This window comes from Zophobas morio, unplaced genomic scaffold (genome assembly GCF_036711695.1).
Source record: "Zophobas morio isolate AGI-343-1 ecotype UQ-CSIRO unplaced genomic scaffold, CSIRO_AGI_Zmor_V1 ptg000004l, whole genome shotgun sequence".
NCBI lineage: Eukaryota > Metazoa > Arthropoda > Insecta > Coleoptera > Tenebrionidae > Zophobas > Zophobas morio.
Window position 1 is genome coordinate 17,427,452 of NW_026972109.1, and position 68,571 is coordinate 17,496,022.

A 68,571-nucleotide genomic window follows, 5' to 3' on the forward strand; every position below is an offset into this window, starting at 1 on the left:
ATTTTAAAAAATTTTCGACTTTTCCTTTTATTGATTTTTCAAGTTTTCGATTTCTAAATTTTTTAACATTTCAATTTTGGAAAAGTTTCAATTTCACAATTTTTCGATATTTTCATTTTTCGATCTTTTAAATTTTAGATTTTCTTGATTTTTCAGTTTTTTAATTTTTAGATTTTTCAGTTCTTTAATCTTTCTATTTTTCAATTTTTAGAAGTTTTAAATTTTAGATTTTCTACTTTTATAATGTGTCGATTTCTTGAACTCTCGATTTTTCAGCTTCTCCCTTTTCTCATTCTAAGAACTAATTTCATTTCTGTACAATAAGGGACTCACTTTCTATCAGATCAGATAAAATAAATCACTAAAATGGAGACCGGGTGGGTGGGCGGGATTAATTATATGTTCTTCTGTAGAATAGAAGTGGGGCTGTCAAAAAAGAAAAAACTGTCTAACCGTAAATTTTTTGTTGTACTATTTACTTTAAGATTTATTTCTTACGTGAGAAGAAAAATGAGAGAACGGGTGGGTGGGCGGGCCTAACTTTAACTTTTAGCTTTAGAGACTTTTATAAGCAAGCAACAACGCCGCTTATCCGCTTTCTCTTCATTCCAGCGATTCGATTTTTTAATGTTTCGGTTTTCCGAATTATTGTTTTCTTTTCAGTTTAAATTTTTCAATATTGAAATTCATATTGGGCTATTTTCATGGCTCAATTTTTCAATTTTCCGATTTTTCGAATTTTCGATTTCTCGACCCCTCGATTTTTCGATTTTTAAAAATTTTCGACTTTTCCTTTTATTGATTTCTAGATTTTTCAAATTTTCGATTTCTAAATTTTTCAACATTTCAATTTTGGAAAAGTTTCAATTTTGGAAGTTTCAAATTCAGAATTTTTCAATTTTTCGATATTTTCATTTTTCGATCTTTTAAATTGTAGATGTTTTGATTTTTTACTATTTGGATTGCTCGATCCTTCGATTTTTCGACTTTTCGGATTTCCTTTCTCGGTTTTTCAATTTTTAAATTCTTTAAATTTCTCTTCTCGATCTGGATTTAATAATATTCCGATGTTTTAATTTTCTGGGTGTCCGATTGATCGATATTTCGATTTTTCAGTTTTTCGATTTTTTGAAAAGCATTTTTCCCGTTGGTTATTTGCTTTAAATATATTTCATATTATCCGCATCCCTTTGGAATTTGCGCCCTCCAGCTGGTTGTTACTTTCTAGAGGTTAGCAAATTTTTTTTTTTATTTTCCAAAGAAGCGGGATTTGTTTGGCTGCGCTTCAGAAGCGAAGGAAGTTCGGTCGAAATGACCTTCAGCCATTTTTTTTTAATAAACGCCATTTAATTTTTACAAAATAACATACTCCTCTACTTGTGGTTTATGAATTCGTCTTGATTTTTTTTTTACGCTAAGCACTCAGATTTTTCCAAAAAAAAACACATTTTGCATCAGTATAAGAGCACTAACATGTGGTAAACTTGGTGAGCAAAAACTTTGAATTACTAATAACGGAGGTTGGCTAGTTCTATTGACTAATTTTTTCATTGATCAAACCAAGAAAGATTCATCCTTATTTCTCGAAAATTTGAGAATACAGTAACGTTGCGTTCCCCTATATTTAATAACAATAAAATAAAAATTAACATAATAACAGCTCCTTATCTCAATAATATTCAGAACGTTTTGTTGTATAATAGCTTAATTAATACATAATTTTAATTGCCTCCTCTGCTTTGAAGAGGCAAAATCATTCAAATCAGGCAGCTTTCGACGTGCTTAATCGTCGCATTATTTCGATATATATAAACTTAAAATATATATCATATTATACTGCGGGTGTTATTTACGCCAATAGTCTTTATTTTATGTAGCTTATCACAAAACAAATATCGCAAAATAGTTTTATCATTTTTCAAAGAAACGAAATATGTTGAACTGTTTTTCAGGGACGATTTTCTTTGCTTTAATTATTATGACGAATATGCAACTAAATTTAAGTAAATAGAAATAAATCTGGCGGGTGTAATTCAAAAACGATCGATTTTACTACCACGGTTGCTCTTTTCGAAATGGATTTATCTTTCATTCAGAAAAATTTAGCTCCCTACAACAATATTATTTCGGGTAATGTTCGCTCCGACACTGTGTATATCTAATTACCCTCAGCTACACTAACAAGTCCGAAAAAATTACATTATGAGTACATTTCACGAGTACCGCACTTTTACATTTTCCACTCTAAATCACTCCAAATTTCCGCAGCTAATGTTCGCACATTAATCTTTTTAAAAACATTTATCTTCCCAGGAATGGCCGGTCGTTTTCGGGGTGCGATGATGAACTTCGCAAATAGACAAATTTTCTCTCCTTAAAAAACCTATTTAGTCCGTTTATGCTCTGACCTCCGGTTAACTCATCTGCGCTTCAGTTATAATGACTTAATTAACAAGTTGGTCACGATCCCGCCGGATTAACATCCAATTACACGTCAGCGACCAATATGTCAGCCGGCTTCTACATTATTTATTCAAATGCACCCTCAATTAACCTGCACCAGAGACTAGAAAATTGCCAAAGGTGGAATGAGTTTCCGCGTACTTCATTATCCTCGCTTCAAATCAAGTGCGGTTAAGCGACAAGATGTCGATTGGCGAACATGGAAATATTAACTGAATATAAATCAACCCCTATGGCTATCTGAAGTTTCAGACAACATGCCCGGCTCGATGTAAACACGCTTTGTGTTTGCTCATACAATAATTTGTGTCAGGAGTTACCCTCATAAATGCGGAGTTCTCTGCCTATAGTCGCAGGATTCACTTCAAACTCCTCAATTAATTCACAATGGTCATTAATTTTGTTGTAATTAAGCGCGCATTTATTTGAGGAGCGGTCACTGTTTAATTTTGAGAGCGCTTCAGATGAAAGGAAGGGACTATTCTGGCGGATTTAAAACGAGAAGCGCCAATCGAGAGGTGCTATAGAGAGATTTCTAGGCAGACGAGTTTAATGTGGGATAGTTTTAGGTTTAACAGATTCGAGTCTTTGTGATGAGTGGTGAGTAAGTAATTAAATTCTATTACTTGTCAAATCTACCAAATCTGAGAAGAGCCATATGCTGCCTCGAAATATATTGTGGATTACAGGTTTAGGTTAATCTTTTTACTTTAGTTGAGAACTTTGAGAGACTTTGGAGGATCGACATGAAAATGTAAACTACTTTATACTTTGTCCTCTGAAAACGCGTTCCAACCCTTTGGTAATTGCAGGAGCAAACAAAAGTGGGAGAAGAGTAATCGTCGGATTTTGTTTGAATAGTAGATGATTAGAGATTTACTGGAGATAATAGGGAAAGCCGCAGTGCTGGGAAACCTCAAACATATTTTTGATATTTTCAGGATGAACAGATATGATATTGAAAATTTTGTATAGAATTTAAGCAACCAGTTAATGGTGAAGTTCATTAAACTATTTTCATACGTAACTTATTACAGGGGAATGTGGATGCTTCTATCTCCCTTTGAAACATTGTCAAAGCGTATTTTATTCAAAGAAATCTTTACCAAAACATTAGGACAATGTTTTGTGACACCTTTCGGTACAATGTTCATGACCTGCTTGATAATTCCATCTTTTTCTATTAAAAAAGCATTTACTTAAGGTTTTTCATACAATTTATATAAGTATAAAGTTAACGTTTCGGAACAGTTAAGTACAAATAATAAGGTAACTTAGATTAAGTTTACCTTAGACAACAAATACATTTTCAGGTAAATTGCAAAAGATTATTGCGTAATATTGAATTCTTTACAACAACCAATATTGTACGTCAAGTTAAAAATAATAATCAATTACTAAACCACAGACAAAGCAGCAACAGAATTTTGAGATGACGTAATCAATTTTTTGAAGGAGATGAATAATAAATTATGATTCTGTCAACTTGGCGTTTTATTATTATTATTATTATTATTATTATTATTGGTTATGTTGGCCAACAGGTGTGAACCCAATTACAGACCAACAATAAAATTGCAAACATAATCAACAGCTAATTAATTACTGCTTTACTCAGATAAGAATAGTTAAGCAATTCAAACGCAGGTATAATATTAAATTTATCTATTGTATGCAGAAAACAAAGGGACAGGTAGAAAGAGAAATGGGAGAGCCAGAAAGAGGAGAAATATTATTATTTTTATCTAAATATATCAAAGGAATTCTGAAGTAGGTTATATTGATTACACATCTCATAAATAGGAGAGTATTTTTCTATATTAAGACGAGGTGTTCGCAGATAAAAACAGGGGTGAGAACGAGCAGACGATCTAGGAACGAAGAACGATAATTTGCTGAGAAGATCAGAACAGTCAATATCAAAATTTATTAACTTTTTAAGAAAGATTAACAAAGCCTTTATTCGTCTTGTATTCAGATCCTCCAACTCAAATCTTGAAAGAAGTGCCGAATGAGGAGATCCTCTGGCTGGGTAAACACCATCCTCCCTATATGCCAAGTATTTTAGAAAACGACGCTGAACTTTTTCCACTGCCTGGATATGACATTGTGTAAACGGTGACCATACTATACTAGCATACTCCAGCTTCGATCGAACATAAGCAAAATATAAAACTCGCATGCAACCAATGTCCTTAAAATTCCTGCTGCATCTAATAATAAAGCCTAGTGACTTTAGGGCTTTTGAACACATGTTGCTAATATGATTCTCAAATGTCAATTTGGAATTAAAGAAGACTCCTAAATCATAATGTGTCTCCACTCTGGTTATAAGTGAATTGCTTAAGCTATAATTAAACATTATTTGCATGCTTTTATTAGTGATGGACAAGATTTTGCATTTACTGTAATTTACAGGAAGGAAATGGGAAGAACTATAGCTTAGAAAAATATCAAGATCATTCTGCAAAATAATACAATCTTCAACTGATGTAATTTGTCTGTAAATTTTTAAGTCAACAGCATAAATTAAAACATTTGACTTAATGTTCTTAACGATATCATTGATGTATACGACAAACAACAGAGGTCCCAATACTGAGCCTTGAGGCACACCAGAGGGTACAACAGTAATTATCGACTCATGACCTTGATATTTGACACGCTGTAATCTACTACACAAATAAGAACCAATTAGCTTAATGAGAGAATCAGAAAAGCCAAAGTTACACAATTTTGCTAACAGGATATTATGATTAAGTTTGTCAAAAGCTTTAGAATAATCGGTGTAAACTACATCAACCTGAAGTTTTGCATCAAGTTGGTCAGCTGCAAACTGCGTAAAAGCACACAAATTTGTAACAGTAGACCAGCCAATGACAAATCCATGCTGAGAATCACTAATTAAACTGCGAATATTGAAAAAGAAAGATTTATGCAACACCGTTTCAAAGATCTTGGCGAAGTTACATATCAAAGATATAGGTCTGTAATTTTCCACAGCAGTTCGTTCGCCACATTTAAATACGGGAGAAATTATGGACAATTTCCATACATCAGGGAAAGTGCACGTCTTTAAGATTAGATTAAATAATATGGAAAGAGGATAAGCCAACACAGCTGCACAATCTGACAATAAGAAAGCAGGAATATTGTCATGACCCGATGTATTATTCGCTTTTATTTGCTTAAGAGCACAAAGGACCTCGGATTCAGAAATAGATGTTAAGTTGAAACTTGTGTTTGAAGCTCCGTCAAGAAAATTATCAATATTATCAATATTACAAGTATTATAGTTGCTAGAAAAATGTTCTGCAAAGGCATTAACGATGTCAACAGGTTTTGTTAATAACTTATCAGAGTACATCATCTGCGAAGGAATGGCATTAGAACTATTTAAATTATTAACGTAAGACCAAAACCTGCGAGGTTCAAACTTGATTTTAGCTTCAAGATTAGATGTGTAGTTGACAAAAGCAGCTTTTATATCCCGTTTAAGTTCAGATCTAACTCTTTTAAAACGACTATATGTTCCCACACTTTTCCTTAATCTGAAATTACGAAGCAGCCTCCATTTAAGTTTTAAATTGCTGATGATTGCAGCCGTGAACCAAGGAGGAAAAGATGATTTCCGTAAGCGATGGGTTTTCGGAACATGCAATTCAAGTGCCATGTTAATCTGATCATAAAAAAGAGAGCAAGCCTGATTGACATCATTAATGTTATTAAGGAACTCCCAATTGGAATCTGTCAAATATTTATATAAACCAGGATAATCAGCTCTTCGAAAATTCCACTGTTTATGAGCAGATCTATTATTATTTATGGATTTCTGTCTTGGTTTCTGCCGCTTTATAGTGATCAAAAGGGATGGGTGATGAAGATCCTCATTAACCAGAGAATCAGAAGCCTTTTCAACTAAACAGTGGAATCCTGAAATCACTAAATCGAGACACCGCCCATTAGCATTGATGATATTGTTAAACTGTCGGTAATCACAAAAATACAAAAAGTTATATAAAGATGACAGAGGACTATTACCCGTTACAAAACCAGATGAACTGTATTGATAATTAGAAATATTAAAATCCCCAATTACGAGAACTCGCTGATTATATAATTCAGTTGTGGCAGAGATTAAATGAAATAACAATTCATATTCCTCGACATTGGCTTTAGGTTGTATGTAAATTACGAAAATATAGATAGTGAAACTGGCTGCAGAACATTTGACACAAACTAAATCCGTGAATTGCAACGATCCAAATCCTCGAGACTGTAAATCTATCTGAGATACTGTATATTCACAAGTAGCAGCTAACAGGACGCCTCCCCCTTTTGAAACATTCATTTTTTCAAAGTTCCTATCAGATCTAATAACTTGGAAATGATCTGGACAAAATTCAGAGTCAAAAATCGAAGAGCTAAGCCAAGTCTCCGTAATGCAGACAAAATCAAAATCACAACAAATCATTGAATTACGTAGGTCTGCCAGTTTGGAATTTAAACCTCTAGCATTTTGATAGTAAACTAGAATATTAGGAGAGCGAGTATGAGAAGAAGAATATACAGATACTGATCGTGTAGAAGAAGTCAGGGAAGCGTTGATGTTAATGTGTGAAGCTAAGCTTTCCCAGGAAGAACTTAAATCCTGATTTGTTGTGAAGAAGAACGGTACATCCTCGGATAATATGGAAGTTGATTGCTATGCCGATAGTCGAAAGAGATCTTGTTTTATTTTGTTGATGGCCGTGTTATATGCATGACAACTATCGCGGTCCCATGCAGCATGATCGGTATTAATAAGCTCAGAAGTACCAGTACCTTTTATGTTTTTACAATTAATACAGCAAAGAGTCTCTGCTTTACACTCACTTAACTCATGCTTATCAGTACAACGAGGACAACATAAATTATTTTTGCAGTATTTAGACGAATGATTGAAACCATTGCACTTAAAACAGCGGGAAATATCGATACCACAAAAAATTGAACAGCTATTTAAACCAATTAAGCAATGACCAATGCTAACCGCGTTTTTATAAGTGGGAATATCTACTTCGATAACTGCTTGGAAGCGATCAGACTTATTTTTTACAGGAGAGTATTTTAATAACTTGTAATCGTTACTGTTATCAAAGATAAATTCATTCTGTTTAGTCAAATAATTTATAAACACTGTCTTTATCAACATCATCAGATAAACCAGCTATTCTAATTCGAGGACGCAGCGTTTTAATTTCGCGAATATCATAGGCAGAAGAAAGTTTATTTTTCGCTAATTGTGTAAATCGCTTAACATCATCACAACCTAGTAGCACACAGCCATCTTTAAGGTTCTTCACTTTACCAATGTTAACCGAAGATTCAACAGGATCCACGCTAGTCATAATATCAGACTTAGTTTTGTTAACTGTTTGAGTCTTATCCTTTGGTTTGATAATAATAACAGTTTGCTGAGAATTTTTAGCGATAGCCTCAGCATAAGACGTTTTAGTGGTCACATCAATAGGTGTTAAATTATTTTCAGTAACTGGACGAGAATGTGAATCTTTGGTTAATTTTACGACTTCATTGCGTAGTTGAGAATTTTCCAAGCATAGATTACGAATTTCTGTTTGTAAAATATCAATTTTATCCACGAAAGGCTGCAATTCACTTTTAACAATGCCTGCCACTAATTCTCTAAACTCGTCAGTGGAGAGGTACCAACCTTGCCTATCCAAAGAAACTGTATTACCAGATTTAATGCAAACTCCAGAGATCACACCAGGTTTCGATTTACAAGATGTACAACAAAAGCTAGTAAGGAGTCCTGCATCCTGCATATTATCAAATGCAGTATCTGATACACCAGCGCATGAAACGTGATAATTATGGGAACAATCTTTACAGGAGATGTAATTATCCGTACGTCCGATTGTACGCAAACATTTATGACACTTGACCGCCATTAGGTGATAATTTGCAAATAGCCAAATATAAAGCAACAACTAGAAAAATAAAGAAAACACCGCCTCCACAAGGGAGGCAGTGAAAAACACAAATCAGCGCCTATCTACTATGCAGAATGTAAAAACAAGTGATTAAAATATACTACTAGGTCACTGCAGATAATAAACCTGACAAATTTCGCTAATTTACCACAAACCCTTTAACTTATGGATGCACTAATCCCCCAAGAGGATCAGACCTTTCATTCTTGTACAATGAACCAAAAATTCAGAATAGTTTCACTGAAAAACCACTATAAAACCAATCAATTACGACGAGCTCACAGCACACACCACAGCACCGTCACAGCATACCATTATGAATTTTTATGCCAAACTGGTAATGTTTCCATTGCTAGAATTTAGATAAAATCTATCAAATTTTGAATAGTTTTAAAAAGTATCTAAAACAGATAGACTGTTAAAACATTCAGAGGTGGAAATGTTTCCTTTTTGAAAAATTAGATAAAATATGTATCATGCGAAATCAATCATCTAGATGTTCTTCTAATGGATTTGATGGGGGATTTTTTCAAAATTAAAATTTTATAATTTAATTTCTTTAAAAGTGCCTAAGGCCATAGACCAGAAATGAAAAATCACTGATTTTTTAATTTTATACCTTTTCTGTTCGTGATTTTATCTAGAGACGTAATTTCCGAAATTAATTTAGTTTGTTATGTCAAAATAGGTAAATCCTACTTAAATTTTGTAAAATAATATATTTCCAGATGTGTCGTTTATCAAACCATGCTTATTTGTTACATTAAACATCTAGATTTTTTTAATAAAATTTCGACAAGACAATTTCAATATATGTCCTAGAAAATATAAAACTGATTGCACTGAAATTTCGGAAACGATTTAACTATAGCCCCATGAAATATGTGTTTTCTAGAGGCTATAGATTTAAGGTTATCGTATACATATTTAGTATCTGTTCACGAAACATAAATGCAGGGGCGGCTGGTGCCAAAATTACATCGTCTACAAACACACTGCACACGGTAAAATAATAATTTTCAATATTTAAAAAATTATACGGAAATTTGTGTCATAATTATCAAAACTAATTTTTTTATCTCACTCCACTTGTATAAAATGTATCAAAACTTACATCCACATACATTTTAAGACGTGTCTTGGATATACCTATGATATGTTATTTCTGAGACCGAGAATCATGGCTGATTTCGATGTTTTGTTTACACCGTTGCCATGAAAAACACACGTCCTCACAACTGGACTGCGGTCCCATTCCAACCGTGCTCGGCAGGAGTGAGTTACTATCGCGGATTTTAATTTTCATTCTGCGCGAGTACGTATGATACATATTCTTGGATAATCTTCTCGGTAATACAGACATTCGGGAACAACTACACACCGCCTATATTAATAATATTCGGGCGTGTTCTCGTAATAGTGTTCTCGTGGACATACGTTTAGGGCCAACATATACACTGTACGTTTATGTCTCTCTCTTTTTCTCTAGCAGGTATAATGGTAACCCGATATCTGAAGCTCTCGCTGTATACGGAGCAACCAATCAGTTAGTCCGGAACCAGATCAAGGAAACAAAAAATAGTAATTGTTTAACTGTTGACGGTACTAGTATTTTAAATGTAGATTGTGGAACAGGAATTGTGTCCAAAAGTTCATTAATCATCAATATAAAGGACATAATATTGTCAGAATAGAGCACGATTATTGCTCATTGAACAATAATATGCTTTCAGAGAATAAAAATCATGTGGTTGAATACATTGCGGGGTTTGTGGTGAAAAACCTTGCGAAAAATATGTCTTGCGATATATATGAGTCACAATTGTTTGCCGATAGCTCACATTCAGTGTTATTGCAACATAAGAATACAGGTGGCTTAATATTACCTAGTAAAAGTGTAACTTTTATTCTTAAAACAATTGAAACCATATTTAAAGAAAATGGCCATCAGTTGCTCAAAATCGAAATTATTTTTGGAATATTTTGTGATTCAGTTATTTAGGAAACATATTTGTGAAAAGATATTTTCTTACGAAATCATGAATGTGCATATTTTAAATCAAGATTTATTTGATAATCACAAAACTGAATTAATTAAAGTTATAGCAGATACTTACATAAATATAAGGTTACACCATGAAGCCCGAAAAATAAATCAAAAACAAAAAAATTATAGGCTAAGAAGTAAATTTACCAATAGGTATTGTAAATTTGTATTGTATTATGTATGTAAATAAAATTTAGAACTTTTACAAAGTTTTCTTTTTTGTCGTCTTATTGTATGGTGGCTTCGAAGACCTATGCAAATAACAATTTACTCATCGTACACTTTTTCATTTTGGATCATTGGATATTAGCAAGCAACCCAGAGGCCAGAGGTATGTACATACATACATATCTCTAAGTGAACCAACACTCTTTATGAAATTTTATGCATGACGCAGGTGGTTATGATTATTATTTATAATTGCCGCCATCAGAATGGGCCAATAACAAGACAAGCACATTTGAGAGAGAGATCGATATAGCCTGTATTTGGCAATCCATAGTACTGGTGCTGATATAGAAAAGGATAGACGACACAAAGTATTGCTGTTTTTAGATCATACATGGCCCCAAATCGGGAAAGCTATGACCACATCTGTCTTTTACATATCTCTGGTTTATTCACTCTAAAAACTCGATGACGTCATAAATCGTAGGTATTCGAAAGGTGGATGCGTCTACACTTGTGGTTTATCAGTGCATCCATATTTTTAACCCTGTGTACAGATTAAAAAAAAAAAATTAAAATTGTACAACAAAATTTTACTATTTATCTTAAAAACTCTCGTTAACCAAAATTTGTTTATTCATTCTCATTATAATTTTAATGACGCTTCAAAAGTTTACTATATTAAATGTTATTTCAAATAAATATGTAAAATAAATGGACATTTGCAAGTGTGGTTTAATAATTCGGTCATACATATCTTTTATTTTTATGTTTAGTACTTTAAAAAGGAAATTCTTAGAGAACGAAAAAATAAATCGCTCATTTCCATCTGTTTGTCTCTCGTCTGTGTCGATTTTTATTAGATAGATAATCTCCGAAATTACTGGACCAATTGTTGTTAAATTTTAGATGTATGTAAATTGTAAAAAATATCGTACAGATGGCAAATCGCTAACTAAAATTTGTCACCAATAATTTGATGACGTCACTCCAAAATTTTGCCTACTAAATAGTGGAGTAATAATTAAAAGCTATAAAATAACATGTTCCTGTACTTGATTTTACCAGAATTACTTCACAAAATTTTTTGTGCAAGGTTATACGTAGCCGATATCTGGCTTATGAACAAAACAAGCTGTGGCCGAGTGGATAAGGTGTTGAACTTGAACTCTGCTCGCATCGTTCGAATCACATCTTCATCAACATCTTTTTTTAAGACATTGAATTTGTTTGTATGTTTAACTTTAGGGCGAGGAAAGTTCTGTGTAAATAACTTTAGACCGATTTTTACTTGCCGAGCGTAAGCAAAGGAAGTATTGTAATCGAGTCCGTCGGCCGAATCTCTACGTTTTTTCGACCTTTCATGACTCCTACAGGACGAAGAAATAGGTCTCCCGTTTCCGTCTGTCTATCTGTCTGTTCGTCTGTCCGTCTGTCTGTCCGTCTGTACTAGGCCGATTGTTGGTTGTAAAATTTTGTATTTATATTAGGAATATCATATATGTAGATGGTAAAACGCTAACCAAAATTTCTCTAATCATCCTCACCACTAATGCGATGACGTCACTTCAAAATTGTACATAGCAAATGGGTTTTAAGTTGTATAAAATAACATAGTCCTACACATGTAAGTAGTTTACGACTCCGAATAGAGTTTTTACCCGAAACATCCAAAACAACATTTTGCAATTTAATTTTCAATCTGCTAAACCGAATGCTTTAAAATCATGCAGATGTTTTAAGGTTATGAAGAGCATAATAAATTTTAGCCAAAATATATTTACTTATCGCCTCCTAAAAATTGATGACGTCAGCTCAAAAGTTTGCTGAATAAATCCTATCTAAAATGTACAAAATATGATGAGTCTGTACTTGTAATTTATCATTCCATTCATATTTGTTGGATTTGCATATACTGTGTGACTCAAAAAATTAATAAATGCTTAAATTTATTTTATTGATTTTATAAGGACCAAATGCTTTGAAATCTTGGAGATGTTTTAACGTTATCATAAGCATGGTAGATTTTCGATCAAAATATATTTGCTCATCCCCTCTAAAAAATTGATGATGTCATCCCAAAATTTTGTTGAATAAATCCTATCTAAAATGTAAAAAATATGATGAGTCTGTACTTATGATTTATCATTCTATTAATATTTTTTGGATTTGCATATACAGGGTGACTCAAAAAAAATATCATTATATTTCAGGAGCGAGGGAAGTTCTGTCGAAACAACTTTCGACCAATTTTTTCTAATTAAAATACAAAAATGTATGCGTAGTATTAAAAATAGAGATATATAACTGAATTTCTAATTCACAGATATACGAACATATTATTTTACACACTTTACACGAGATTTGGTTATCAAAACTTTGAAATAATCGATTACGTACCGATTTTTTGGAAAAGATGGACAAAAAATTTAAAATCTCCATTATGGAGTTATTTAGACAAATCTTAAACTTTGCTTCTACTATTTCATACCTATATAGATAAGTTCTATCAAATTTTAAAATGGTTCTGATAAGTATGTAAAACCATGCTTACCGAGCGTAAGCGAAAGAAGTATTGTAATCGAATCGAGGTTTTAAAGTTATTGTAAGCATGGTAAATTGTTAATCCAAATCTATCCCCAAAAAAATTGATCTCAAAATTTTCCCGAATAAATTCTATCCAAAATGTGCAAAATATGATAAGTGGTGGCTCAAAAAATTAATGAATGAGTCAATTTATTTTATTGATTAGGAACGGCTCACTCCATTTTCCCAGAAAATTTTGGAAATACAATACTGTTATTTTTAGTAATACCCTGCACCAATTCAAGTTGGTATAAGTGTCCTTGCAAAAATTTTGATGACGTCATCACAAAATTGTGTAGAGAAAAAACACAACTCGAAAATGCTAGATATGTTTCATTGTACTCCAGAAGCGAGGGAAGTTCTGTCGAAACAACTTTCGACCATTTTTTTTTTTTATTTGGCGGAATGTGTTCAACCCCAAAGTTGGAAAAATGCCATTAAATAAAATGCAGAATATGGAGAAAAAATTGTTTATTCCTCCATTTGAAGAGAAAAAGTCTGGAAACCAACTGGATAACTGGAAGCCTGTCCCTGCTTTCAAACATTAAATCAAACGTTACAAATCGGTGTAAATATTTGAATATCACAAATTTAAACTCACAAAATTTACGGGATCGATAACTCTGATCAAGGCGATCAATGTATCCTAAGTTACGCTGTCTTTCGAGATTCACCAGTCACATCACATATGTTAAGCGTGTTACATAATTGACCGCATCATTTACTTGACTTTCGGGGTGCCAAGCCAGCGGCTAGCTCTTTCCACGAAGAAGTAGGTACCCCAGGTCATAAACAGAAAGATTTAAGAGACAACTTTCGCAAAAATCCCTCACACTAACATTGTTGTAATTGACCAATGAACTTCAACTAGTTCATTTTGTTACCGTTGATTAAAAAAAGATCCCATACACGTGTTTAATTGAAAACAAACCAGAAAACTGTGTCCGTTGGCATTACTTTTATACAGGTGACCGCATTAATCTGAAAGTTGTACTCCCAAAGTTCTGGTGACGATTAAGTGAATTACTGGAACTCCACAGCTAACAAATTTCTTACACACTCACACCGCAGCAAGTTGAAATAACAATTAATTTGCATGGTGTTAAATTATGTATTAATTCAAGTGAATAGTTAAATCAAAAACCAGCTCACCAAGCTCATCGTGGTGTAAAAGAATTTACAAATCACATAAAACAAAGCACATATGAAATAAACACAACAAGGCACATTATTATGGTCAAACAAACAACAATTCGAGCATAAATGTTCAGATTCAAGCTGTGAGAAAATTATTGGAATGTAAGGAAACAATAACACATTAACACAAAGTAACATAAATATCCAGCAAAATAAACCGGCCACCCTGAAATGTGTCGCAAAATCGCTTTATAAATTATTAATTGAGCTAGTGATTATTATTTGATTTAAAGAACCATTCACTACTGTTGATGCAGAATGTACAAATTATCTAAAAAAAGAGACAAATTCGATTACTTACTAATTAAAATATAATTTTCAAAATGGTATTTCAGGGTGGCCGTTTTTTTGCCGGTCAGTGTATAAAATGCTGTCATTTCCAGTTCATGATAATATTAATTTAACTGATGATACTTTTCAAGGTCCTTCCTCTAAGAATGAATTAACGTTTAAGATATGGAGGTATTATCCATTCACGATCTTTATATAGTAAAGTAGGCTTTGATATTTTTTCTTTAAGTTGAATAAACTGATTTGATGATTTAGTTTTTTGTCTGTCAGTAGTCTGATTGACATTTGCTTTGAGCTGGATTGCCACTTTTCCACTTCATTTATTATTGTCTTTGCCATTTATATTGAAACACCACCTGTTGATTTTGCATAAAATTTAGCAACTGGTAACAGCTTTCAGTTGATTGACAACGGCTTTTAGTTAGAAAATTGTCTGAATATGAACGTTGCCAAATTTACGAACAACAAGTGGTGTTTCAATAGAAATGGCAAAGACTATAGATTAACTAGTCAAACGAGGACTTACCGAAGTTCGACTGTAATTGTCCTAGCCGCCTCATCCGAAGAGATAACTTACAGGTAGCTTCGCTTGCCTCGATAAATGCCACAAGAGTTTAAAGAATAATTCCCTAGATGGCCCTCCTCCGATCCTGCGCTCCTTCCTCGTTGTCGTGTCTACGCCATTTGTTGAAAGAACCTAGCAACATCTAAAAAAGGGGTTTCTCCAACATGCTTTTCAAGCGTGAAAAAACAGATTGTCTGGGTAGGGGGGGTAGTTATCTCTTCGGATGAGGCGGCTAGGACAATTACAGTCGAACTTCGGTAAGTCCTCGTTTGACTAGTTAATTGTCCAACGCCGCCTCATCGCTCAAGATAACTTACAGGTAGACGTTTAAAGAAAGATGTTGCGTTCCACACATACAACCCCCAAGAGAAGTCATGAGAAGTTTATAAAATGCTTATGGAATATATTGATACAAATATATTTGGTCCCTTAGGCTGAACACTAAGCACAATAAACAAAGGAAAGAAAATAATAAAGGATAACCTAAACAAATTCAGTCTTTTAGCATCGCACAAGCGAAGGCTGTTGATTGTGCGAGAGGACGGTTATAAAACCGAGCAAAAACTGATGATCCCGAAGACCATCCCGCTGTTTTTCGAATAACATCCCAAGATAGGCCGCTACGATAGGCTGCCGATGTTGACGCGTGTCGCGTCGAATGTGCACTGAAAATTGAAGTGTCAATTCCTGCAGCCCTGAGTGACCTCTTTATCCACTGGCTGAGGGTTTGTTTGTTAGCTGCCCTATGAGGGGGCCTAATTGTGACGAACAATCGGTCTTCCTTACTGCGAAGATCTGCGGTACGTTGGAGATAAGTCGTTAGTACAGAGGCTACGCAAATTGAGGGATTCTCTTCAAAGAAAGGAATCTGTAAGCACGGTTGTGTGTTTGTCCGCGTTGAGGTTTTTAGTTCATCAGTAATTCGAATCTGAATCTTGTCGGGATTAATGTGAATGTTAGACAGTCGAATTAATGAGAGAGTCTGAATGCGGTGTCCTGTTATTAAGGCTAACAAACAAATGAGTTTATACGTAAGATTGGTCAAGCTTAGTGAGTCATTTGGTGAGTATCTTTGGAAATATTGTATCACCAACCCTGGATCCCAGGTGAAATCGTACTTGGGGCGTGGAGGTCGAAGTCGTGCTATACCCTTTAAAAATCTTTTTATGTGAGGGTCATTGCCCATGTCTCCTGGTAAAATTAAGGCTAATGCTGACCGATGTGAATTGAAGGTGCCATATGCCACTGCTTTGGTACTGTAAATATGTTGCAAAAAAGTCAGTACCTGAGTCTTATCCGCAGTGTAAGGGGATATTGCGTGCTGGTTACAAAAGTCCCACCACTGATGGTAAGTCGTGTCATACTGCTTTAGAGTGGTGTCCGTTATAGAGTTTAACATGATTGGTATGACTGCCTCTGGTATATTTTTTAATGAAAGAGCGTGCCTGACAACCGCGCGGCTACCAGGGTAATTTTGAGTGGGTGAGCCGCCGAACTGTAAGGAGAAGTTATTAAGTCTGGTGTGCTGGAAAAAATAATAGGTTCGCTAGCAATGAGTTTGCTGAATAGTGGGAACCAAACCTGCGTGGGCCAGTGCGGCACAACCACAATACCTGTCGCTTTTTCGTTAATGATTTTATTTAAAACCCTCAGAATCAGCGAAAATGGAGGAAACGCATAGAAGTTTAAGTTTTTCCAGGAAATTGTAAATGCGTCTATCATGACTGCGCCTGGATCTCGTTTCCAGGAAACGTATTTTTCACATTTAAAATTTGCATAGGAGGCAAACAAGTCTATTTCCGGGACAGAAATTGTGGTAATTATTGTGTGAAATGCGGCACCTGACAGTGACCATTCTGTTTCTAACGGCGGAAGTTTACGTGATTCTTGGTCTGCAATCGTGTTGTTGTCTGAGCTTATGTATGAAGCGTAAAGCCAGAGATTTCGTTCTTCAGCCCATTGCCAAATTTTTGCGTGCTAAACTACATAAGTCCGCAAACTTAACACTACCCATTCGGTTAATGTACGAGATTGCTGTTGTATTATCCGACCTAATGAGAATGCTAGCTGATTTATAGCTATTAGCAAAACATTGCAGACCATACTGGATCGCCAGTAGTTCCAAAAAATTAATATGTTTAGTTTGTACATTCAGTGGCCACCAACCGTTAGTGACTTCCCCCTGACAATATGCCCCCCACCCGGTTAAGGAGCTATCCGTAAAAATTTCTAACTCAAAATGATCCTGTCGGATTTCATTATTGCACCTGGTGGTGTGGAGCAACCACCAATCGAGATCTTCGAATGAACGTTTCGAAAGATGCATATAGGCGTTGTAGTTACCGTTTGTTCTGCGTAATGCTAGATATTTATCGCGTTCCAAACGTTTGGTATACAGCCATCCATATTTTATGGCTGGACATGAAGAACCTAACACGCCAAGAGTGTGTGCCAATTTTCTTATCTGAAGTTTCTTCGATAGCTTGATTTCGTTTACGAGTTTTAAAATTCGACGCTGTTTTTCGTTGGGAAGTTCTAAACTCATGCTATGTGAGTCAATAATAAAACCTAAAAAGGTACACCTTGTACTAGGGATCAGAGAACTTTTATTATAATTGATAAGGAAACCCAAAGATTCTAGCAGTGTTGTTGCAACGTGTATATGTCTTTGACCTGCCTCGTAATTTTCACTTAAAATGAGGATGTCATCTAAATAATTCAAGCAAAGTATGCCCGCAGACCTTAAATACTTAACTACTGGTCTCATAATTTTTGTAAACACATAAGGGGCGACTGAAAGCCCAAAGGGCAGACAAGTAAATTCAAAGAATTGATTCTTATATTGGAACCGTAGGTATTTTCTGTGATTTGGATCTATCGGAACTAAAAAATATGCATCCTTCAAATCAATGGAACTCATAAACCAATTTTTCTGTACAAGTTTTGTTACAGACCTGATATCTTCCATTTTGAAATGGGGAGGCGCAAGAAATTGATTAAGACCTTTTAAGTTCAAAATAAATCTGTTCTTGCCGTTAGGTTTTTTAACAAGAAAAAACGGTGACAACCATTGACCTCTCATAGGCTCACAAGGTTCGATTGCTCCCTGTTTTTGCAGCTCCGCGATAACTGGGAGGATGTCTTCCTTATCATGTGACCTCGTGCCTGGTTTAATGCTACGGGAGGCCTGTGGTTGTGTCACAAAAGGGATTTTGTAACCCCGAATCCATTGAAGGATGGAGTCATTTTTGCTGACAATCTGCCACTGTTCAGCAAACTTGCCTAATCGGCCTGCGCAACCTACCTCTGTAGTTACATCCGGCGTGTTCTGTAGCTCTGGCCGCGGGATTTTCCTGAGCGAGACGCTTTGAATGTCGCTTGCGACGTCAACAGTCCGCTCCGGCGTCTCGATGTTCGGATTGGACTTCGCCGGTTTCCCGACCCAGAGGGTGCTACCATCACTGTGGACTTGGTAACCCCCCCCCTTTTTTCCGGTTGCGACCTTGGAGCTTTTGCCGCCTTTAAGTCCAGGCTAGATTTTTGGAGGGACTTGGCGGTTTTTATGCGGTCGGCGAGCGCCTGTCCAAATAGAAATTCGCCGGGCGTGTCCTCCTGCAGGACGTCCTTGAGCGATTTATTTAAATTCTGGCTTATATTATAGCGGCGATGCTTGGACATGGTAAAAAAGAGGTCCGTGAGCAGTCTTCCGGTGTCCGCTAGCAACGAAAGAATGTTATCGAAGTGTGGCGGTTCGTTTGATGCGAGAAGCGCATTTATGGCCTGTGCTAACGGCACTAAACCTACGCCCAGTTGTGTTTGGGCGAGGGTCTGATACTTGTCTTTTTTGAGTGACAGTTCGGACAAAGCAGGTTTTATTTCGGGGTTCAAAGCAGGCGCCTCAAGTCGCGCGCAATTAATAGGAATTTTGTATTTGGCGAGCAGGTCGTTTCTTGTTGTCGCCTCCAAGCCGTTCGTAAGCACATGCGTCCAGCGGGACGCAAGCGCCGTATGCAGTTGACATTTGTCCGTCGTAGCGGCGGACGGGTCGGCGCCTAACACGTCCAGAATTTCCTGTTCGAGCTCGTTGTCATTGCATACGAGTACGACATCGGCGTCGGCCGGTTGCGGTTCCACGGATTTACTTAACTGCGTCGACGGAGACGTGGGAGTCGGACATCGTACTGTGCCACGATCATCCCCGTTCTCGTCGGCAGAAGAAACCGGGCGGGAGCGATCGCTGTCGGGAGATCGGCGATATGGATGATTATTACTCGCGCCATGGCGAGATACTCGGTCTTGTAAACACCGAGCGACAGAACGGCGTGGCGTAGCCTGCCTCTGTCGTTTTACCTTGCGCTCCAGGCGGCGCAGACGTTTGGCCAGTCTTTTGCATGTGGCGGCGTCATCACTTAAAGAGGATGCACTGGACGACGCCCGTCTGCGCGGCGATGTGGAACGGGAGCGTTTTCGGCTTCTGTGCCCCATTCTCACCTAGCTAGAGAGAAAAAGGGGGGTTGGAGGTTAAATTATGAGCGATACTTACGGTTGATCCGTACCAATCGCGAACTCTTGTTGACAGAACGAGCACAAGAAAGCGAATGGCGTAGACACGACAACGAGGAAGGAGCGCAGGATCGGAGGAGGGCCATCTAGGGAATTATTCTTTAAACTCTTGTGGCATTTATCGAGGCAAGCGAAGCTACCTGTAAGTTATCTTGAGCGATGAGGCGGCGTTGGACAATCAGAATTATTAGACGCAATTTTTTAATGAAGCAAACAAATGTTTTAATTTTGTCAGCATAAATAATTGGTCATTGTGACAAATTCACAGATCACTGCGATATTATTTAAAAAGAAAATGCCTAAAATATTAGTTTTACTGCAACAAAAAATTGCAATAAAAAGATGTTTTTTGCAGTGTCGAAAAGACAGGCCCGATCTTTCTTTCGAAGAAGTAACTATGAGGGTCTCGAACATATTTTCTGTAATGTAAAAATACGCTGCAAAATATTTTTTAATTTTTTTTCTCATAGGTGGGACCATCAACTGTGGCGAAAATTTTATCAACAGGGGACCAAAATTTAAAAACATCAGTATCTGGCAAGCGAAAACCAACGGATTTATTTACAAATTATATGTTTCGGAAAGACCTGCAACGACAAATTTGGCAACTTAATGAAAAAAACGAATATTTCAGTATAGATACTCTTTTGGCATATTCTAGGAAACAGTTGGAATTTAAAGGGGGGCCAACCACATTATACAAAAGTCAATGGATTATAAACACAGGGAAGTAAATGGGCGCAAAATTCTATGTGAGAATGAGAACATATTTACAGTTTCTAAATTCTTGTGAAAATTTCACTTTTGTGTATTTGGATGAAACATGGATCTATCAAAATGGTTCGTCCATTCGTCGCTGGGTGCACGATACTGATCTAAAAAGCAATTCCACCAAAATTAAAAGTCAAGGATCAAGGTTTACTATTCTCCACGCGGGTTGTTCAACGGGGTTCTTGGATGGTTGTAACAATTTTTTAAATTCAAAAAATAACGATAGAGACTATCATAAAACGATGGACGGGACAATTTTTCAAAATTCGGTGGTTAATCAGCTCATTCCTGCTTTGGCAAAGTTGAACCAAAAATGTGTGGTGGTTTTAGACAATGCACCGTATCATTCGGTTCAGTTGAATAACCCACCCACTTTTTCTAGTAAAAAATGTGAAATGCAGATGTGGCTCTTTAAAGATAATGGTGAATTTGACAAAAAGTTTTCGAAGAAACAGTTGTGGGATTTAATTAAACCCTTCAGAAATAATAAAAAAAAGATATTTGATAGGGAGACATTAAGAGAAAGTGGCCATGAAGGTCTTAGATTACCTCCGTGCCATTGTCAATTATAATATAACAAGTGATATGATTATTATCGATAATATTTCAAGTGAAACCGAGCTGCAGATTCAACGAGTGCGAAGCACGAGTTGAATGTGCTGCTTCGGTTTCACGAGCCATATCTTCGATTATTAATCATATCACGAGATATATTCAACATGAGAATATAATAAATGAACACATTTTTGGAAAATAGAATTGATTTCGTCGTTTTGAGCTTGCCCCCAACGTTGGCAAGCCATAAAGGACAAAAAAATTTATGAAATTCTAAAATTTGTCAATTTGACAGTTTTTAAATTTAGGTAGCAACAGACCACAATAAGGCAATAAAATTATTATCGCTGTGATAGACATGTAACTAAGGGCATGAACAAATTCTATTGGAAGAAATGAGGTCATGTGATACATGAATTATATTCTCAATATAATCCAATTGAAATGGCGTGGGAATTTTGTAAGAACTATTACAACAAGCATATAAATTCTCTATCTTCATTAAAAAATAGGGTGGAGAATTTATGGCTTGAGGCGCTTTCTAAATGTACTCCAAGCATGTGGCAAAATTTTTGTAAACATTGTGAAAAACTTATTTTGGTAGATTGGGAAACAAATATGGGAAATCTTTCGTACGAATCTATACCTCCTTTCATTATTTCGCTAGGTGAATCTGATTCAGTATCTGAATTTGAAAATGACGGTGATGATACAGATTTTCATAACGAAATAATGGAAATGGAGTGAATTGTAGCTTGTGGGGGGGTGATATTTTTACACATCTTTCGTTCTAAATTTACCAAGGTAGTATGTGAAAAACTACCTGACGTACAATAAAATAAGTATAATTTTAATTAGATCATCCACGTTGTTACTTTGCACCAAATTTTAAGCATTTTCATTTTTTTTTTTTGTAACTCTTCATGGACCTGCAGAAGGCGTATAGTAACGTTCTTATTAATAAGTGTTTGGAAGTACTCAGTAAAAGCAAATAAAGAGCACTTACGTAAGCATTAGTAATAGCTATATAGATAAATCATTCAATTTAAGACCGGAAAAATGTTGCAGAAGAGCTAAACCCATCAAAGCACTAAAGCAAGGTTGTTGTTGTCAAGTGAACAAAAGAAGTTGGAAGATAGGGAAATAGGCTGTTCACAAAGGTCGAAATTTCCAATTCTAAGAAGAGTGGGCGAGCAGAACGAACTGATGATTGAGAATTAACGGGACTCGATAGACGAGGTATAACATTTTTTTGGTTTTTTGTACGAAAGAATGATATTAAAATAGATGTATCAGACATCAAACTGCAGCTTTTTTCATATTCTAGAGCGCAGAGACCAGTTCAATCAATTGAAAAAATATGATTGAGAAATATCGCAAAAAAAGCACCATTGTATGTTTTCTTTTCAAGTTTTTTGAGTCATAACCGTCATAGAATCGCTTAAAAACTCGCACATGGACAAAGCATCACCTTTTACAGGCCGCAAAGTCATTAAATGTTTGTTAGTGGTACAATTTGTTTAAATAATAATGTGTTTATTAAAATCAAAATATACCACAAATTAAAGCAAAATACGTCGAATAATTTTAACAGGAATATCAGAAGAAAATTACTGATCTATTGCTTAGCAGAGTTTTTAACAAAAACTAACAATTATTGAAAAAAATGGGTATCAATTCGACAGAATTTGAGCCGTTAGTTCAGTACTTTGCCGATAGGAGCGCCACTAAAATTTACTGATTGTTAGCATTCTCGGCTGATTTTTCTAATTTATGGCAAGGAACTCAGTTTTATAACAAGCCGCCAGGACCGGCCGTAGTAATCTATTGTTAAGGAATTTAACTTTTACGCAATGAGGTACTATATCATAAAACCGAATTAAAACTCAGGTTCCTGAATTCAATATACATGATTACTAAAAATTCATTGTAATATTATTGTTAATATATATTTTGTTTTCTTAATTAATAAAACTAATAAACATCGCAACAAGGAAAATCTTCACACAGTATAGAAGGCATCATCCAAAATCGTCGATTGAAAGATTCTCATTACCAAGACAGAATGGAGGAAGGGGTTTCCAGAACCTAGAAAACTTATGTCAGAGACAAATCTCAGATTTGAAGAAGTATTTCTTGAAACGAGCGGAAAGAAATGAAATGTTTCGCACCATCACAAGAGCAGATTTGAACCACACACCCTTAAATCTGTCGAACACCGAAGAAATCCACACCCCCCACACAATAGATAAAATAATAAGTGGGCTAAAACAAAAACAACTTCATGGAAAATTCTACAAAGACTTAGAAGAAACTCATGTCAATAAGAAGATGTCATTGATTTGTTTAAAAAAATCAGGTTTGTATGCCGAAACAGAAGGATTTGTGTTTGCTATTCAAGACCAAGTAATCAATACCAAGAATTACAAAAAATACTTCATCAAAGATCCGAACATAAGAAACGAATGCTGTCGCCTCTACAAAGCAAAACCTGAAACGATCCAGCACATAATCTCCTCCTGCAGCATCCTAGCACAAACTGACTACAAAGCTAGACACGACAACGTCGCCAAAATCATCCACAAAGAATTAGCAACACTTATGAACTTAATCGAAGATACGACACCCTATTACACTTACATTCCATCTCCGTTCCTTGAAAATAACAAATACAAATTATACTGGGATCGCACAATACTTACAGACTTAAACATTACAGCTAACAGACCTGACATCATACTTATCAAAAAACACACGAACGAAGCCATTCTCATTGACATTGCTGTTCCTAACACAAATAACATTATTCAAACATACCACACCAAGATTTCAAAATATCTACAATTATCGATAGAAATGAAATCCATGTTGAATCTTAAAAAAATTTCAATTCTACCCCTAGTTATCTCTAATGTAGGTGTAGTTCCAAATAGCTTAGTTGAGAATTTAAAGTCTTTGCATTTGAATGATTCAATAATTATCAAAATTCAAAAAGCTGTTTTGTTAGGAACATGTCATATTGTTCGTAAGTTTCTTGAACAGTCTGATCATGTCAGTCAGATTAGATTAGCACCAGTAGGTCAGAGTAGTGTAGGTCACTTTCCAAGTGATGCGCGGATAAATGGTCGGTAGTTACGCTAGACTTTTGGTATGGGGTGAGATTAGAGAATAATGGCAGACTAATTTTTATGCTGTAATTCTAGAATCTCGAAAGTTGTTCTGTTAATCTAATCAATGCATATCACTACTTGGTCTTAGTACCCGTAATGATAGAAGTCTTGCCTGAATGCCGGTCATTTCCGGGTCAGTGGTGGGTCTTAACATATTTATAATAATAATAAAAAATATATAAAATACAGCTTTTGTTTAACACGTATAAGTAGCTAAGTGTATCTACTACTTATCCCAGAAAGGAGGTGTTTCAAAAAAGCGCTACGTCCAGTAACTTCTCCCTTCATTGTTTACTCGAAAAAAGTGCTCGTATATGTTTTCATTTGCCGAGAGATCATTTTCAAAATATATCTATATTAATAAAAATGAATCGCCGAAATGTATGTACGCTCATAACTTCAGAACGGCTGCACCGAATTGGACGATTCTTTTTTTTACGTGTTCCTTATTGTCAGGACAAGGTTTATATGTAAGAAAATGTATAAAAAATAAGACGGCTAGAAGATTAAAAAAAAATAAAAATTTTGCATGGGAATCGCCACTTCGAATGAATTTGAATAGTTGGCGTTTCTGACGGATCTGTCGCCTAACTGACGTGTCATACAAAACTGTTTCTTCCGTGCGAATGTGAAAAGTATTATTGCATTTCAAGTCGTTGTTTGTTTTTTCGTAACAAGAAACGTCGTTTATTTTAAGAAAAGTGTTCGTTAAAGTGAATTTAGTTACGCATATCGAAAGTTTCTTATTAATTTTGATCTGCCATTCTATTTACGTATATTCACTTTGTTGGTTTCGACAAAACCTCAAACTTTACCGTTATTCGAGGATTTAATTTGAAATTTTCAATATTTTAAAATTCTCAAGACAAAATTTACAGATTTGATTGACGGTGAAAATAATTCTGTGTCGTTTTATGCCGAGAAGACGACAAGCTGACATACGTCCACGAAGTCAATCAAATGTGTGACGAACTACCTCAGGTGCAAATCGCAATGATTTATTTCATGGGTAATTCGGATACGGAAGTTGATCAGCGTTGTGCTCATAATCAACATAATAGTCAAACATTGAAGCGAGACATTGGTTGGTATGAATAAAACTGAGTAGATACTCATATTCGAAGTACGAAGTACCTACTTGCAAACATTGTATCTCCCCGGACACAAATTGAACATCTACGCGTTTTGTGAGCATTTAATCTAAAAATGTGCATCGGTGTGGCAAATGACTATTTGTATGTAATATATTTTTGTTTCCTTAAGAATACAAAGTTAACAAAGTTAGTTGAGTTACAAAAGTCTCTTTTGCTCCACGTTGGCCACCAACGGGCGATTTTCAAGATTTTTGTGAAACTTTGCTGGTTTTGAATTTGAATTTTCTGTCCTCGATAGTTGATGCTCAGCAAGAACCACGGGAAGGTCTGGAGCAGATCTCGCTAGGAAAGGAGAGGGCTAGGATTTGTTAATGAGGGATAGAACGTTATAGAGTACAATACAATGGAAATACAATACAGGTACCTACAATCTAACTACAATACAGAATACACTACAGATACAGATACAATTCAGATACAATACAAATGCAAAGTTAGTAGCCAATACACCACCGGAAGAAATTGCACCAAAAATTGAGAATGTTGCAGGGCCGACTGACCTCATCCTTTTAGGATGATGAACCTCATCCGTTTAGGATGATGACCCAGCGTCTAAGGGCCAACAGAACCCCCCCAGGCCAGAGCGTCTGACGACATGGAGAATTCAGTCCCGGAACCAAAGAATGCACTGTTGCAAAATTAAAACCCAAGCAAATGCACCATGAAAACAAAGCATTTGCACCACTGGAGCTAAATTGGCAAGACCCAAGTTAAGTTAGTAACACATGCAATATACAGTACAAAATGCTTCAATTACAAAAGTTACAATATACAAATTTCTCCACGTTTGCCACCAAAGAGCGATGACTTTGTTCGCTCGTTGCTGTTGCCCAGCAAGAACCAAACAATACGAGGAGGTCTGGAGTGCGTCTTGCCATTAAAAGAGAGGACTAAGGTTTGATAGCATGGGTGAAGGACACCGTACTTTGTAAATTTGGACGCCGTACTTTAAAAATGATGAATACGGTATTTTGTGAATTATGAATGCAGTACTTTGTATATTCTAAAGGCGTACATTATCAGTCCTGAATGCATGTTATTAACAACATATTTAAAAAAAAATCGGGTATTTTTGGAAAAATATCCACTTTCCTTCGTGTTCACAGCACTTAACACAAAACATTTTCGCTAATATTTATTAACAATAAATTAGAAATTCGCGAACACGTGCTACTTTTAACCCAAAACGAAGCTCCAATGTTGCTGCTACCAGACCGGAATCAAAACTGAACAGAAAGGATCGAAAATGTGACCTTTTATCTGGTAGCTCACGTGACAGTGACATCATCGTACGTCACGATGAGATTGCAAAAATTATTTTTCATATTTTAGATCAGAAATTGTACATTTTCGGGGTTAATTTAACAACGTTTAAACAAACTAATTTGTTTTTACTAACCTCGTGTTCTTAGGAAAACGGATTTCGGTTTAGTTATCATATATTGATAGTTATCATATTTGAACATTATGAATTGTATTAATTATGTTTAAATTTTATTTAATTATATCGCGAAAATGTATAGCTTTGACCCACCAACTTCGTCGTTTCGAAAATTTATCCAAAATGTAAACATTGTCGACCAAACGAATCACGGAATCCGATAAATTAAAACTGAAGTCGTACTTACCCTGTTTTCGGTCCTTTTCGGAAAAATATCCATTTTCGTTCGTGTTCACAGCACTAACACAACATATTTTCCGTAACATGCATTAATAATAAACTAGAAATTCGCTAAAACGCTCCACTTTTACGCCGAAATGAAGCGACGATCTTGCCGCCATTAAACAGAAATTAAAACTGAACACAAAGGACCGAAACACGTGACCTTTATACAAGTAGCTCAGGTGACATTGACGTCATCGTACGTCACGATGAGATTGCAAAATTTATTTTTCATATTTTGGCCGGGAAAATGCACATTTTCGGGGATAATTTAACATTGTTTAAACAAATTGATTTGTTTTTAATAATTTCGGGCTTGTAGGACAACGGGTTTCGGTTTAATTATCATACATTGATGCTTATCATATTTAAACATTATTAATGATATTAATTATGTTTAAAATTTATTTATTTATGTCGTGAAAATGTATAGCTCTGATCAACCGATTTCAATCGTTTCGAAAATTTTCCCAAAATTTAAATATTGTCGAGTGAACGAATCACGGAATCCGATAAATTAAAACTGAACTCGAACTTACCCTGTTTTCGGTCCTTTTCGAAAAAATATCCATTTTCGTTCGTGTCCACAGTACTAATACAACACATTTTCACTAATATGTATTTAAATATATAAATTAGAAATTCGTGAAAAGAGCCCTACTTTTAAGCCAAAACGGACTCTGATGTTGCTGCCACCAAACCGAAATCAAAACTAAACGCAGAGGACCGAAAAATGTGACCTTTTATCAGGTGACAGTGGCGTCATCGTACGTCACGATGAGATTGCAAAAATTATTTTTCATATTTTCGCTCAGAAATTGTACATGTTCGGGGTTAATTTAACAATGTTTAAACAAACTAATTTGTTTTTGCTAACCTCGTGTTCTTAGGAAAATGGATTTCGGTTTAATTATCACATATTAATAGTTATCATAGTTAAACATTATGAATTATATTAATTATGTCATTTCTGCAACTCTTGAGTTATTTTCTAAAATAAATTGACTGATCCATACATTTTTTTGTCACTGTAAAAGCAAATCTAAATAATATGAATGCAATGATAAATTTACGAAAATATACTGATGATATTTAGCACATTTTAGATAGGATTTATTCGGCAAAATTTTGAGATGACGTCATCAAGTTTTTGGGCTTGATAAACAGATATATTTTAATTAAAAACGTACCATGTCAAACAGTAACTTCAAAACGTCTGCAATAAATCTAAAAATTTAGTTTTGCAATTCTTGATTCAATCAATAAAATAAACTGACTCAGTGATTAATTTTTTTTGAGACACCCCCTATAAGCAAAACTAAAAAATATGAATGGAATGATAAATCACAAGTATAGTCTCATCCTATTTTGGATATTTTAAAAAGGATTTATTTGGCAAAATTTTGGGCTGACGTCATCAATTTTTTGGAGGAAGTAAGTATTATTTTGAATAAAAATTTATTATGCTTATCAGATGTTTAAAACATCTGCAAGATTTCAAAGCATTCGGTTTGCAGATTCAAAATTAAGTTGTAGGTGAAACGAAGTTCACGGGGTCAGCTAGTTTATAATAAAAATATGCAAGTCTTGGTGATGAAAAATGTACTCCTAATAAATTATTAAAGTACATAAAAAAAATAGAAACACATTTTATTTATTTAAAAAAAATCTCTCGCAAAGGCAGGTTCCTCTTTATTCTTGAATCAATTATTTCCGGCAATAATGCGCCAAAGTAAAATCTGCCAAGTTTATCTGCCATCTTTTTACATATTTCTTCGCCTTTATAAATTTTTCTATATTTATTCCTTTGGGTGTCAGCACAACAAAATAAACTTGTGAAATACCCGTAACAAACATTTGTCCCTGGACTTGAAAGTTGTAATCATGATTTTTTTTTTTAGTTTCAATTCTCTGTCTGTCAATGTACAAAATTTGATTATTTTTTTTTTTCAACCGCTTCTTCGGGAGACAAATCTTGCGATTTTGAAGGGCATTTAATTTCGAGTAATGCACTCCTATCCTCTAGAACCCTGTCTGGACTAGCAGCCAAGTAAGGAAACTGTTGTGAAATAAACAAGCCACACCGTTCAGTTTTTATACTTTTATTTATTTTAAAACACTTGACAGCTTTTTCCTCACTTTGTTGTTCATAGTATGTATGACTATTACCTCTAAATGTACTATACTATACAACAGAGACTCCACAGTGTTAGCTGCTGCTGTAGTCGGTCTAAGTTTGTAAATCCGTCCAAAATTTCAAGCCGTAACCTTAATTTCTTTTTCTTTTGCCAAAATGTGCCTGTTGCCTAGTGTCTATTTCAATTTGGTCTAAATTCAAAAATAATTTTCCCAAAAAAATCTCTTTGGCTGTAACAAATGTTTCTACATCCATGTCAGGATTATCTAAAATATTTAAACCATAATCGCAGTCGGGACCAGCATACGTACATTTTTTTACGACATATTTTTTTACGAATACTTTGTCTAAGACGAGCTTGTTTCATAGACGAACAATATTTTTTTGTTATTAAACCAGGGCCGTATTTTGTTAACTTTTGTTGGATTGTTTCATGATACATACCTTTTTCGGAATTGTACGATAAGGCTGCACCGTAACACCTGGTCGTATAGCTACCCTTTAAAGAAAAATTCACCCTTTTGCCGCCAACAAACTTACTGATTACAGAATTATAACATTCCGATAAGTTGTTGGTAACATTCTGTAATAAACTCCACGCATTATCTGCCACCCTTTTATTTCGAAACAAAATTTCATCAAAAAATCCATTATCCATCAATAGAGGGACAAGATTTTGTTCTCTAGCCTCCACTTTTTTTTACAGATTCTTCAGTACAAAAAGAATGTTCACTAATATTACAAAAAGTGTGATCTCTAAAGGTATGCTTGGGACCATTTTCGATTTCTTTTTGTAACATTTATTAGTACTCTCTCTTCGAATAAATGATTTTTTTTCTGTCCAAAATGAAATAGATGAGTTCACGGCCATGCGCAACTTTTCTATTTTAGCGCTTAGAATGTCTCGTTCCTTTTTCATATATTTGGTATTATTTTTTATTTCCGTTAATTTAGATACGTAATTGCGAATAATATGATTTTTACATTCAATTTTTTGAATATGAAATTATGGGCCATACAGAGATGATGACAGTAATTTATGGTAGACACTACTGTCTCCGTCGGCTATGTACGAGTATTTAATTAACATTTACAATTTTTATACTTAGCAAGTAGGGTTCTTACTAAGCATTCCTTATTTAACCGAACAGTTATTAACTTAACTAAGCAGCTATTATTTCACTAAACATATATTATTTTTACTAAGAATTTATGTTTTAACTGAGCATTTATTATATAACTTAGCATTTATCATTTTTACCGAGCAAAAATATAGAGCGTTTAAAAATAGAACTGTGCATTTAATTTGTTCCCTTATCTAAATAACAAGAAAACGGTATTAATAATACATTTGGGCGAATAAACTAATAGACGGGCTTGATAAGCCTTGTTTGCTCTACAGCGTCCAAATTGTGTTTGAATATAATAATAATTATTTCGGATATTAAAATTAATATTTCAAAAGAATACGGGAAATGATTATTTTGTGCTGAAGGTATGTTGTGAGCCGTCTGTCATAAATTATCATTATTCTTCACTATCGGCTTACGATGTTTTTATGACCCACGTCCGGTAGTCGTCTATCCCAGCACGTCAGGTAGATTTAAAGAAGAATTGCTGGTTGCGTTTAAGGCAACACATGGCGCCCAATTCAAACTTGTTTGTTGTCTGGCGATGTGGCATGCGATAATAGTCGTATGTAGAACCCCCATTCATATAAAAACAATGTTTAAGTGAAATTTTACTGTTTGTTCCTTGCATATGAAATAAACGCTTACAAAAAGCCGAATAACTGTTTTAAATAGCGTAAAGTTTTATGCTTTCTAAGAAATGGATACCGTTAACTTGGTCATTGCTACTGAAAACTGGAAGTATCGGCAACAATGTTTATATTTTTGGCATATTTTTTAACCTTTAATTTAATAAAACATAACCTAACGAAAAAAGTTCAGGGAATTTTTATTCTTCTGCATCGAATACCAACAAACTCACTAGATTTTCATGGCCAACCCTACTATATAAAGATCGTGAACGGATAATACTTTTTAAACTTCTAAGCTATTGCTCTCTGCCTCTCAAAAATTTGAATTTAAACGTCTACACCAACAACTCAATGACTTTCCACACATTACACAATCGTATCAATCAAGTACAGACCGCAAACTTTGTTTCTAGAACTTTCTGCAACCGCGAATTATGTCACTGTTATTATGTACATATAATTAGCAATGTTTGCGTTCTTTTCGAGAAATTGTATCAATAATGTATTTTTGACTAAAAATTAAAAACCATTTTAGTATTTAGATACAGGTATAACTATACTTGCGCGATTGATATTTTTTTTTATGATTTTTTTTAACACTAGGAGAAGCATATAAGGAAACAACATCATAAATTCGGATAATTTTATTTCTTAAATAAGCATTTCAGTTACAACAAAAAATAAATAACTATTTACAAACTATCAGCGGTACAAAAATGAAACGTATGTGACTTGACATAGCCTGTCTTTATGTACAATTGCCACTATCGACAAGGAAGATGCTTTAAAAACATTGAACAAAATAAAAAAAAAACGAAACAAACGACGACAGGTTCGCCCTGTCCAGATCCTCCTATCAACAAGTGCTTGGCATATTTGGTTTCGAAAAGGAATAACTTTGACGTTTTACATTATTATCACACAGAATTTGGTCCGATACATTATCTCGATTACGTATCAAAAGACAGAAACCTGCCCTCCGTGGTAATATTCTGCTCGAACTCCCTCAGCAAAGCCTCCGCTTTGCTCAACTCCACCGTCTCGAACAGCTTCTCTCCGTCACTGTACATGTACTGACTGCCGTCCATATTAAATTTCAGTCCTAGAACTATATTGAGCGCTGACGTATCGTAACTATGGCACCCGGTGTATCTGTACTGCGGCTTCTTGTCGAAGCGGCACCCGGCCGACTGCGCCCCAATGGGCACTATACAGTCTTGAGTGAGCGCGCACTTGACCCAAGGTAGCATGATGTCGTTGTGCACCGATTTCGTGTTGACGATGAGCAAGATGTCGGCGTTGATCATCTGCAAGAAGAGGAAATTTTCGGCGTCGGTGTGGAAGTACTGAAACATCTTCTTGTGCGTCAGGCTGGAAACGGGGTTCCTGAGTGACATGGGCCAAGTGAGGATCCCGTGGGACTTCGCCCGACGCTCGAAGAGGTCCATTATGAGGTCGTGGGTGAGGTGGCGGGAGAAGCGGTAGCTGCACTCGAGGAAAAGGATGGCGCCGGTGCGTTGAAGAGCATCCTGGAAAAGAAAATATTTGTTAAAAATATATAATAACATAGGTAGTAACGATCAAATTTGGTGTTTTCACCGTGCGTGAAATTTTTTTGTGAATATTCACTCTTTCAAAACCAGAACTATACAGGTCATGTTCAAAGCACGCATGGCTACAGAGAACAAACTCTTATTACAATTACTTCCAGAGCAATTAACTAATTTCAGTCGGTCTTCAAATTTCCATAATTAAACGAAATAAATTAGATTTAACTGTAAACAGTAGTTGGAATTAATATCTACTAATGACAATAATTTACGGTCTAAAATGAATAAAGTTTGTAGTAAAAATTATGAGCTCTGGATTTAAAAAAATGTCGTATTGTATTTTTTTTTTTCAAATGTCTTTCATTTCCTACATTAAAGTTCTTGCTTTCCCAGTTTTAATTTTAATTACAAAACAGAACTAGAAGTAATAGATCCTTCATACCATTGACCTCATCAATATTTAGAGGAGATGAATAAATATAGAATATAATCAATAAATCAATAATTTAAGGAAGCAATTGTTTCTTTTAACTTAATTTTTTCAGAATAATCCAATACAAAGTTAAATACAAAATTTTGGTTAAATTAAAAAAAAGTGGCGACATTGAGTGATTAACTGATTAATAATTCGCCACGAAAAAAATTCCAAACATCAAACTGTTTGAAATCAAAGACATGAAAAACTTTTTTATCCAAGTAATAAATGGCTTGTTTTGTATACACTGATCAATTAATCAAAATGCAAACACATTTGGGCAAACAGTTTCACCACAAACAGGTCGATAAAAATATATACTTAAACAAAGCCTATTAACATTAAATGTTGAAATTAATACAATACCTGAATTACTAAAGGTCTATAAGCCCGTATGCTCTCTTCATCCACATGTGATGGAAATTCTGACAGACTGAAGCTCAACGACTGACACCTACTGTTGTTGCAATAATTTAAAAGCTGAGGACAATCTCCAATTAGTCCAAACCCGCGAATAAATCTCACCATTACCGTTTTTAATCCGTAATTACCCAGCCCCAAATTATACACCAAAATAGTATTATTTGGTAGCACCCTTCCGATGTTATTAATTAATCCCACTGCTTGACTCTCCTGGCCTTCCATCACATACGTCACGATCACTGGCAGTGAAGTATTCCTCCAAATGTCATTAGGATACAACCTTGGACTATCCGTAAACCCCAACAAATTTAAATATTTTTCATCAGCAACAAGCGCTTTGGTGTCCGCATCCCGAAACGTGTCCTGCAAAAGCGTAATAGAGTTTTACGTGTAGAAAAAGCAGCATTTACCTTAAAATTTTGGATTTGTTGATGTGTTGTAGAGACAATATTTTGGATTGTCTCGGGCTTGTGCTGCCTGAATATTATCAAAAATAAACTGACGATTATAATACCGAATAGAAATCGGATAAAATTTTTATTCTTCATTGGGGCGCGAAGAGATTCCCATTAAAATTTTCAAAATTTTAGGTTAGTTTTTACATGGTAACTGTGTTGCTGAGGGGTGTTCCGTGGTAAAGTGGGGTTGCTAACTCACGCACACAACGTGAATTGTCATTGTTTAAAATATATGATATGAAAATTGGGGTGGAATCGCGATAATCACATGCATAGGTTAACAATAACTGTCAGTGGTTGGCACTAATGCCAACCTATTTTTTTTCGCCTAAAAAAACGTAAAAAAAACACACAGAGGAATTAATTTATGATTTAGGTGAAGTGGCGTCGCTAGATTTACGAATAAGGTGAAAAAATCAGGTACACCGACAGAAAACGCTTCTTCTTTGGTTTTATTTGAAATTCCTAAGTCTAATGACGTTTGATTAGGTTGGCTACGCTCACCGCTAACTTCTCAGATGTCATTTACTTAGACAAACTTAACCTCACAATAATGTCACAAGTAAACTATTTTGTGTAATTTTAGCAATAAGCTCAATTTTTGAAGATGTCTTACAATTCAGGCGATGAACAAAGCGAAGATGGTGAATTGCGACAGAGTCCGGAAGTGTCGCGTCAAAAAGGAGAAACTATGGATTTCAGGTCAGTTTCATTACGTGTTATCTTTTTGACTCTATTTGTGGGGGTTTGTCATTGAATGGGGCTCAAATATATGACTAAGGATCAGAATTTTGGCAGAACTTTGTACTGAGTAATTGTGGTGGAAATTATACCAGAATGTAAACCATACCTTTGTTTTGTTTATATTTTTTAGTTGTTTTGAAATTGATCGAATGAATGTTGAAGAAGGTTATCGGTGATTATGTTTTTAGAACCTCTTTTTAGAAAAAATTAATGAAGTGGTGAGTCTATCACGTGACTGTGTTTGGGCAGGTTTTATAACTTTTTGTGGTAATTGCCCTATTTTTATTAAATAATTAGATTTAGTTGGAAGTGTTGCTATTTTTGATGAACATGGTGCTGGGTTCCATTCATAGATTGTGAATCATACTTATTTCTATTAAAAATGCACAGAACTGAATTGTAACTGGAGTTTTTAAAATATGGTAATTTTGTACATTTGAATTTTTGGAATTTGGTTTTATGTAACTTTACACTAGCTAGAAATGCATAAATCAGCTGTAAAAATACTATACATTTCCATTTAAAATTGTTGTTTTTCTTGTACATTGTTTATATCAATACTATGAAACACTAAAAGTTAATTGGTCGATGTTCACTATTTTAGAACCCCAACTATACCTCCGATTTTATTGTAATACGATTAATTTTCTACTTGGACCCCCATTTCCGTCAGTTCATCCACCCCAAAAATTTGATGACGTCATCTGAAAGTTTAATGAAGTAAAAAGTCTTATTTACGCATACGGGTTTCGTAAAAAATTAAACTTTTTTAGTTTGTCTCAGAACCTTGCGTGCATTACAGACGCCCTTGAGATCTATGTAAAACACTGAGTGTTATCTAGTGATTATAGAACATCAACTAAAATTTATCTATTTATCTGGTCCAGAAATTTGATATCATCTCATCATACTTTTGTATGACATAAGTGTTGTCTGTGTTCAGATAATATGTTTTGATTGTATAGAATTACGTACGTAAAATGTCAAAAATACATCCTTATATGCACAAGCTAGTTTAGTTACGTTATATACTGTCTAAATTTTAGACCAAATTTTTGTGGCGTTGTCTAACCACCAGTAAAGGTAGGTTCATTGTTCAGGAGTGCTACCAATAAAAATATATTGAGCTCAACTGTGTTTGGGTCATGTCTTCACTGACGAGTAATCAAGTCATTTTATTTTATTTCAGCTTATCCGAAGAAGACGCCGAAAACGTCGACTCCCTCGACATAAAGCCCCCCCAAGCCCGCGTCTCGTCCCAGACCTCCCGCAGCAAACGTCGCGAGGGTCACGAGAGCCGTTCGCATCACAAACGCTCCGAACGTCACCGCGACGAACGCCATTCCCACCGCGAGAAACATCACCGAGATAAATCCGCGCGTTCGAACAAAGAACGCGAACATTACCAGCGCGAAAAAGAGCGCTATTACCGCGAACAATTGACATACAGTGAGATGCAATATTACCGCGACCGTAAGGACGAAAGTTCTAGATCGCGTCACTCCGACTCACGTAAGTATGACGAGAAGAAACCGAAAGAAGGACGTAGTGGGGAAAAACATCGGCGCTACGAAGACGAAAAGAGAGAACGGGGAGATAAAACATTACAAGATTTGAGGGAACGCTTGCTGAGCAAGCGCACGAGTAAAGGAGACGATGACATGCGGCTGGAGAAGGGAGAGAAAGAGAGGAAGTATAAGGAGGAGACGCTTGATAGCGCGTTGCAGGGAGAAGCGGGGATGTATGTCAAGGAGATTATCAATATTAGTACGGGGGAGGAGAAGAGGCACAAACGGGACGATAAGAAGGAAGAGGAGAAGTTGACGGAAGAGGAGAAGGCGCAGCAGGAGTTGAGGAAGGAGAAGTTGTTGGAGGCGGAGAGGGAAATGGCGAGAGTGAAAGAACAATCGAGGGTGGAGAGGGAGAGGAGGCATGCGAAACGAAGGCAACAAGAAGATGAGGATTTTTATAGCAAGAGGATAAGGGTGGAAGAAACGAATGTTGTTACAGTTTCGGATAACACGGATGAAGAAATCGAAGAAGGTTATGAGGAGAATGAAAAGAGTGAGAGGAGTGGAGAGAGTGGGCGGAGCAGTACGAATTCGAGGCGGTCCGAAAGAAGCGAGCACAGTTCTGATTCAAGGGAAAGGAGTGTTTCCTCTGAGCGAAAATCCAGGAGTAGGAGTGCCAGTAGCGAACGTTCGGGTTCAGTTTCTCCAAAGAATGGAAGAGAAGCATCAGAAGAAAAAGAAATAGTTGAAGAAAAAGAGACTAAGGAAGAAACAAAAGCGACAATTGATGAACAGCTGCCTCCTTATTATCCTGCGGTTCAAGGCTGTCGCTCCGTCGAAGAGTTCCAGTGTTTGAATCGCATCGAAGAAGGCACCTACGGAGTAGTGTATAGAGCCAAAGACAAAAGAACAGAAGATATAGTAGCTTTAAAAAGACTGAAAATGGAGAAGGAAAAGGAAGGTTTCCCTATAACGTCCCTCCGAGAGATCAACACACTTCTCAAAGGACAACACCCGAATATCGTCACGGTCCGAGAAATCGTCGTAGGCAGCAACATGGACAAAATTTTTATAGTCATGGACTACGTCGAACACGACTTGAAGTCCCTCATGGAAACCATGCGCCACAAAAAACAAAATTTCATGCCTGGCGAGGTCAAATGCCTTCTTAAACAACTCCTCCTAGCCGTAGCACATCTCCACGACAACTGGATCCTCCACCGCGATCTTAAAACCTCGAACCTTCTCCTCTCCCACAAAGGAATCCTCAAAGTCGGCGATTTCGGTTTAGCACGCGAATACGGTTCCCCATTAAAAGCCTACACCCCTATAGTAGTAACTCTCTGGTACAGAGCCCCCGAATTGCTCCTCTGTACCAAAGAATACTCGACCCCCATCGACATGTGGTCCGTAGGGTGCATCTTCGCGGAGCTCCTCCTCATGAACGCGTTATTTCCCGGTAAATCCGAAGTCGACCAACTCAACAGGATTTTCAAAGACTTGGGAACTCCAAGCGAGAAAATCTGGCCAGGGTTTAATAAGCTTCCAGCTGTACAAAAAATGAAATTTAGCGAGTACCCAGTTTCTAATTTGCGTTCCAAGTTTAATATGTTGTCAGATTTGGGGTTGAATTTGTTAACCAAGTTTCTCACGTTCGATCCCGCGCAAAGAGTGACGGCGGAAGAGGCGCTGCAGCATCAGTACTTTAATGAGGCGCCTTTGCCTATTGATCCTGCGATGTTCCCCACGTGGCCGGCGAAGAGCGAACTGGGGCAGAAAAGGGCGCTGGCTGCGAGCCCCAAGCCGCCAAGTGGCGGCGGAGAATACAAGAAATTGGTAAGTTTTGAAATAGTTTGCTGGTTTTTGGAAGTAATTGGCGTTTTAGGGGCACGAAGATGACGACGGTTACGGATTTCGGATAGGAGGGATTGACAACAGGAGAATGGGAGGCGGGTTCAGTCTCAAGTTCTAAGAATAGTGGATAATTTTATTTAATATATTATTATAAGTAGAAAGAATTTTGTATTATTTATTTTCGATCCTAGTTCTTTTGGGGATTTTTAAATTCTGGTGGTTTTATGTTGGCAGTCAGTGACATATTGTCAATTTGGTAATGTTTGCGTTTAATCGTTACAAGTGAACGAAAATCAATGAATTAATAATGTACAGTTGATAATGACTAGTCGTTTATTAAATAAAGAGAATCTAAGAGAAGACGAAGAATATAATTGTGAAAACTTTTCGCCGTTACGACAGGAAAATCTAAATTTGAGGTTAGGTTTGTAGTTCTCATCGTTTTGGTCTGATTAAGTTTTTACAGAGTAATGGACGAGAGTCTGGAGAGACAGCCTGAAAGTAATAAAAGGAAGTATCGAGAGGATTATCGTAGCCACTTTCGACATGAAAGGTCAGATGGTCATCGAGAGAAAAGGCACTCCCACAGGGACAAACACCACAGGTACTGTTCTTGATTAGATAATGGACTTGCTAATTATGGCATTTGTGACGAATTAAGCGTTTATTTTGGCGTAAAAAAGTCGTTACTAAGCTGGTGTTATTTCCAAATGTAAATGCTTTGTTTCATAATACAGCACCCATATGTAGCAACATACATAAACATGTTTAAGCAATAACTCCAGAATTTTTTGTTTTTTGCTATATTTAAATAAGTAATATTGGAAAAATTAAATGGTTAATAAAAACACGATTCATGTCTGTCTACCATTAACATAAGAGTGCTTAGTGCTCATTCACACTGGGCATAAAGCATAAGGATGCCCCAAGCATTAATGCATAAAAATTTATGTTTAGTGCTCTATGCTTGTATTCGTTCACAATGAGCATAATGCTTAGGCCATCCTTATGTTTTATGCCCATTGTGAATGAGCACTTACTGATTACACATAAATAATATCTAGAAAATTGTTTCGAAATGGCATGAAGTGGTCCACATTATTTTTTGCTAATATATAAGAACTTTGGTTACCAGTTTTTTAATAAATATAGTTTAGCTGATTATAATACATTTCTAGTAATTTATTTTATATTATTTTCATCACTGTTTTCATTTCTTATAATTCCCATGTGTTCAGATGCTTTTTAATAAGAAATGTTATATGGAAAAACTATTGAAATTGTCATGTTTTTGTGTGGACCAAGCTCTAAATTTAACCCTTTGAACTTATATACTTTGAATTTATGTTTGAAAGGCAATTTATATTTGTTCCTTTTATATTTAAGTTGCGTTGCTTTTTCAGCCATTGCTTATACGTTACGGTAGAAAATAAAATGAATTACAGTTGGCCCTAAATTTGTACTAATTTAAGGACTTTGAGTTGGCCTTGTCGGTCAAACTTTGGGTGGTACTACCGATCAAAATTTGATGTACATCAGTGTTAGCTTAATCATTATTTAATTTGTTTATGGATGTTGACATTGTTTCCCACTATGTACGAGGGAACGTCGGTTTATTATACTAATTGCTGATGCACGTGTTTAATTTTTGTCACTGACAGAACGATGTGATACATTGGCCAACTGTATTTAGTTTCATTTTTCGAAAAATATTGGGGTAGGGGGAATAACGAAAAAATTACTGAAGTCTGTTTGTGTAATACAAATTTTTAAAAAAATGTCACTCAAATATATCGGATTTGAAGACAGTAGTAAATTTCGTAAATTCCGCTTTCTGTAAGTCGTATTTCTTGTCTTGAATTCAGGGATCGACGCCACCGCTCTCAAGACCGCGACAGATCTCGCCACCATCACCGCAAAAAATCACATAAAAACGAAAAAGATAGTAAAGGTAACTTACTAGGATCAGAAACAGATTCATGTAAGTATGATGTACAGAGAGTGAAAGATTTTAGAAATTCAAATCGTGACTCAGAGAATCATAGGAGAAATGAATCAAGTACAGTAGCAGTTCAACCTGAAGACTCTAAAACGTATAGTGAAATTCTAGAAGACGATTTAAAAGAATTAAACGACGAAGAGACACCACCCACACCCAAACAAATTAAACTAGAAGAAGAAGACGACGTAGAGGAAGAAAGCGATGTCAGCTTCGAGAGTGAGATGGAGAAAGAAGCAGACGAAACGGTAGAAAAAATCGAGTTTGATGAGAGCCTGCCCCCTTATTATCCGGCGATTGAAGGGTGTAGGTCCCTGGATGAGTTCCAGTGCTTGAATCGGATAGCAGAGGGGACATACGGGGTGGTTTATCGATTTAGAGATAAAAGAACTGAAGATATAGTTGCATTAAAGAAGCTAAAGATGGAAAAGGAAAAAGAAGGGTTTCCTATAACGTCCCTAAGAGAAATTAACACTCTACTAAAGGGACAGCATCCTAATATTGTTACCGTAAGAGAGATAGTCGTCGGTAGTAACATGGATAAGATTTTTATAGTTATGGATTATATAGAGCACGATCTTAAATCGCTCATCGAAATGATGAGACGTAAAGACTTACATTTTACACCTGGAGAAGTGAAGTGTCTGCTGAAACAACTGTTAGCGGCTGTGGCGCACTTGCACGATAATTGGATTCTGCACAGAGATTTGAAGACTTCGAACTTATTGTTATCACACAACGGGATTTTGAAGGTCGGGGATTTCGGGCTGGCTAGAGAATATGGATCACCGTTGAAGCCTTACACACCCATCGTGGTCACTTTATGGTACAGGGCACCAGAGTTGTTGTTAGGCGTCAAAGAATATTCCACTCCCATCGATATGTGGTCCGTCGGATGCATTTTTGCCGAGTTCTTACTGATGAATCCACTTTTCCCCGGAAAATCAGAAGTGGAGCAACTCAACAGAATGTTCAAGGTTTGTAAAAAACTACAAAATGTATCTCAGTAATTGTTGTAACGTAATAATTCAGGTGTATTTGGTAATTTTTGTGGGGGAAGTGCTCGCATCGCTCGCTTTGTCTTTTACGTCTGTACGAGCGAAGAGGACGTTTTCAGTAATTCAAATGTGTTTTAGTGTCTAGGTAGTCCCACGGAGAAGATCTGGCCCGGTTTTAACAAACTACCCGTCGTTCAAAAAACGAAATTCATTCACCACCAGCCGTCAAACTTGCGAAAAAAGTTCCAAATGCTGAACGATTTGGGTCTGAATTTTTTATTAAATTTCCTTTCTTACGATCCTCACCAAAGAGTAACAGCCGAAGAGGCATTAAAGCATCCATTTTTTAACGAATTTCCACCTCCGATCGATCCTTCGCAGTTCCCTAAGTGGCCGGCTAAAAGCGAGGCGAACCACAAGAGGGCGGCTGCTCCTAGCCCCAAAGCACCCTCTGGCGGCGGCGAGTATAAAAAACTGGTAAGTTTACAGACGCCTGAATTTCCACCCTACAGGAATCGTGTGTTGTTGCAGGGGGACGAAGACGGCTTCAGGATAGGAGTAGAGACCGAGGTCAGCAGAATCGGCGCAGGGTTCAGTTTAAAGTTTTAAAAGTGTTAATTTTTTATCAAGATTTATTTTAATGAATAAATCAGGTTTTTGAAAGCGTCTTTACTACCACTTACCCCGTCCCCAGGTGATATAAAGGTCGTGCCGCTTAAGGATTTAATGAAAAGCAAACACGTGTTGTGTGTGGAGCTCATAACTTGCTGGACGTTCATCTAGATTTAAATATTTGCTTCGCTTTAGGTAGTTGGAACGTGTAGATTGCGTTTTTGCAATTCGATTAAATGTTTACTTTGGTGTTTTATGGATGTCGAGGTGGGGCTGAAATTCTAGGTGCTGTAAAGCGTTCGTAAAGTTTGATGGATTGCATAAAAAGCGTGGCTTTGACTGCTGCTATTTGACTACATTTTATCGAGTATATTGGCAAAGTATCGGAAACGGACGTGTAGTGGAGAGCAATGTGGTTTTGGCGGAGTCGGAGTTTTACGACGCTCAGTTGGCGGTTAGAGGTACTTTTTGTGTGATATAGTTGCAATGGCATCCTTTTTCTTGTAGCAGATCGAGTAATAATGTTCAGGGGAAGTGAGAATGATTTTTATAACACCGTTTCCCTGATCCTTGTTTTAAAGACAGCTCAACTGTAATTTTGTGCACGTAAACGATTTTTTGTTTTTAGAAATGGCGCAGTCGGAAGGATCAGTGCAAGATTTTTACGGCTCGAATACGATCATTTCAGCTTCTCTCGAGTGTTATAATGAGTCTTTTTAATTTTTAATTAATGTCGTCCTTACGGGGCATTTTCGTGCGACGGTCGTAACCCTTCAAATTATGAGCTCATCGCAAATCGCCACTTACGCCGTCGCATTATAATTTAAAATTCCTCGTAACGGACGATCTCGCTATAAATCCTTGCTCCTAGTTCCTAGTGCAAAAAAGCTTTTAAGATAATCTATCAACGACGGGAAATATTACGGCGATTGCTGCAATCAATACGTCTGATCCAACCCAAATCCCAAACATACGTGCAGCAACTAATTAAAAATTCTCTCCAACACTATCGGAAAGTAGAACGCTTCAGTCTTCTCCAGCTTCCACTGCATCGATCGGGTTATCATTTATGTAAGTCTCGAAGCAGGACAATTGGGATTATATGTATCAGACCCACCTCAAGTATATATTTCGTTTGGCAACACCAACATATTTAAAATAGTAGTAAGCTCGACTTCGTAAAAATCCCACGAAACATCTCGGAAATCCAGGTACGATTTTTATGAAGATTGCGACGATAAATAATGTCACGCCGCAATGCGCAATTTAATTTTATAAACCTGAATGTACGACAGGAAATTGGAACGTCCGCTTAATACCCGTAATGTGTAAAAAGCGGCATCGACGACTGGCATCAAAAATACAAAAGCTTCGACGCGAAAGCAGTAAATTAAGACGCTTTATTGCCACTCGTAAAAAATTAAGAAATTGCCGGCTCCGAACACCTGCAGAGACAACCGTAATGTCGTGTTTATTACGAGAGCTTTCTCTGTAGAGCCGTGGGGTGATAATTCAAAAGCCGGATTTTTCGCTCTTCACAACTGAATTTAATTGCACATATGCAGGAAGGACTTCCTGAAATACGTCGGGGCGATTCGAACACGTAAACACATAAATTTTCATAAATTCCAGAAAGGTAATACTTAAATGGAACAAGTAGGAAACACACACATGCTCTCCTGCCAAGACACGATTCCACCTACCTTTAAGTGGAGTCTACGAATAAAGGTGTTTTGAGTAGACTTGAAAGGAGTCAGCTTACCAATTATAAAACCTCTTTGTTTTGACGAGGAGAAAATTACAAAACATGGCGTTTTTTGAACGAAGTCTGAACAGCTGTCGCCAAAAATCTTTCGTTCGGCTTTTTATTAAGGTTTTTTTGTTTAAATGACTCCATTTATTCTAGTTTCTGTCTGCCCTTCTTCAATTACAATTTTGCTGCGTGTTTCAATTAATACTGCTACGTTTCCTATCTCTCTTTCGAGCCATTCTTGGCTGGCGCTGCGTTTAAATGTGATCTTATTTGTCCGGGGGTAATGATTACATTGTGTAAAATATTAATTTCGCCTGCAGAAATTGTACGATGTCTAATAAAACTTACTTCATTATTGTTATTTTCTGCAAAGATCTTTGTTTCATTATCGCCACTTCTTCTGGTTGTCGTTCTAAATTTCCCGAGTTTGTTTCCAGATACAACCTTTAAAAGTAAGGTAAAGAACTACTCAAAACTCGATAACAGGCAAACTTTGGGAAAAAACATTAAATTAGACATGTGTTAGAATCACCCTATTTCATTACGTTTTAGTAACTCACAACTGAGAAAGACTGCGTATTTACTGTGGAAAATCATTTTTGCAGATTTTGATTCTTTTAAAGGAAGAAGCAAATCTGCTTGAAATATGAATGTATTGATAAAAAGTATAGACTCATTCACACATTTTAGAAATAATTTATCATAATTTTTGCATAATTTTGTTATAAAATAAAATATTTTCGAAACACGTAGGTATCTAAATTAAGTTTTCCGATTTGTTTCAACATTCGTAATTTCTTATTCATCCACACAACGCGACAAGTATGTTCTGCTAATGAATAATGTTTGTAGTATTTTAATTAAGATTCCTTGACTGTGTTATGTGTCGATGATTAAAAACTCTGCAAAAAATGTCTGATACGGTAAACAGTGAGTTTTTTTGTTCAGTTTTCGTGTTCTGTCGGTTTTGATTTTGATGAGAGCGTGCCGTGCCGCGGTGTCTGAATTAGTTTAAGTGTTTATTTTTGTTAAAATAATTTGTTTTCGGGCTTAAAGTGAAAGGTGAGTGTTGTGCGATGTGCCCATGAAGAAGGGGGCTTCAAGCACTGGCGAGGAAGGAAAGGAAATCAGGATTTAAAGGGTAAGTGTTGCTATTAGGCTTTATATAACGGTGTATTTGATGTATTGTGCCTTATTTTTACATAAATTGGTATAAAAATAAGTAGGTTAAGAGCTAATTAACTGTATTGTGCAAATCGTTTTTATGATTCAATGTTTGTTTCAACAACAAGTATCTCGTCAGATTTATTCCGTATAATTGGCCTTTTTGCCTGAAATAATCTAGAATATTAGGTTTTTATCAATGTTAATTAGCTATTCAGAAACTATAAGTCCAATTTTGATTTTCATCTTATTAGTCAATTAACGCAATTAGCATTATCCTTTTGTACAATATTTAAATTTCTGAATATTTGAAAATATTTTTCTATGTGCGTCGTACTTAGCTCAATTAAAAGTTCGCTAAATCAGCAAAAAGTTTCATACAATTATTTTAATTGAAAAAATTGACCTTCAATGTTGAGTTTAATAGTAATATTTTTTGTCGTTAATGTTGTCCAGTTATTTTGACTAAAATTTCATTTCTTGTTTTCTGAACGATTCACTGTTGATGGAGTACGAAAGTCTCGGTTTTCTGTTTCCGTTTATCTATTTGTTAGTGATTTTATTAAACAAATATTCTTCGAAACTATTTATTCAACTGTAAATTTTTTCGTGTATTGCGGGTCTGTTATACGAGTATGTTTATAATATCTATTATAAATTGTATTGCATATATAGAAGGTAAAACTCTAATCAAATTTTTTCTGTTCATTCTAACCAAGAATCGGATGATGTTATGGTAAAATTTTGCATAGAATTAACTTTTTAATACACCTTCTTTTAGTTTCCTTTTTATTATTATTTTTTTATTTTTACTTCCCAACCGTAAGCTGAGGAAGTATTGTAATCGAGTCCATCGGGCGACAGGAGTACGAAAAAAGGAGTCTGTCGTCTGTCCGGATTTTTATTAGACACATAATGTCCGAAACTACCAGACCGATTGTTATCAAATATTTCTGGAGCAATTGTTAATGTGGTTCCTATCATGGACTGACGATGAGATAAACGAAACGCAAAACGAGTTCTATAAGAATCTCTAAAACAATATGTAGCGTATCATTAAAAAATGAGTGGGATGTCGTAGATAATTAAACAAGAAACTATTGGGTATCAAAACAAATTTATAAAGTGTTATTACATACTTTCTTATACGGTTACTGCTATTACCTTTTTTTGAATTTTTCAAAGAAGCCTAAAGGTTAGAATGTTGCATTAGTTTTAAATAGAGTATTACGTAGTTCTTTTATTTTTTTTTTTAATCCATTACAAACGTTTTTTGGTAGATAATTTCCACTTATTTTTGTTTCATCAAAGTATTTTCTTTGACGTCTTTTTGTTATTTTGTAAATATTTTATTTTATTTTTTCGCAGGTAAAGTATTGTCGGTACCCAGCAGCCCCGTATTAAGCTCCGCCGCCTTCTCTTTGCGGGTTGCCATAATTCTCACTCAGATAGAATAAAATGGACTAGGACTAAAGTTCCTTGCTTGATTACAGAGATCTGTACAAACCAATATTTTTTAACAAAAATAAATATTTAAATTTATCATGGGTAGATTTTAAATGGGAAGTGGCGGTTTTTTATCAACCTGACTTAGTGAGAAATCGAATAAATTGAAGAATATTTACAATTAAGTACATACTTATTTTCTATTTATCTTCTGCCTATTTCAATTTTGGAACTTTTAAATAAGTACTTCGACTTTTAAATTTTTCGATTTTTCGACTTTTCGTGTTTTTGATTTTTCAGTTTTTTGATTTTTCGATTTGTTGATGTTCTAATTGTTCAGTTTTCCTCTGTTTTGAGGAGACAATTTGCTACGTGCTTAATTGTCGCATTCTTTCGATGTATAAACATGAACAATTAGAGTTAATATATTTTTACTTCAGAGGCGAGGGAAGATCTGTATAAATAACTTTAGACCAATTTTTTGCGTTTAAAAGAGAAATTCTTGCAGGCGCCTAGTGTTATTTTAATATAAAAAAAATTCGGAGCCTCTTGAGTTTTGTTTTTAAAATACTCGAGGATCCGTGGAGTTCTTTATTTGGAAATAATCTTACAGAATCTTGGGGGCTCCAGCGTCTTTTTTTTTAAATATGTGATGTTTCGTTTTTGACGTAGAAAACAAAATATTGTCAAAATCGAAAATTTGAAAAATTAAGAATTTTAAAAATCTAAAAAATCCAAAACTTAAAATATCGAATAGATGAAAATGTTGAAAAATATAACTCCCAAAATTTTGAACAATCGAGTAAGTAAAAAATCAAAAATACAGAAAGTCGAAAAATCTAAAAATTTAAAAATCGAAATCATGAAAAGTCCCAAAACTTAAACAGAGAAATCGAAAACAATTTCGATACGCCAAAAATTGAAAAATCGAAAAATTTAAATACCTACATACATATATTGATCCCAAAAAAAACGCGAAATCGAAACATCAAAAGATCGATAAGTCGAGAAGTCGAAAAATCGAAAAATTGAAAAATCGAATTATTGAAAAACTGAAAAATTAATTCTGTAAAATTGAAAAACCCAAAAATCTAAAAATGACAAGGCAAAAAATCGAAAGATTGAGCAATCGAAGCAACAAAAAAGTGAAAAATCTAAAATTTAAAAATGCGAAAATTTGAAAATTTACAAAATCCAGAAATCAAAACATCAACGAATCGAAAAATCAAAAAATTGAAAAATTGAAAAATGTAAGATTTAAAAAATCGCAAAATTTTTAAAAATCGAGTAAGTAAAAAATAAAAAAGATATAAAGTAGAAAAATCCAAAAATTTAAAAATCGAAATAAGAACCTATTGAAAAATCCCAATGCTTAAACATCGAAAATTTGAAGATCGAAAAATTGAGAAATCCAGAAATCGGAAAGACGAAAAATCGAAAAGTCGAAAAATTAAAAAATCCATCAATCCAAAAATTGAGAAATCGAAAAATCCAAAAATTTAGAAACGCCACAAATTGAAAAATTGAAAAATCGAAAAATTCTGGTACATAAATCCCAAAACTGAAAGATTGAAAAATTGGGAAATCGGAAAATCGAAAAGATGAATTATCGAAAAACTAAGAAATCGAAATCGAAAAATTAAAAACTCGCGAAATCGAAACATCAAAAGATCGAGAAGTCGAGAAGTCGCAAAATCGAAAAATGGAAGTGGCTAAAAATTAAAAAACAAGAAAATTCAAAATTGAAAAATTTTAACTTAAAAAACCGATAAACCAGAAAGTGAAAAATCGAAACATGGAAAAACTGAAAAATTAATTCCGAAGAATTGAAAAACCGGAAAATCTAAAAACGAGAAGGCAAAAAATCGGAAGAAAACCGTTAAGTCAATTTCGAAAAATTGAAAAATCGAAAAATTTAAAAACGAGAGGGCAAAAAAAATCGAAAGATTGAGAGATCCAAACAACAAAAAAGTGAGAAATCTTAAATTCGAAAAATTGAAAATTTAAAAAATCGAGCAATCAAAACATCAACAAATCGAAACATCAAAAAATTCAAAAATCGAAAAATGTAAGATTTAAAAAATCGCAAAATTTTGAAAAACCGAGTAAGTAAAAAATAAAAAAATATAAAGTCGAAAAATCTAAAAATTTAAAAATCGAAATACCTATTGAAAAACCCCAAAATTGAAAAATCCCAAAACTTAAACATTGAAAATTTGAAAATCGAATAATTGAGAAATCGAGAAATCGAAAAGACGAAAAATCGAAAAATAAAAAAATCCATCAATGCAAAAATTGAGAAATCGAAAAATCCAAAGATTTAGAAACGCCAAAAATTGAAAAATTCTGATACATAAATTTCAAAACTGAAGGATTGAAAAACTGGGAAATCAGAAAATCGAAAAGATGAATTATCGAAAAACTGAGAAATCGAGAAATCGAAATCGAAAAATTGAAAACTCGCGAAATCGAAACATCGAAAGATCGGGAAGTCGAGAAGCCGAAAAATCGAAAAATTGAAAAATGGAAGTGGCTAAAAATCGAAAAACAGGAAAATTCAAAATTGAAAAATTTTAACTTAAAAAACCGATAAACGAGAAAGTGAAAAATCGAAACATGGAAAAACTGAAAAATTAATTCCGAAGAATTGAAAAACCGGAAAATCTAAAAACGAGAAGGCAAAAAATCGGAAGAAAACCGTTAAGTCAATTTCGAAAAATTGAAAAATCGAAAAATTTAAAAACGAGAGGGTAAAAAATCGAAAGATTGAGAAATCGAAACAACAAAAAAGTGAAAAATCTTAAACTCGAAAAATTGAAAATTTAAAAAATCGAGCAATCAACACATCAACAAATCGAAACATCAAAAAATTGAAAACTCGAAAAATGTAAGATTTAAAAAATCGCAAAATTTTGAAAAACTGAGTAAGTAAAAAATTAAAAAATTGAAAGTCGAAAAATCTAAAAATTTAAAAATCGAAATACCTATTAAAAAACCCCAAAATTGAAAAATCCCAAAACTTAAACATTGAAAATTTGAAAATCGAATAATTGAGAAATCGAGAAATCGAAAAGACGAAAACTCGAAAAGTCGAAAAATTAAAAAATCCATCAATGCAAAAATTGAGAAATCTAAAAATCCAGAGATTTAGAAACGCCAAAAATTGAAAAATTCTGATACATAAATCTCAGAACTGAAGGATTGAAAAATTGGGAAATCGGAAAATCGAAAAGATGAATTATCGAAAAACTGAGAAATCGAGAAATCGAAATCGAAAAATTGAAAACTCGCGAAATCGAAACATCGAAAGATCGAGAAGTCGAGAAGCCGAAAAATCAAAAAATTGAAAAATGGAAGTGACTAAAAATTAAAAAACAGGAAAATTCAAAATTGAAAAATTTTAACTTAAAAAACCGATAAACCAGAAAGTGAAAAATCGAAACATGGAAAAACTGAAAAATTAATTCCGAAGAATTGAAAAACCGGAAAATCTAAAAACGAGAAGGCAAAAAATCGGAAGAAAACCGTTAAGTCAATTTCGAAAAATTGAAAAATCGAAAAATTTAAAAACGAGAGGGCAAAAAAAATCGAAAGATTGAGAGATCGAAACAACAAAAAAGTGAGAAATCTTAATTTCGAAAAATTGAAAATTTAAAAAATCGAGCAATCAAAACATCGACAAATCGAAACATCAAAAAATTGAAAAATCGAAAAATGTAAGATTTAAAAAATCGCAAAATTTTGAAAAACCGAGTAAGTAAAAAATAAAAAAATATAAAGTCGAAAAATCTAAAAATTTAAAAATCGAAATACCTATTAAAAAACCCCAAAATTGAAAAATCCCAAAACTTAAACATTGAAAATTTGAAAATCGAATAATTGAGAAATCGAGAAATCGAAAAGACGAAAACTCGAAAAGTCGAAAAATTAAAAAATCCATCAATGCAAAAATTGAGAAATCGAAAAATCCAGAGATTTAGAAACGCCAAAAATTGAAAAATTCTGATACATAAATCTCAGAACTGTAGGATTGAAAAATTGGGAAATCGGAAAATCGAAAAGATGAATTATCGAAAAACTGAGAAATCGAGAAATCGAAATCGAAAAATTGAAAACTCGCGAAATCGAAACATCGAAAGATCGATAAGTCGAGAAGTGGCTAAAAATTACAAAACAGGAAAATTCAAAATTGAAAAATTTTAACTTAAAAAACCGATAAACCAAAAAGTGAAAAATTGGTCTAAAGAGTTTAGACAGTACTTCCCTCGGTGTCGGAAACTTGACGACTGCATGCCTATTGTGTTTTTTTTCTCATTACATTTTTGTAGTGGGAATTTAAAAAAAAATTGCGATGACGTCATCAACATTTTTGCAAGGACACGTATATCAGTTGGGATAGATGTAGTGTAATACTAAGAATAAAATTATTATATTCTCAAATTTTCGGGAAAATGAATTGGGTCGTTTGAATATTGATTTGTAATAATCAATAAAATAACGAAACAATTTACTCGCGTATACGGCAGCTGAAAATCGTTTATGTATAAACATTCTTAATTTAAGATGACAAGCGTAACAGCATACGTGAAAGTCAAACAGAGAAACTGTAAACAAAACGACCGTCGGTTTTATTGCTTCGACTTCCGCTTATTATATAAAACATTGGGTTTTATTTTAATTCTTGACGGTGAAATTCACAATTGGTTGATTATAAACATGTCTATTTCACATTCGCGGAATCAAGTGAACGCATAAAACAAATGCAGGTCTGTAATGTTAAAGTCGATGTAAATAAGCGTGCTACCCTTATGTTTCAACCGAGTTTTTCCTTTAACAAATTTTGTGTCTACCAAATTGGGTTGGTTGGGGTGTAATACTAATAATATGTGTTGCCTTTAATTTAATCAATAAAATAAATTGACTTCATTAATTTTTTTGAACCACCTCTTAAGAAAATCTAAAAAATATGAATGGAATGATAAATCACAAGTACAAACTCATCATATTTTTTGCATTTTAGATAGGATTTATTCAGCAAAATTTAAGGGTGACGTCATCAATTTTTTTAGGAGGGATGAACAAATACATTTTGAACAAAAGTTTACCATGCTTATAATAACTTTAAAATATTCCCAAGATTTCAAAGCATTCGGTTTTGTAATTCCTGATTAAATCGATAAAATAAATTCACGCCTTCATTAATTTTTTTGAGTCACCCTGCATATGCAAATCCAAAAATATGAATGGAATGATAAATCACAAGTACAGACTCATCATATTTTGTACATTTTAGATACGATTTATTCGGAAAACTTTTGAGCTGACGTCATCAGTTTTTTGTAGAAGATAACCAAATATATTTTGACTACAAATTTATTATGCTCTTTATAACCTTAAAACATCTGCAAGATTTCAAAGCATTCGGTTTTGTAGTTCCTGATTAAATCAACAAAATAAATTTACGCATTCATTAATTTTTTTGAGTCACTCTGTATACGCAAATCCAAAAAATATGAATGGAGTGATAAATGACAAGTACAGGCTCATCATATTTTGTACATTTTAGATATGATTTATTCGGCAAACTTTCGAGCTGACGTCATCAAGTTTTTGGAGGGGATAAGCAAATATATTTTGACTAAACATTTATTATGCTCTTTATGACCTTAAAACATCTGCAATATTTCAGAGCATTCGGTTTTGTAGTTCCTGATTAAATCAATAAAATATATTTACGCATTCATTAATTTTTTTGAGTCACCCTGTATATGCAAATCCAAAAAATATTAATGGAGTGATAGTTCACAAGTACAGTCTCATCATATTTTGTACATTTTAGATATGATTTATTCCACAAACTTTTGAGCTGACGTCATCAAGTTTTTGGAGGGGATAAGCAAATATTTTTTGACTAAAGATTTATGATGCTCTTTATAGCCTTAAAACATCTGCAACATTTCAAAGCATTCTGGTTAGCAGATTAAAAATTAAATTTCAAAATGTTGTTTTATAATTTTGATTTTTTTTCCAAAAATCTGGACGTTTCGGGTGAAAAGTCGATTCAGAGTTGTAAACTACATGTGTAGGACTATGTTATTTTATACAATTGAAAACCCATTTACTATGTACAATTTTGAAGTGACGTCATCGCTTTAGTGGTGGGGATGATTCGACAAATTTTGGTTAGCGTTTTACCATCTACATGATATTCTTAATATAAGTACAAAATTTCACAACAATCGGTCGAGTACTTTCGGAGATTATCTGTCTAATAAAAATCCGTGACAAGAGACGGACAGACGGACAGACGGACGGACAGACGGACAGACGGACAGACGGACAGACAGACGGAAATGGGAGACCTATTTCTTCGTCTTCTAGGGGTCATGAAAGATCGAGAAAACGTAAAAGTAGAGAGTCGGCCGACGGACTCGATTACAATACTTCCTTTGCTTACGCTCGGGAAGTAAAAATAGAAACATGGAAAAACTGAAAAATTAATTCCGAAGAATTGAAAAACCCGAAAATCTGAAAACGAGAAGGCGAAAAATTGAAAGAAAACAGTTAAATCGAAAATTGAAAAATAGTAATATCGAAAACCTGAAAAATTAATTTCGAAAAATTGAAAATTTAAAAATCGAGCAATCAAAACATCAACAACTCGAAAAATCAAAAACTAAAAAATCGAATAAGTAAAAAATCAAAAGGAAACTTTGGTCCTTGTCCATTTTATTCCACCTGAGTGTTTAAGGAATTATGGCAACCCGCAGAGAGAAGGCGGAGGTGCTTAATACCCCTCGTACTTAATTGTTTTTTTTCAAAGTTTTTTGTCGCAAGAATATCTAACTTATTTATTATTATTACTGCTTTAAATGAATTATACAGTCACTTTGAAATTTAAATTTATTCTTAATATTGTGGAGCAAATTTCAGTCGAAATATGTATTCATGTTAGCCGAGATTAACAATACAGCCACATTTTTACTGTTTTGTAGAATTGCGTAATGTGTATAAGGTTTTAATATTTCGATATTTTTATTGACCATTTTCTTTTCGAATAATAATACAACAAATTAGTAACGGAATGTGAATTTGTTTCCCAGTAAATATTTATCGAATTATTTAAATTTACTTTATCCACTGTTGCTTTAAGACACGTTTTTCTTTTCTTTATTTAAGCGCCAATTTGTTATATTGTGTCAAGATAAACTCGTTTTATAATTAAATTTCTAGAATTTTAATTCTCGACTAATCATTGTTTTGTTCCGACGTTAACACCCGCTCTGGCGTCCAAATTTTAACACCTTTTTCTGTCTCTGATTAAAGTTATAACTTCATAAGGCCATTTCGTCTTTAAAGGGTGAGGGTTTAAACCCTTACAATAATAATTTTTTTATTCTGTGTAGCTGCTCACAGTAATTTTTAGCTGCTTTAATAATTTAACTGAAGGAATTTTATTATCTATTTTTTCTTTCTTTTTATTGGAGTAGGTATATAAAATGGAATTGTGTTATTTGATTTAGGCTTTTGTACCTTCAGTCTACACACTTACATCTGGAATTCTATTGATGAGTCTTTCTACGTTGTTTAATAGTAATAATAATGTAGTGTACTTATTAAAGTAAAAACAACAAATCTACAAAGGATACCTAATCATTTTATTAATTTTGATCTAAGTTTTTGCTTTTCTGTACATTCTGTATACATTATTTCGTTGTCGTGTATTACGTTGTCCGTCACAGAATCATATTGAAGTTAATCCATTTTTATTGTGAATACCTCGTACATTTTACTTCTCAAATATTCAGCGAAGTGTGAGTCGTCTTCTGTACAAAGTTGTATCAACTTTAATTTAAAAGTAAAATTTGGTCTTTTTAGCAAGAAAGCCATTCTGGTTGTATGTATTAAATAAGGTGTCTCCTTGTGAAACTCAGTATATGCAAATTTATCTCCAGGCACATTATCCTGCACCTTTCAGCATCTCCTTTTTCCTTTTAATTAAAGAATATTTCTTGCACGTCACGGCGGTCGAATGAAACTTACACCAAAAGACTAAAATAACGAAAGAAGAATAGGCGAAAAGTACAATAATTAAGGTCGTGCTTCTCCATTTTTTCGCACGGTTTCTATAACAAACGTGGAAAATGGAAAACTCAAACAGACACAATTCCCTTCTCGCCACTTGGGTCCGAATTAAAATTTTCATCTTGTGTCTTGACCCAGACTCGAGCATGTAAAAGTAAACAAATGGGAGAAAATTACTCGTGAGCTAACTAAAAAACTGGTTGGATGTTTAAAAATGCAATGAGCCCCCAGGAACACGCTGGAAGGGTAATAAAAACGTGCGCAATTACGAATTCGCGTTATATTGTGTCTTATTTCTGTTAGGGTAATAATTTATGTGTGGGCTTGTGAAATATTCAGACATGTTTTAAATTTACTGCTCAAACGTTCCCACTTTGCTCTTTAGTGGGGCGAAGCTTTACATATTAAGCGGCTTTTTACGTACTTATTGGATTTATCGGCCGATTTCTTTACAAATAAATGTAAATAATCGCGGCCGCGATAAAATTTGCTTGGCAAATTGCCCCAATAGGTCTAATGGCACATTTAAAAGGTGCCATAAATAACAATCATGAGGGGTAAGTGTTGCGAAGCGAGAAATGTAGGGTAAGTTAATAACTCGGTCCTGAGTTGTAAAAAGACTTTATTAATTAAACGGTTGGTGCCCTAAATTTTTTTTTGGTTTTTGTACGGGTTAAACTTAAAAAAATATATACATGATACGAATAACAGGAATCAAGAATAATGCTAATGGCACTATAAACTGGTGGCATGTGACGTGACTGTGCTCAAATACCAGTAGGGCTATGAATATAATATGAATGAGGTCTGGTATAAATCTTCTATTGTGCCACTTGTAACTGTAAAGTATCAGGTTACAGAAAAAATCGTAATTGTGATGAAAGGTTAAAATATTCTCAGGACGGTAGGGTTTTGTTGGCTTTTGACCGTACTATTTCAACTTCCATCTGTGACATTTTACCTCTAGTATATTTGTTAAAGGTCAATTTAAATATTAATTTCCGCAGTGCGTTCATTTACACTCTGTTTACCGAACAGATGGACTTGTAAAATGGCGTTATCTTCACGTGATCTTTTAGAACTAATATCATTGGTCTTGGGATGTTGGCACTTGTAGTGATAATTTATGACAGACTGTCGACAATATAGACTTTCAGTGAAGAATAATAATAACTTTCCGTATTCTTTTGAATTTAATATTTTTCTTTTATTAGTTCCTGAACGTAAGCCAAAGAAGTATTGTAATCGAGTCCATCGGCCGACCCTCTACTTTTACGTTTCCTCGATCTTTCATGACCCCTAGAGCACGAAGAAATAAGTCTTCCGTTTCCGTCTGTCTGTCTGCCGTCCCGCATTTTAATTAGACAGATAATCTCCGAAAGTACTGGACGGATTGTTGTGAAATTTTGTACTTATATTAGGAATATCATGTAGATGGTAATTTGTCTAATATAATCATCCCCACCACTAATGTGATGACGTCACTTCACAATTGTACATAGTAAATGGGTTTTAAATTTTATAAAATAACATCGTTTTACACATGTAGTTTATGACTCCGAATTGAGTTTTTACCAGAAACGTCCAGATTTTTGGAAAAAAATCAAAAGTATCAAACAACATTTTTCAATTTAATTTTGAATCGGCAAAACCGAATGCTTCGAAATCTTGCAATCTGCGGTTTATAGTTATAATAAGCATGATAAATTTTTGATCAAAATACATATATTTACTTGTCCCCTTCAAAAAATTCATGACGTCAGCTCAAAAGCTTGCTGAATAAATCCTACCTAAAATGTAGAAAATATGATGAGTCTGTACTTGTAATTTATCATACCATTCGTATTTTTTGGATTTGCATATACAGGGTGACTTAAAAAAATTAATGAATGCGCGAATTTATTTTATTGATTTATTCAGTAATTGCAAAACCGAATGCTTTGAATTCTTGAAGATGTTTTAAAGTTGTCATGTAGATTGTAAAACGCTAACCAAAATGTCTCTAATTATCCCCACGAACAACGTGATGACGTCCCCTTAAAATTTTCTCCAATAAATAGAACTTGAATTGGATAAAATATTAAATTCCCACGATGACGGACGCCTTTGAGGGTATATCATTTGCCAAAATCATACTTATCTTTACAAGTACTAGCCCTACTCACCCGCCCTTAATTTTCTTGGAGGGTGTCATTTGCCAAAATCAGTCGTATCTTAGGAAGTACAAGCCCCGCCCACCCGCCCTCTAATTTCTTAGAGGATACATCATGTACCAAAATAAGTCTTATCTTTACAAATACTAGCCCCGCCCACCCGCCCTCTACTTTCTTAAAGGCTATAAATTTGCCAAAATCAGTATTATCTTTACAAGTACTCGAAGATGTTGGGTATGTTTCATTCAGCGAGAGAAGTTCTGTCGAAACAACTTTCGACCATTTTTTTTTCGTGCACTGGGCATACGCTGTGACTACTTTTCTTTTGTGCTGTGACTAGTATTATCCCTGTTGATGACATCGTCACAAATTTTTTGTAGGTCAAATTAAGAAAGACTCCGGAGTCTCGAAAATGTGAAGAATGCGCACGTCTTTATATAATAATAATAAAATAAGAATTATACTTAATATTTAGAACATTTTGTTCGATTGTGGTTTTTTTAGTCCTGTGTTTTGACAAGACAAACTCATTCATATCAAACTACTTTCTACGTGACATTTTTTCGATGTATAAATATAAATAAACACTTGAGTGTCAGATTGCTATTACCTAGTGCTGAAGGACAAGGGTTGTTAGAGATGGATTATTTTAAGTTCAACATGGTGAGTCATCAGAATCTGACAACGGACTGTCAGTCAGTAGCGTAACATGCACATTTCATAAGGGGGTGGTTTTTTAAATTTATTTTTTTAAATCGCAAACAATAACACGCGGAAACATAAACTTAAGTGAACTAGTCAACACACTAGCACGAATGCGGAAGAATCTCTTAGGCACTAATCCTAAACAGGTGCAGGTACCCATCGCAATTAGAGAAGTTTACTGTGACAGAGAAACGATGACGGGCGGCTCTGAGGGTGCGCCCATTCTAAATGGTGGATATGTTTCATTGCACTTCAGGAGCAGGGGAAGTTCTGTCGAAACACCTTTCGACCAATTCTTTTTAAGAATGTGAATAAATTTCAATGCTCTTCCGTTGGTAGGTAGATATACCTTATCCTAAATATATTTTTATACTTTTTATTGTCAGAAATTCTGTTATTTTTTTTCTTTGCGTCTACGCAGCTTATTAGAACATTTATTAATTTGCAAAAAAAGATCTATGAAGTAATTGTCGGAAGTTATTATCGGATGCAAAAGTATTGTCGGTACCCAATAACGAAGGGTATTAGACTGCTCCTCCTCCTCACTGCGGGTTTCATAATCCTTAAACACTTAAAACAATTAATGACCTTTTCATAAAATTTTTCCGACTAAATGTTATATAAATTTTATAGAATAACATACACTTGCACTTGTGGTTTATAAATTCATATTGATGAGTTCTTATCCTAGACATGCAGATTTTTGGAAAAAAAACTTAAAATTGAGAAACAATATTTATACTCCTGCAGTTTTTAGCGTTGACATTAAGATTTTACGAAAAAAAATCAAACCTGTTTAGCAATATTTTAGGATTTAACTTTGAAATTGCAAAACCGAATGCTCTGGAATCTTACAGACGTTTCAACATAATCAGAAACACGGTAAATTTTTCATCAAAATTTTAATAATAAAAAAATCTTGTCCGTTTATACGTATATATATTTTTAGGTGTACTCTGTCTACAATAAGTTTGTTGTATAAACGAACAAGATTAGATTTTTTTATTTTTAAAATTTTGATGAAAAATTCATTTAAACTCTTCCACTTCTTGGAATTTATATGGATAAAGGTGTTTTTGCTGGCATTTTTCCTGCTGCTTCTCATAAACTTTGTTTTGTCTTCGTTGATTATTGTAAGTCATCGTAGTTTCGCTTGTGATATGAGTGATCGTAGACTCTCTTGCCACCAACACGATGTCGTCAGCATATGCTATTAATTGTTTTGAGCTGTATATTATCGTTCTTCTTATATTGGTCGCTTCTATTGTGCCGTTTAGTGCGATGTTGAACAGTGTGGTGGACAGGGCATCTCCTTGTCTGACTCCTTTTCTGATATTAATGTCTGCCGTGTCTCCATCTTGTGTTGCAACTCTTGCCAGTGACCCTTCCGTGGTCATTTTAATCAGTCTCATTAGTTTGGGTGGTATATCCATGTCTTGCATGTCTTGTATCAGTTGCTATCTTGAAACATTGTTCAAGGCTTGTTTAAAGTCTAAAGATTATATATAGTTCGATTTCGTGTTCATAAGCTTTTTCTGTTATTTGGGTTGCTATATGTATGACATCTATTGTGGATCGTCCTGGTCTTAAACCATGTTGCGAGTCCTTTAGTCTTTACTCTGTGTGTGCTGTTAGTTTTTTTTCTTATGATTGACGTTGGAATTTTATAGGCGTTTAGTAGCATGATTCCTCTGTAATTTTCCGGCCTGGTTGTTTTTGTATATTGGTACAAGTTGCCCGTTCTTCCATTCTTTGGGCATCTTTTCTTCTTCCCATATCCTGCTTATGTGGTTATAGTTATAATCGTTGTAGTAACTTGTTACCCCCGTTTTTTTATTAATTCATTGGATATCTCGTCTGCTCCTGTTGCTTTGTGTAATTTTAACTTGTGCGCCATTTCCAAGAATTCTTCGTACGTGGGCTAATATTCATGTCATTCCTCCCTTTCTCTGGTTAGTTTAGGCTTTTTGTCTTTTTGGTTTTTTTATTCGTACATATTTTTGAAGTGCGCTTCCCAGTCTTTTTTATCTATTTTTGCGTTGATTTGCCGTTTCTTGGGTTGTTTTTTTATGAGTTCGAATAGTTTTCGGTTGTCTTTATTTTTGTGTTGTATTTCTTTCATGTAGTTGTTAATCCATTCTTCTTTTTTCTTTTTGCATAGCTTGGTTCTTTCTTTTCTGTAATCATTCCAGTGTTCTTCTTTGTTGGTTCCGATCCACTTCATTCTAGCTGTGTTCTTCTTGTTTACTTTCTTTTGACACTCCTCATCAAACCATTGCTTTGTTTCTTTTTTGGGTATTGGTCCAGTACCTGTTCTGCTGCCTGCGTGATGCTGTTTCTTATTTCTTCCCATTCTTTTTCGATGTCTAGTTCTATCGTTTCGGATATTTTATGTTGTTTAAATATACTTTTCTCCTGTCTCGTTTTCTTTTAGTTTGTCCCACTCCTAAAAATATATCGCTAAAAAATATATGTACGCTTGTGTTGACTGCGATTATGGTTTAAATATTTCAGATATTCTTGACATAGAACCTTCAAGTTAATGGACGTATGGATTTTATTAAACACTTCCTTTCTGGGCTCAATAGTAATTTTAGCTGCTGATACGTGTTGAACCATGGTTCTGTAGTTTTATTACTAACAATGCAAAATATACATTAAAAATATAGTAATAAATTTGTAGTAATAGTAAAATGGTACGGTTGACTAAGGACTAGGAATATTAGCCATTATAAAACCCCAAATCTACTAGTTTCTAACATAATAATCAACACAATAGCATATAGTCCCGCTCCAGCGGAAAGACTAATCAGCTAGAGAGCGGCTTTTTGTGAAAAATGTAAGCACGTCAAAACTTTTTTATGTCTGTAACTATGAGACAATTTAGAGTCATTTGACACATTTTTTTTTATGCTTATTTGCTTTTTTTTCAATTTTATGCATATTAAAACTTATATGCTTATTTAATGCTTTTTTCGACGAATATGAGTTTTAATGCATATTTTGTTCAAATGCCGGCCTTGTCGGGATGACAAATACTTGTTAGTTAGCCGTATCGTATCGTATGCATTTTACCTGGACTTGACCATTGAAGTACACTTACTCAAGACCCTTTCTGTGAATAGGTTCCGGCGTTTGGGTAATAAAATTTTATTATAGGATTGGAAAAATACTCCATAGATTTTATGACTTTAAATCCTTACTTCCGTTGATAATGAATTAAAGCTTTTAACCAGATGTTCTTTTTCGGCATTTTGCGGCAAGACCGTTGAAGATTTTCTAGAAAAAAGGATTATTGTATCCAACTACCTACCTTAAAATTTTTATAATGGAAACTTTTAAGTAAATAAACCGTTTATTTCACAACCATCAGTCTATCGCATCTGTCGTAGTACAGTGTTATACGTGGTTCTCCCTTGTAACATGTTGAGTTCTTTTTGGTAATATTACTAATATTTTAAAAGAATGCCGAAAGTAAAATCGACGCCGGATGAGTGGATAAGGGATTTTCCAGAATTAAAATTAGAAAACAACAAAATATTCTGCAGAGCTTGTGTGAAAACCGTAAGCCCACTAATTTTTTTTTTATCTATTTTCCTTTGTTAATCCTGTATATGTACGTTGTTTTAGATTCAAAGTGATAAAAAATATAACGTGACGCAACATGTCAGAACGATTCTTCATGTAGAAAGGAAGAAAATGTTTGAAGTTTCTAAAATTAAACAGCAGACCATACATGAATCTGTTGCATCTACTTCCACAAAAGATGAGCAGTTTCAGTTTAATTTCGATTTATGTGAAATGATGATCCAGTCCAATATACCTTTAAAAAAATTTGAGAAAGGCCCTCTTCAAGAATTCCTTGAAAAACACTGCAATCGACATATTCCGGTTGAAAGTACACTCCGAAAAAATTATGTAGGCCCAGTGTTTCAGCAAGTTTACAACGAAATTAAACATCGCATTGGAGATAATTATTTATGGTTCGCTGTCGATGAAACAACCGATAGTTGTGGAAGATACGTGGCAAGTTTAATTGTTGGAATCTTAAATGAAAATTTCCCTAGTCGAGGGTATGTAGTAAGTTTGAAAATGTTAGATAAAACAAATGGAAATACGATTACCAGATTTGTAAATGACAGTCTTACGTCACTATTTTTGCCAAATGCCGTACCGGCGAATAAAATTTTATTGATAATAATCTCGGATGCAGTTCGTTATATGTTGAAAGCAGGGAATAATCTAAAAATATTGTACTCCGATTTAATTCACTCTACTTGCATTGCCCACGGTTTTATCAGAGTGGCTGGAGGAATACGTTTGCAGTTTCCTACTGTTAATAAATTAGTGGCAAATGGTAAAAAGATTTTTGTTAAAGCCCCACTAAGAGTGCAACATTTTAAGGAAAAAATTCCAAACATACCATTGCCCCCAGAGCCGATTATAACGAGGTGGGGAACATGGTTACAGGCCACATTTTATTATGACAAATATATCAAAGAATTTGAGGAAGTAGTTATGGAGTTTAGCGAAGATTCTTCTCAATCGATTAAAGATTGCATAAATATTTTGGAAAACAAAGATTTGCGACAAGATCTAGCTTTTTTAAGAAGCAATTATCAATTCGTATGTGAGGTAATGGAAAAGTTAGAAAAACCCAACATGTTGTTGGTAGATGCCATAAACTTAGTGAAAGAATTTAAACAACAAGCAAACGCAGTAAGGGGTGATATTGGTACTAGAGTATCTCAAAAACTTGACGAAGTGTTAAATAAAAATGCAGGTTTCGGTGTTCTTTCCGACGTTGCTCGTGTTTTACAAGGCCAGAAGGTGGAAAATTTGGAGTTAGATTCAACATTAGTTGCAAAATTCAAATTTGCGCCAACAACGAGTGTGGATGTTGAACGCACATTCTCCAATTTTAAACACATTTTAAATGATCGGCGAAAAAATTTTACAGTGGACAACTTGGAACATATTACAATCATAAATTGTTTTAAAGAAAACTGAAATACGTGTGTAAAATATAAAGTCTAGGATTATTGTAATAATGTTTTATCCAAAGTTCTAAGAAGTGTTCTTTGATTTGTAATATGATTATGTTTTTAATGCTTTTTTGCTTAAAATAAAACTTTTTTATAGAAAATATGCTTACTTAAGCACTTATTCTTAATTTTTTTGTGCTTATAAATCCGCTCTCTAACTAATCACTCAAACCGTGTTGAATTCAAACCAATTTTTTTCAATAATTGTTCGTTTTTCTTAAAAACTGCTAAGGACTGTATCACTAATTTTCCACTAATATACATTAATACTCATAAAATCTGTTGACGTATTCTGAATTAATTTATGATCGATTTTGATTTTAATAAAGACATTATTATTGAAATAAATTGTATGTAGGTACTACTAACAAATATTTCAGGGACCTAAACTATGGAAAAAACTGTAGTTTGATGTATCATTATTAATATGATTCTATCATGGAAAAAAGGACACAAATATTATACTTTCAGCGAATCCCCCTTAAGGTGACTTTCCAGCTATCGATAATTGCAAGCTGTATATTTATCAATAGTAATTTAATAAACGTTTTACAATATGTTATCGGAATTAATTTGTATAATTAACTCGAAAACTTGTACATGTACACGCACACATGCAAACACGAGTCCTTGTTATGATAAAACTATAAATAATTTTGTAAAACACGAGCTTATACTTAACAGATGATTAATACGATTATTAGTAAGTGCACTTACCAATTCGGTAACTGGAAAATATATTTTTTAGTAACACTAAGACAAAGATAATTCAAAATTATTAAAAATATTAATGCATTAAAAGTCTTGTGTTATGTAGTGTATGAAATTTTGCCTAACCGATGAAATATAATTTTGTCCTGATTTAACACATACTGCGTAATTTACGTAGTAACTACAAGTATAATTTTCTAAGAGCGTGCAGGCTCTCAGTCATGAAGATGGAGTTTACACACGAGCTGCAGGTGGTAGATAATACAAAGAAATAATTATTTCCACACGCAACTAAAATTATGCAACTTTTTTATTATCAGCCTTTTTTATTTTTATTGCTAAAAGTTGCAGAGAAAATACAAATTAACACATTTGGAGTGTAAAGGGCTGCCTCGTAAATAGTACTGCAATTGCAGTTTTACGAGCGGTCACAACCCGTGAGTACGTAATGAACTATTACTCGCTTCCGTGAGCTCATTTCCCACAGGGAATTATAAATCGAGAGTAATGCGTCATTACCCACGAAACTGAGTGATGAATTGTATTATCCAACAGAAGGCGTATATTGATTACACAGCAGGAGTAAGGGAAAATATTTTACGAGTATATGTATATGTTATTTATATGCTCTGCACGTGTTGTATTTAGAATGACTTTTAGCTGAGATTTTTAGTAGGTATATAAGATAATGCTTAATTTTGAAAAACAGTTTAGTTAATAACTTGAAATATTTACCTTTAGTCAATAATTGTCAAAGTTTAGAAAGCTGTTCTATTGTCATATTATTATTATTTTCTAATAGTCTGATCATGTTAGCACAAGTAGATCATATGTTACTGAGAAATGAAGCTTTGCTTATTCGGTGTTAAACTTTCGTACATTTTTGGCTTGCAGTATATTATAACGGACTAAAAGTTGGTATCCGTGTTAATAATTCTATAATGAAAAATCTGTCGCAACCACGAAAACGCGGCTTTTGCCAACTTTCCAACTTTCGCTCCCAATTTGTCGCCGCCTCTCTGCGTGCCCCGACCCATTACTCCCCAAACAAATGCAAATAATCCCCCCATAATAAAATTCACCATTTAATACCACCGCTAACCGAACCGAGTGCGTTTGACGTGTAAAAACTTCCGCTATTAGCTGTTAGTCCGGAAGCCGTACGTCTATGTCATCGTTGAGCTCTTCACATATCCACATAAAGCTTTCAAGATGGCGTTTGCAACATTGTCAAAGAGCTTTACATAACTCACTCGCCGCGTTAAAGGTATGTCGGTTTACTATTGACCGCTTGGAACGTGTCCAGCCATGTATCGACACGTACGATTTTTTTTTATGGCCAAACCAGTGGCGTACGAGAGCTAGAGATGACTGCTGGGAAATTGGGTGATTTATTGGGGATGAGGAATGAGCCCCCGGATGCAGAAGTACATATTTTAGGGTTTGTTTCGGTTTTATGTGTCTCCGCTGCATCGACGTAAAGATAATGGCGGTTGGCGTCTTGGGACACATTTTTTCAAATTGATGCAAAGATTTTGCACGTTTTTACTGAGCGATAACTAAGGGAAGTATATTGAATAAGATGGTCTTGATGACTAAAAATATATCCTGAGATATAGCAGTGCGTGCATTTCGAGCCAAAAATTTTATAGCGTATCTCAGAGCCAGAAACGTATTTATTTATTTATTTTTTGTTTAGTATTTCCATAATAGTTTGGGTCTGTGTCCACTTACGGTGTAGTGTATGAACAAATAACTTTATTATTACTGTACATCGTAACATTTTTTCTTTGTCTTTCAATTTTGAAAGGAAATTGCCCGCTTATGGGTACGCTGTGCTTCAATTTCATTCCATCTCCGCAATCCTTAGCTTCTAAATATTGCAAACAAGTCGGTCGTTTTACCGTTTCTCATTTGCACATCAATGTAGAGGCTCCATCGTGTTTATATGTTCGGCAGTGGCTCTATAAAAACTTCCACTATCAACCCTCATAGGCGACTAAATAATTCAAGCGCAAAATTGAAATAGACAGACGGTGTACGCCAAATCCTCAAGGTGTCGACTGGCGTTTCGACGGAATAAAAATTTACGTGGGTTCGGAAGTGTAGCATGGGAAATGCGGGTCGAGAAAATTGGAAACATGAAGTAGAGTGAGTATTAGACATTTAGGTAACACATTACAACTAAAAAAATGATTAAAATTGAAGAGCCATTTTTACTTTATTTTCATTAAGTTCGTTTGACAATATTACGGTTACTGATGTGTTCGGTCATTGACTATATTTCAGTTTCTTTGTGCAGAAATTGACTTAAAACATTCTGTTTCCTATCAAACTCTCAATTAATAGAAAATTATGAATGTTTTTTATAGTCTAGAAACAAATTGTTTTTGAAATCTGGCATTTAGTCTAATGCATCCGGGATATAAACTCGTTGACATTGACATCGTGTGGGTGCTGCGAATTTTGCTTCTCGCTAAAAGTTCAGTTTAGTGAGTTCGTTCCTTGTAGTTAAATTACTATTGTTGATAATTTATTACAGAAAACGTTTTTATTACATGTTGCACTTTTCAAACAATCGTTTAAACCATTCCAAAAGTGGTTTCTGAACAATTTGCCTTCAACTGTTTTGTCGCCCTGAATAGTAGCTGGTGTTTTTACTGACTGATAACGTGACAACACATTTCTTTGTTGAGGTGAGGAACACATTTCTTGAAGGAGAAAAGGTTTAGCTGTAGAACCTTTCAGTGTAATCCTCAACATGAACTAAAATTAATAGATTATAGTTTGGCTGTCGGATAGTTAGTACAGTAAAATTCTCATTTATTTAAGTTGATAAAATTGTATCAGAAAACACTCTACTATTAAAATTAATAATAATTCTTTCTAACGTGTGCACCTCAATTCCCCATAGCATTTTGGAGAACCTTATTCAAACATTAGGTTTTATAACATTGTCACGTCTTTTATGAAAGTAGCCATTCTACGAGAAAATTATAGCCACGTTTTGAGTTTTCGTCGACAGACACATGTGGACCCAATGAATCTCTTGATCCTCGTGCCTCGATGGTCCCTAAACCTGACAACACTAACTATAGAATACTCCTAACTTTGATGATGTGTGTTTTAAATGCAAACTCCCTGGTCACTTTGCTCAAGATTGCCTGGCGCTATAGCTGAAAATGACGTAGCGGCTGTGAATATATCTACAACTAATACCAAAGCTTCTTTAAATAATAAACGACAAACAAATGACGATGCATTTGCTGAAGATAATCCATTAGTCATTAATGAAAGTTCGCTACTAAACAATCATAATCATATTGGCTATTATACATTTTGTTAACTAAAATAGTAGCCGCCCCCTTTGGAACTCTTGTTTCGCGGTGAATCGGTCCGCATCTTCTTTTCCTGTAACTTCGTCATCAGCTGTGCGCGCGCCTGTGTATTCTTATATTCTGTGCACTGTGCGTTTCCATTCATCTCTCTTTCCTATGCTGTTTCTACAGATTATGATGTTATAGGCTCTGATGTCTTCGTATATTTGGTCTTGCATCTTAACTTTGGTCTTCCTCTGGGTCTGTTTCCCGTTGGTCTCCATTTAAGTACCTTTTTTATTGTTGTGTTGTTGTCCCTTCGCAGTATGTGGCCGAACCATCTTAGTCTTTGTTTTTTGATGATTTTGATTATGTCTTCGTCTTCTAGAATCTGTAGTATTTCGGCATTTGTTAGTTTTCTGTGTTGGTCCTCGTTTGTTCTTATGGGACCCGAGATTGTTCTAAATATATACTTTCCTTTCAAAAATTCTCAGTTTTCCTCCCTCTTGTTTTGTCAAACATATAGTTTCCGCGGCATAGGTAGCGACTGGTCTTATTGCCACTTCGTTTGTTTGGTTATATATTTGCCTCTCAGTATTCGTTGGAAACTCCACAAGGCTTCATTCCCTGCCTTAATACGTTCCTTGATTTCTTTGTTTCTGTCGTTTCCTCCGGTTATTGTCACTTCTAGGCATTTAAACTCTTCCACTTCTTGAAATTTATCTGGGTCTATTTGTAGAAAGGTATTTTTGCTGACGTTTTTTCTGCTGCTTCTTATAAACTTTGTTTTGTCTTGGTTGATTATCAGTCCTCTTATTTTCGCTTGTGATATTAGTGATCCCCCCTTTTTGTATATTGGTATAAGGCGCCCGTTCTTCCATTCTCTGGGCATCTTTTCTTCTTCCCATATTCTGCTTATGTGGTTACATAATCGTTGTAGTAACTTTTTACCCCCGTTTTTTACTAATTCATTGGATATCTCGTCTGGTCCTGCTGCTTTGTATAATCTTAACTTGTGCACCGTTTCCAAGAATTCGTCATAAGTGGGTTTGTATTCATGTCTTTCCTCCCTTTCTCTGGTTACTTTGGGCGTTCTGTCTTCTCGGGTTTTTTCTTCGTACAGATTTTTGAAGTGCGCTTCCCAGTCTTCTTTATCTATTTTTGCGTTGATTTGCCGTTTGAGTTGTTTTTTTATGAGTTCGCATAGTTTTCTGTTGTCTTTACTTTTGTCTTGTATTTCTTTCATGTAGTTGTTTATTCATTCTTCTTTTTTCTTTTTTCTTTTTGCATAAGTTGGTTGTTTCTTTTCTTTTCTTTCTGTAATCATTCCAGTGTTCTTCTTTGTTGACTCTGATCTACTTCATTCTAGCTGTGTTCTTCTTGTTAACTTACTTTTGGCATTCTTCGTTAAACCATTGCTTTGTTTCTTTTTTGGGTATTGGTCTATTGGTCCAGTACCTGTTCTGCTGCCTGCGTGATGCTGTTTCTTATTTCTTCCCATTCTTTTTCGATGTCTAGTTCTATCGTTTCGGATATTTTATGTTGTTTAGATATACTTTTCTCCTGTCTCGTTTTCTTTTAGTTTGTCCCACTCCTAAAAATATATCGCTAAAAAATATATGTACGCTTGGGTATTGGTCCCAGGACCTGTTCTGTTGTCTGCGTGATGCTGTTTCTTACTTCCAGCCATTCGTTTTCTATGTCTAGTTTTGTGGTTTCCGATATTTTTTGTTGTATTGCTTGGATCTACTCTACTCCTATCTCGTTTTCTTTTAGTTTTTCTGTGTTCCACTTTCTACTTTTCCTTTGACTTTGCTGCTTTTTTATTATCTTCAGCTTGACTTTGGCTATGACGAGTGCGTGGTCTGAGTCTATGTGGGCTCCTCTGTAAGTTCTTATATCGTTTATATTTCGCAGCCATTTGTTCTAAATTAATATGTGATCTATTTGGTTGCCGTCTGTTTTACCTGGTATTAGCCATGTTATTTTATGCTCTCTTGTGTGTGGGTGCTTAGTGCTTGCAATAAAAATGTGTTAGTTGCCGCCGCAAGGTTACATAGTTGATCTCCCTTTTCGTTATTGTTGTCGTTTATTGTTTCTTTCCCTGTTATGTTCTTGTTGTGCCTTCCTTTCCCTATTTTCACCTTAAAATCTCCGACTATTATTGAAATGTCGTTTCGAGGAGTGCTTCTACACATTTTCTCTAAGTCTTCATAAAACTTTTGGGTAAATTGAAATTCTTGAAAGTGTTCTAAAGTCAAAAATTAATAAAAAAAAATCGAACATTGAACCATGTTTCTGTGTCAATTTTGATATACTCCTATCTTAGGTATATGTAGTAATACATATACATATACACCTTTTTTGTCAATTATTATCTTGCTTCTTTTTCAATCCATATTAATCCAAATTTTTTTAGTTGTTTTTGCCTCTTTGTAAATGGACCCTCAGCCTGTTAAGAGGCGTAATAATAATATTAA

The 68,571-nt window shown here is 34.7% G+C and overlaps 4 protein-coding genes across 5 annotated transcripts; 2 read left to right on the forward strand and 2 right to left on the reverse strand.

Annotated features, from left to right (window-relative positions):
- Window positions 1–15,806: 15,806 nt before the first annotated feature.
- Window positions 15,807–19,798, reverse strand: LOC135136234 (uncharacterized). Its single transcript, XM_064065427.1, has 4 exons — window positions 18,816–19,798; window positions 17,300–18,765; window positions 16,895–17,205; window positions 15,807–16,838 (listed from the first exon to the last, which is right to left on the reverse strand). The coding sequence occupies exons 1-4, from the start codon at window positions 19,796–19,798 to the stop codon at window positions 15,807–15,809; spliced, it is 3,792 nt and encodes a 1,263-aa protein (XP_063921497.1).
- Window positions 19,799–31,717: 11,919 nt separating this feature from the next.
- On the reverse strand, window positions 31,718–34,295 carry LOC135143815 (uncharacterized). Its single transcript, XM_064075758.1, has 4 exons — window positions 33,947–34,295; window positions 33,645–33,899; window positions 33,480–33,593; window positions 31,718–32,617 (listed from the first exon to the last, which is right to left on the reverse strand). Exons 1-4 carry the CDS (start codon window positions 34,082–34,084, stop codon window positions 32,039–32,041), a joined length of 1,086 nt encoding a protein of 361 aa, XP_063931828.1. The 5' UTR covers window positions 34,085–34,295; the 3' UTR covers window positions 31,718–32,038.
- Window positions 34,296–34,513: 218 nt separating this feature from the next.
- LOC135143808 (serine/threonine-protein kinase PITSLRE-like) lies at window positions 34,514–38,267 on the forward strand. Its single transcript, XM_064075750.1, has 3 exons — window positions 34,514–34,696; window positions 35,928–38,085; window positions 38,135–38,267. The coding sequence occupies exons 1-3, from the start codon at window positions 34,602–34,604 to the stop codon at window positions 38,219–38,221; spliced, it is 2,340 nt and encodes a 779-aa protein (XP_063931820.1). The 5' UTR covers window positions 34,514–34,601; the 3' UTR covers window positions 38,222–38,267.
- Window positions 38,268–38,327: 60 nt separating this feature from the next.
- On the forward strand, window positions 38,328–41,763 carry LOC135143824 (cyclin-dependent kinase 11B-like). 2 transcript variants are annotated; one of them, XM_064075772.1, is made up of 5 exons: window positions 38,328–38,522; window positions 38,570–38,707; window positions 39,969–41,079; window positions 41,239–41,577; window positions 41,632–41,763. In XM_064075772.1, the coding sequence occupies exons 1-5, from the start codon at window positions 38,425–38,427 to the stop codon at window positions 41,707–41,709; spliced, it is 1,764 nt and encodes a 587-aa protein (XP_063931842.1). In that variant the 5' UTR covers window positions 38,328–38,424; the 3' UTR covers window positions 41,710–41,763. The 2 variants fall into 2 exon arrangements, with proteins under 2 accessions (XP_063931842.1, XP_063931837.1); XM_064075767.1 differs by having other exon boundaries at window positions 41,239–41,763.
- The last annotated feature ends 26,808 nt before the right edge of the window (window positions 41,764–68,571 follow it).

What these genes read in the sequence shown, in the direction of transcription:
- LOC135143808 (XM_064075750.1), top strand. Translation starts at nt 34,602, where the DNA reads ATGTCTTACAATTCAGGCGATGAACAAAGCGAAGATGGTGAATTGCGA. An exon ending in GGAGAAACTATGGATTTCAG is followed by an intron (nt 34,697 to 35,927) that starts GTCAGTTTCATT and finishes ATTTTATTTCAG; the next exon opens with CTTATCCGAAGAAGACGCCG. An exon ending in GCGGAGAATACAAGAAATTG is followed by an intron (nt 38,086 to 38,134) that starts GTAAGTTTTGAA and finishes TTGGCGTTTTAG; the next exon opens with GGGCACGAAGATGACGACGG.
- LOC135143824 (XM_064075767.1), top strand. Translation starts at nt 38,425, where the DNA reads ATGACTAGTCGTTTATTAAATAAAGAGAATCTAAGAGAAGACGAAGAA. An exon ending in CACAGGGACAAACACCACAG is followed by an intron (nt 38,708 to 39,968) that starts GTACTGTTCTTG and finishes TCTTGAATTCAG; the next exon opens with GGATCGACGCCACCGCTCTC. An exon ending in AACTCAACAGAATGTTCAAG is followed by an intron (nt 41,080 to 41,238) that starts GTTTGTAAAAAA and finishes AATGTGTTTTAG; the next exon opens with TGTCTAGGTAGTCCCACGGA.
- LOC135143815 (XM_064075758.1), bottom strand. Translation starts at nt 34,084, where the DNA reads ATGAAGAATAAAAATTTTATCCGATTTCTATTCGGTATTATAATCGTC. An exon ending in GTAATTACGGATTAAAAACG is followed by an intron (nt 33,594 to 33,644) that starts GTAATGGTGAGA and finishes GATTGTCCTCAG; the next exon opens with CTTTTAAATTATTGCAACAA. An exon ending in ATAGACCTTTAGTAATTCAG is followed by an intron (nt 32,618 to 33,479) that starts GTATTGTATTAA and finishes TTTCTTTTCCAG; the next exon opens with GATGCTCTTCAACGCACCGG.
- LOC135136234 (XM_064065427.1), bottom strand. Translation starts at nt 19,798, where the DNA reads ATGGGGCACAGAAGCCGAAAACGCTCCCGTTCCACATCGCCGCGCAGA. An exon ending in TGTTAAGTTTGCGGACTTAT is followed by an intron (nt 17,206 to 17,299) that starts GTAGTTTAGCAC and finishes ACACGATTGCAG; the next exon opens with ACCAAGAATCACGTAAACTT. An exon ending in TGCCGCACTGGCCCACGCAG is followed by an intron (nt 16,839 to 16,894) that starts GTTTGGTTCCCA and finishes TATTTTTTCCAG; the next exon opens with CACACCAGACTTAATAACTT.